Source organism: Dermacentor albipictus, chromosome 2 (genome assembly GCF_038994185.2).
Source record: "Dermacentor albipictus isolate Rhodes 1998 colony chromosome 2, USDA_Dalb.pri_finalv2, whole genome shotgun sequence".
In the NCBI taxonomy this organism is placed as follows: Eukaryota; Metazoa; Arthropoda; class Arachnida; order Ixodida; family Ixodidae; genus Dermacentor; species Dermacentor albipictus.
In genome coordinates, this window is record NC_091822.1 from 114,235,857 (window position 1) to 114,307,945 (window position 72,089).

The window sequence follows — 72,089 nt, forward strand, 5'->3', positions numbered from 1 at the left end:
TAAAAACCGTTAACAGTCATAGACAAACTGACTGGGCACTAAGACTAGCGATTCAGCTGGACCCCACTGCAACGACATGGACTAAGATTCTTTAAACAATAACGTTTGTTTCGCTGACTCCCAGGGAAGGAGAATAAAGTGTGATAGCTTTAGTAATATGCAAGAGAAACCGATAGACAAATCCACTTTTTCAAGTATACTTCTCGGAAATCTATCAGATGGATCTAAAGGACATCTAGAGCGTGGATACCGAAGTGTAACGCCATCAATCTAATAGAACAAGTGTAAATGAAGCTTTATTTCCCATTGAGCATGGTGGAGGGTGAGAAAAAGAAAGCCTTGAAGAGACAGGTTGACAAAACTCTCGGCCCTCTGACAACACAGTACAGTGTATAATCAGTACAAGACGTATAAACGTGAATCTGAGTGATGGTGAGTGAAAGGTATCAATAACATACCCAAGAGCTTCATGCCGTTCATGGCCAGTCTTTAATACTTATTGCTGACTTAACTTGTTAATGGGGTTACTGGTAGCATCCAGTATCGCTACACTTGTTTAGTGTGCGTTAAGATTGTAAATTCAAATCGTATTTCGGTAATTGAAATAATTGGATGTTCACTATTGTTTAGGCTGTAACTTCTGAATCCCATTTGAAGTTTCGCTAGTTATACTTGAGTAAGGCGTGCTGGGCAAATTTTACTCCTGTTTGCACAAAACTGTTGTAAAGAGAAATAAACGGTCCATATTGTGTGTTTAGTACTAAACAAAAAGAGTTTAAGATTACCCTGATGGTAAGAAATAAGCTGAAGAACTTGGCTTGTTGCCCGAATCTATATGTTCAGATATTTACCGAAAATACCGTAGTGCGTCATGAAGTTTTCTTTTTGGCGGATCTGTCGCAATGTGGTGCAAGTTTATTGTTTTATTTCGTGGATGCTTCGTTAAAGTGACAACGGTTGTTGCTTTACAGAGATATTCTTTTTTTTCTATACGCAGACATAGCAAATAAAGAAACCTTCGTGGTTGATCATAAATTGTACTGGTCCATGTGCAGCTTGAAGATGTGTTACTCGTTGGAACACAGTTCCATTGAGTGGAAAGCACGGAAACGATTACAGATACGTAACAAACATAGGTTTATTTCCTTCGAAGCGTCACAACTCCAAGAGAAACGTCCATGCGATGACTTGCGTCGTTGAGACCACCCATTTAGTTCAGGGGATGTGTTTCTGAAAGTGTATAAAGAAACGACAGACACTAATGTAAAAATAAGTCTTATGCAACGTTAGCTTTTTCTTCCTGTTTTTGCTGAAGCGTACGTCCTCACACCCAAAAGGAGAAAGAGATTAAACTTTTTTTTACTTTGGCACAGATGGACATGTGTCGTAAAGCGCACTGGTAGAGCAAACACAGCATATGGAATTCGCGTTGCACAAGAGTTGTAAACTCTGTAAACTGTAGTATGTTGGGTTTCTTATAACATGGCCTGTGAAAAGTCGTTGTAATTATTTCTAAGCCTATTAGTAGGATTCACATGTTTTTTAACCAAATTTCTTCTCTTGTAAAAATTTGCAGGATTACAGCATCCACTTAAGGTAATCCGGTAAGAGTATTGCAAAGTGATGATTTAACTCGTTAGTGACGAAGTGAGAGATCAGTACTCTAAACTGTTTTTTCTGCTTCTTTTTCGCATAGGTGCGGCACACACTTCGAGTGTAATTAGAATGCGAATTGCATTGTCTACTTGATGGAGACGTGTACGACGTTGCAAGGTGAACGGCGCAATGGAAATCAAAAGCCATGTTACCCTAATATATCTGCGTTCTCGAGCTAAAAAGCGCGCAGGGCACACCTCAAATCTCATTTTGTATGAAGCAGGTGTCGAAGGTCTTACACGCGACAATTTTGGCATGAGCGTCGTGGAAATGATAGCAGTCTGGACTTTCTTATCCATTCCTCCTTTCGGAATGTTTGTAGAGTAACTGCGAAAAAAAGAGATCATGTTGCTTACACTTCTTCTTGCGGAGGAGAGCGCCATAGTGGTAGGGGGAGCCGAGGCCATATCCGTAGTTCAGACCATAGCCGAGGAGGCCATGACCATATCCGTAATGGCCGGCACCGTACCCGAGAGCACCTACACCGTATCCGTAGGCTGGGACAGCATGAGCGACTCCGTAGGAGGCCACGGCTGGAGCAGCGTGGGCCACACCATAGGAGGCTACTGCGGGCACGGCGTGGTGGACGGCCGTGGTGGCAATGGCTGGGGCAGCATGAACTGCAGCCACGGCGGGGGCGGCATAAGCAACTCTAGCAACGGCTGGGGCAGCGTGGACAGCGGTATAGGCCGGAGCAGCGTACGCAACCCTGGCGACGGCTGGGGCAGCGTGGACAGCGGTATAGGCCGGAGCAGCGTACGCAACCCTGGTGACGGCTGGAGCAGCGTGGACAGCGGTATAGGCCGGAGCAGCGTACGCAACCCTGGCGACGGCTGGAGCAGCGTGGACAGCGGTATAGGCCGGAGCAGCGTATGCAACCCTGGCGACGGCTGGAGCAGCGTGGACAGCGGTCACAGCGGGAGCAGCGTAGGCAACCCTGGCGACAGCTGGAGCAGCGGCGTAGGTGGCAACTGCAGGAGCGGCGTGCACTGCTGTCACAGCTGGAGCAGCATGCACAGCAGCCACAGCTGGTGCAGCGTGAACAGCAGTAGCGACAGTGTGGACGGCGGGAGCCGCGACAGCGTAGCTGGCTGTTGGAGCGTATCCGTATCCATAGCCTAGACCGTATCCGCCATAGCCGTAGCCTCCGAGGCCGTATCCATGACCGTATGCGCCGAGACCGTATCCAAGACCGTATCCGCCTAGGCCAGAGTAGCCGACACCATGGCCGAGAGCGTATCCGCCGCCGACGTTACCAGCGAAGGCGGTGGTAGCCAGGGCGAGGAGGATAGCGGCGCGAATCTGCATGGAAGTAGACAGTTACAATATGGCGTCCAGGTGATTTACAAGGGCATGTATTTTTCTCACACAGTCCCTATTATAATAGAGGTAAGCGGTGATGGAGGGGGGGGGGGGACCTTCGAGGCTTTCGCCCTTGGGTGAGAGAAGACAAATGGCCAGATGATTAGGATGGCTTTATATTCTCAAAATTTTGTAAGCAATGATGCTAATTGTGTAGTTTGGCTCGTTCAATGACAGTTCCGAGTTCATGATCTGGAGTGGTTCACTGGTATTGTTTTGCTTTCCTGTGCTTGATGAGTTTAAATTCGAAGCAGTCTTTTCGTGTGTGTGTTGGTCTCTAATCAGCATTATGGTCCGTGTGTCATCGCTAAAAAAAATGTGCCACAATGCAAGGTGCATGAAAAACGACTATTTTCGGCATTTATAGCTTGAACTGTGAAATAAGGATACATATTTAGCTAAAGGTTGGAGCATCTACGGGAACAAAGGACTTGGAAGCCAGCTTGTAGGATGATTGCTAAGTATAGTGTATTATTGTGATGTCGGCAAATTCATATAAACATAGGTGTCATATAAACATTGAGTTGGTTTCGTTGCTGTACTTGTGCTTGCTTTACGGTTCAATAATATTATTTTTTTATATGCAATAATCCAATATATTAGGTAAAACACCTCAAAATCGTAAGGGGCACAAATGGCTATGGCTGATTTTCAGAGCATTCCAGCTTTATTTTGGCGCGGGCGCCACATCCCTGAGGCATTTTGTTTTCTTTAAAACTGATATAGACTTCGCTCTTTGGAGAACATCGCAGCCCTAATGTTGAGTGGTTTTCTTCTGTAACTCATTCATGTCGCAATGGGCGTTTGACTTTAAGATGTCCAGGACCTTATTCAAAATAGGAAAAACAACTCACGAGAATCGGTTCTCGTTTATTAACATAGTATGTTACATTCAACCTGCTGCATGTAAAAAAAAAATCCTTAAATGGCATAGCCCATAACACTTCTGTCACCATAGAATACTGATTATTCCAGTTTTCATCACACCAAAGCGGAAGAGTCAATTATGTGTACAGAAATCGTTTAATTCGGGCAGCTAATGGTGGCATCGAGAAGTAGGCGTGGGGCAACTTAACTTTATCGCTTCTACATATAGAAAGCGTGCAATCTCATAGCTGAAGTACAGTGACTAACAACGTGAAGTAAAACACAGATATGCGCCTCTTCTCACCTAATATTATTATTTTTTACATTACTGATCTTTTTCTTTTGAACACAAAGGAAAATGCCTTGACTTGGCCCCCTCACATTTAATGTGAATGTAACGCGGTTGCTAGCCTAAGCGACGAAGCATGGAGGGAAACCGTAAAACGTTGACATTCCTTGTTCGTTTCGCTTTCTGTCTGGACTTAGTCTTCGTGTGTGTGCTTTAGGTGCATTTGCACCATGCTGCAAGCCGGATTACGTGCCTACCTCAACGAAACATAACGGGATATGTGGGTGAAGGTATGAAGGTGGCATTCCGTAAAAGAGGTTGAAGTATAATCTGTACAAAAGCCTCTGGCAAGTTCCGATCCCAGGGCGGAAGACGTAGGAAACTGCCGCACGCTTACCATGATGTCAGTTTCTTCGAGGAGAAGGAGCTTCTGAGACTTCAAATGCAGTGCGCCTCCTTATATACGAAATTTTGTGTGAAAAGCAGGCCGAGGGGCGTTGGGCGAGGTGCAAGCACCAGCCTCTGTCAACACGCCGCAAACCTGTGCGAAGAGGAACGAGCGTCGGATTGTGTAAATCGAGAAGAGCACGGAGGGGAAAAGAAAACTCCATCGAAGATTGGCTCTAGATTCCCTTGTACGCCCTTACCCGAATCACTTGTTTGCCTTTCTTTCCGTTCTGCTATCTGTCACCTATTCATCAGGGTCGCCTGCACTCCCACAAAGCATTCACGTAGTACCGAGCAGTTCTCTGCGATGGCCCACTTGATGGTGCATTAATTGCCCGCAGTTTTCTTTCTACTCAAGGATCCGCCTGTTTGGCTGCGCTCAGGACGAATGTATAATTTAGCCATGAGAACCCGTCTCACGAGCGATCCTCCCGCCGAGAAACGAACGTTTTCAGTTTTCGCGGATCACACCTTGCGGGTTTAACCCTGCGCGAGCATCCCTTTATCACTTACGTTAATAGGCGCTGCGGCTTTACGTTCTGTCGCGGGTGGTTGTGTCAGCACTCTCTAGATCAAGATTTGCTATCGCGGTTTCTATCATGCGGCGGCTTTTGTCGCCATTCTCTACAAACGTTCACGTAGCTCGTTAACCTGTAGAATAGTGCACGCTTCCCTGCCTTTCAATTTGTTATTTTTCATCATTCGTTTTCGTGAGCGCACCTGCTAGTTGGATAGTATAACAACCACGACAGCTTAGTCGCCCAACAGTTCTTTCACAAGAAATAATTGTCTCATAGGAAATTTCATTGGAATGGCAGCGGAAAAATTCCTAGTGCTCAAATATTAGGATTCTTTTTTTATGCTGCTCATTTATAACACTGATGGCGACACCAGTAAATTGTTTCTCGTTATTCCTATTTTTCTATTCAGAAGAACGCTTGCCAAATGGCAAGCATATTTTGTATGCGTGTTTGTCAAGGATGTGTTGCATGCTAATTCAAGTGATGCTTTGTCGCCTTGGTTGTTGTACGCCAAGTTATCATAGCAAAATACTGCCCATGTTTAGCATTAGTTCATTCCTAAACATATTGGGTAGGTCCAGTTTCACAGAAGCATGCTACCCCTAAGCACGGCAACTTACGGGAATTACGACTGAGCAAGCCATTGACAACGCTAGAATCAGGTGGCGTTCCGGCACGCCACGTTCTCGGGGGCATCAAGATGATCTGCGGTAGTCGACAAGCTGGCGGCGTCGGGTGAAATCCACGTTGCGTGCGGCATCGATTCTGTGTGCCGGGGAAGCCTGTGAAAATGGGCACACCGTTGCCACCCATGTTCTGTGATGTTGCTAGCGTATTGCACGCAGTCGTTACAGCATCCTGAGTTGTGCGACCGAGGTTTGGTTGGTGATCCCACCACTGCTTCGTCGCATTGAAGGTAGGATGCCGCTGGCATAGCTCAATGTGCCATATGTCTCAGAAGACATGACTCATACATTTGGGAAGGGCTTAAGGCCCCAACGCCCAAATGTGCTCATGTAGCGTGTTCGCACAGCAGCGCGCACGTCAATGTCCCCCTTAACCTTGGCAGTGCTGCCTAGCGTTGCTGGCGTGAACAAAAGCTAAACGTAAGTGAAGAGAGAGAGAGATGCAAATGAGAGAAAGGCAGAGAGGTTAGCCAAAGTTATAGCCTCTGGTCTGTTACCCTGCACTAGGGGAAGGGAAGGGGGAAGTAAAGACGGAAAGAAGAGTGGGGACAAAGAGAAAGGCATAAAAAAGTGGGATGGGATGGGATCATTAAAGTCATTCTAATAGGCCACTGCCAAGTAAAAAGTTCAACAAAGTCTTGATCGACTTTCGGTGCGACGACAGTTCACGTCGGCATTCCAAGATTGTCTGTTCTGAAAGTGGCCTGTCATCAAAGCGTACCAACACGGCCGCTACACTGTAGAAACGAGGAGAGTTCCGGGCACTGTCTTTGAGAAAGCATCTGCTTGTCCTGTGTCTCACTCTCTTTTCGAGAGTAGATCGACTCTCTTTAAGAGAGAATACGGGAACTCTTCTTGACAGAGTTTTGTTACTCCACCGCAAGGGAGTGCTAGTACTCTTCCACACAGTGCTAATACTCACCACACAGAGATATTAGTACTCCCCCAGACCGAGTGCTACTGCTCCTCCAAACCGAGTACTTCTACTCCTCCAAGCCGAGTGTTTCTACTGCGCCAAACAGAGTGCTTGTACTCCTTCATAACAGAGTGCTAGTACTCGCCGCAATAGTGTGAACGCACGATGTAGATCCAATGTCACATTTGAAGGGATTCGCAATATTGACATGTGGGGAATATTTTATTCCTTCATAAGTAGCTTCTGCACATAGGCTTGGTGAATGGGATGTAATCTGTAGTTGCTCAGTTATTCACATGAAACATTTCGTCTCTTAAATGGTCAAAATCTTTATTGATCAGTCACAAGACAAACTGAATAATAATTTGAGAAACATACTGACAAACACATAAAATCAAAATACAATGATACGCATGAAATTTAAAACACATCTTGTAATGAAACATAAATATATTCTCATCAGTATTACATCAGTATTAAAAGATTCATCAGTATTACAGTGTATAAATATCCTTTAATTTCAATTGGCTCCTTCTTTTTAAAAATAAAGTATAGAACTCAAAGAACAAACATGGGAAAACTAACAAAGTATTGACACTGTGATCGAAGAGAAATATACGCCCCATTACTGGCCAGCAAACGGTTTTCTGGCACAAAATGCGTGCACTTACATGGCAGAGGTTACGAGATGAGTTGCTATGCATGGGGCTGGTAACGTAGATACATTGTGCAAGAAACTTTTTTTGTGTGCCATATTCTAAGACGGCAGCTCATTTGATAACGTCCTGTACAGCATATGGATATTCCTGACTGAGAGTACAGTGCATTTAGAAATGTGTTGTATATTCTCATGTACGGCTGCAGGTCCAGCTCGCTTTCCTTATATTTTACATATTAGTTATTCATGTATGGGCTGCTTTATAAGTGTCTTTCTTGTCATGGTTCTGCAGCAATATCCTGCCCGGTCTCAAACCGGTAAAGAGGGGTATTATATTTCCTACTCGGTTGGCCTCCTCACGAAAGCAGTTTCCTGGTGCTGTTGGAATTATTGCGTTAGACTTTGTCACAAATAAATAAAATAAATTTACATTATTCGATAGTGTGTAGCAAATGAGTATAAAACTGCAAGGAGCATTGGTATTAAAATCTTGCGCCTAGAATTTCTTGTCATATATAGTAGCTTTTTATCCCCATTACGGTAAGAATGCTATACTTCTAAGGAGCAGCTTGCATAATCCCATGATCAATTATTGTGACTCGCAGAACATGCAATTTAACTGAAGTATAGCATGGCTTCAGATGTGAACCAAAAATCAGACATTATGAATATTATGTATCAAAGCTGACATAAGTATAAGTACAGGCAGGGAAGTGCACGAAAAAGACAAACAAAGAAGCAAAACAAACTGAGAATAGCATCATCCTCTTTCAAATATCCCTTCCCTGCACGTAGATTTTACATGCGACTGTGCATATACTTGCACAATGAACCGACTACCTGAAACCAAAGCTTTTTTTTCCAACTGGAGTGGTCAAGATGCGCTAAAGTAAGAAAAATTATAGCATTTACAGAATCTTCGTCTCGAAACAACTACATACCTGTCTAGAGAGATTATTACATCACCTCACTGTGCACACTATCTTGAGTCCAGAAGAATTCGGTCTACAGAAGCCACGAATCTAAGGGGCTTTTGCTTAACACCATATGCTCACATCCGCCAAGTGATGAACAAGTGTTCTACTCAGATGCTCTCAGTTCTTTGCATTGAACGCATACCTACCTCCACTAGCATACTTCGTTGGCAAGGGGATTGAAGAAACCACAATTTTACATTTTTCATATAATTTTCAATTCCATGTGACTCTCTGGCTTCTAAGAAGTAAGGTGTGCACCACGGTGTACACAGTTAAAAGCCTTAATTGCTCCTTGCTTTCTCATGGGCACCACAACCAGTTCTAATGAACTGGTTTAATGAGCATGTACGTAATCGATAATGACTTCTTAAACATGGGATTCTCCTCCCCCAATGCTTGCCCTTTCTGGAGCCTAAAAGGAAACCAAAATTCTAAAATTAAGTGAAAAAATATATAAAAAGGAGGACATGAAAATCTGCCTGCTTCATGTCAGCATTTACAATACACGATCACAGTGATGTCTAGTTGCATCGTTGCATTCACATTCTGTTAAATCTAAGCTATTAAAGCTGTAAATGTATGTAAGCACCTAACCAAACATGATCTGTTGCTTTTTACAATGAACACAGGTAACGTGCTCATTGCAGGTATGTATCATGTCACTAAGCAAACATGCAATTTAATTCTGCTATTATTTTTTATGTCGTGGATAAATCTGTTGAGAGGCAAGACAAAAACAGTCATTTCTCAGAACTAATCAGCTCTCTCTTTTTAACACATTTCTAACTTTTAAATCGCACTTACTACTATGTGTTTGTCTCCAGAGAGCATACGTGATTTTGACTTTCCCATCAGAGACATTACATAAATATACCATGTTAAGATGACTGCCTAGAGCATGTGAGAATTTTAATCTTGGTGTGACATACTGTGTTTTGATTTTGTTGACATTTAGTCAAATGGTATACCCAATATACCCACATTCTAGTTTTCGTGTCGAAATCGCACGACAATGTATTTTGACTCTTTGGCGTGCGCTCCTCTGCACTTTGTGAAGTCGCGCTGGGCTGCCTATTTGACATCGTTGTGTCCTTGCAGCTGCCTTCTTGCGTTATAATGTGGTTTCCTGAAAAATACCGTGTGCAAAAGTTAACACGAGCACATGGTGTATACAACATCAAAACAGCCAAGGTTATGGCACTAAAAGAAAGTCTTAGCTCTTAGTCTTCCTACTGAAAAGCATGCGAAACATCTAAATGACTGCAACACTCCACTGCTAAACTAACTTCAATTTTTAGATTTAAGCAAAACAGAAGTAACGGACAGCTCATCATCGTTCACCACCAATGATAAAATACTCCTGCTAATCAATAGAATATTGTTCATTGTCAGATGTCACAGGTCCGTTATTAGTCTGATGTGTCGCAAACACCACTGGTGTCACATCCTAAGCACGTGCCCAGTGTGCCCCCCCCCGATCGATCTGTAGTTGTGCCACTGCTCAAGCCATAATTTCAGGATCATATCTGCAAACATGATGCTCAGTAGGAATGAAAATATGGTCCTTCAGTTCAACGGATATGACTGGACGTGCCCATAATAAAGGGCAACAACGCTTGTTATGGCAAGCTTGCCCACATTTCAATAATAACAAGAAGGTACACTGCGGCCTGCATTAGGCTTACTGAAAGGCGCGAGCTTATTTTCATTTATGCGGTGTGCAATGGAGTCAATTTTGACAGACTTGACTACTTCGGCCGTTTGAAATTTAACATTTCACATTCTTCAAGGAATGTAAAAGTTCCAGTTAGACCGCAGTTATTAGTTTATTAGACCAACTCTTTTTTTGTGTACGACAGATGGCTGTCAACACAGAATTAAAGCAACGTTTTATTTTGATACATTATTTCTCTACTAAAAATATTAAAGCCAAAAACACATTTTGATCTGCCATGCAGTAGCAAGATGCACACATTACACTTGTAACCCCCAGAGGAAAGGTTATTTAGCTGTTCATATGACATAACTCTGAAATGCCAACTCCTACTAGCAAATGCAGAGGCATATCCAAAACAATAAGCCTATGCAAAGCGCCCCTGCAATTGTAGTGACACACAGCAGCCGTTATATTCGATGCCGATGCATACATCGCTGCTTGACAATTCACCAAGTTCGTAGACATAAGCACCCTTTCAGATACCCACCGTGCTCGAAAACCGTAACAGGAGTCACAAAATCAGACATATAATCACACCATTTCAATACATGAACCAAAACAGTTCAGTCTTAGGGATAAACACCATGAGAGTGATTTAGTGCGCGACGGGGATGAGCGACGGCTTCGAGCTACGGCTTCGAGCGTCAAAACGGGCCGTCGGTGGAACAGATCGCTCGGTTCTGGAAGTATAGAAACTGTTGCTCTTCTCCTGGAAGTGCTATGAGCGAATGGCCAGTAGCGCGAAGCCGGAACTGGTGGATATCGCTCAAATACTATCGATTATCGCGCCGAACGAGCAAACGATTGAATTTTTACATGTGCAAGGATAAGAACATACTGCAAGACCTTCGGAAATATTTTATGATACTTTGTTACAGCAAAGTACATCAACTTAAATTATTAAAGCACGCGTCACGCTAGTTTCGACGCACGTTTGCAGCCCTCATACCGGCAACACCAGGGAGGCGTCGCTCAAGATGGTCGCTCGGACAGAGTACGACTTGTAGGCGACGAGCGAACGCGACAGCCATCTCCATCTTACCGCTTGTAGCGGTCGCGCGCAAGATCGCTTATATTGGGTTTATACGTTATTCAGCATGAAACATGCATTCCTCATGCGTTTTCAGTAAGTTCGAGATAGCGCGCCCAACTGTCCTCATAAATGCCTGCGGTAAAGTTTCTAACTAGCGCTGGTGCTGAACGTAACTTCAGTGGTCGCAGATTACCCATGGGCGAGGCACCGTGATGCGTGCGGTTTATTCACAAAGAAAGCATGCCGCCAGCAAAATGACGCCTTCTGTTATGTGACCCCTTATTTCAACAGCATTCCATACACCGTAGACTGCCAAACTGAATAAATTCAAACACACAAAACGCATGCTAAGCATGCTCCGCATAGGCTCGGAATCATGCGCTGGTGAACAAACCATTTTAAACGTCCTCTCGCCTCACGTCTTATTGAACATATCATGGCTCTGGCAGAGGGTGCGATTTTCAAAGCTCTTACGGATAGCGGCAACTGATGAAATCACATGCAGTTATCGCTACGACTGGCTTCTTCGATTGACATCGAGGGACAGCGTGCGATGCCTAGTCCGGTGTCAATCGCGTTGGCTAAGCGCCGCGACGACTTTCTGGCGATATAATGTCATATACGCAGAATATGAGCCGCAGTTAGAATTCAATTAGCGTGGAGCATTTGTTGTTATATTCATCGAATGACGAACAACTGTCGTGTTTTCGCGGCGACGCAAGATGTCTGATACACGATCTCCCTTGGATGGCCTTAGTTGCTGCTAGCTGGACGGATCAGCTTTCTCTGGTGCTGTGTTGTTCCGCGACATTGAGCGCGCGCGCGGTGGAGCTACTACGAGTGAAAAAGTAGAGCGCTCTCTACGCGTTCCTTTGAACTGTGGCTGCCTGTTCTCTTAGAAGCGAAACGGTGTGTTCTTTGCTCAGCGTGCGTGACTGATACATCGCCATGTTCGGAGCCAGCCTCCTACAGTTGAAGCAGAAGATTACGGTACGTTTCGTTCTCTATTGCCGTGAGAGTAGAACGGGCATTCTACTCTCTCTCTGAAGGGGAAAGTAAAAATCACATTTGACTCTTTCCTTGGTGACGGAGTGCACAATGCATTTCACTCCATTCGACATTTTGAGAGAGTAAAACAACACTTTGAAGAGTGAATCGGCCGCTTCACTCCTGCGATACCCTCTCTAGTTTTTAGAGTGTAGGGACAACCGGTGCGCTTTGTATAGAGGACAATGGCAAAGTGCGTGTTCTATAGTCTACTAGCCGCTGCAGTGACTGCAAGTCGCACTCTCGTTCAGGCCGACTCGGAGGGCGAAAGATCTTGTGAAAGCGACACCAAGCCACAGTCGGCAAAGTACTACTGTCTCGAGTCGAGAGAGTCCAGATCGCGGTCCAAGTCGAAAGGGCGGGTCCAGTACGTGTAGACGTGTGTGCTTCAAGCTTGGTGTGTTTCATAAAGATGTTGTGGTTTCATATGTAAGCACACGATATTTCATTGCTCCGTCTGTTTCTGAGAATAGAATAGAGTCCTGGAAGCCGTTCTGATTTGCCGATTGTGCTGCTGCATCGGCATGTTTATTGCTCATCATGCCACAGTGGCTTGGAATCCACTCTAATGTGATGTAGTGTCCTTGCTCGACGAGGTGGTGAAGCAGCACTCTGATTTCTAGAGCTAGTTGTTTCATTTCATTTCATTTATTTATTTATTCATTTCATTTGTTCGTGGTATCCATGGCGTAAGGCAGAAACAAAACATGGAAGAGCAGCCTTGAAGTCACTCAACAAGCTCAATTTCAACGTAAGTGAAAGTGCGTAGAAAAATAACCTGCTGCAGGTGTGGCCCAAATCCACATTTTACTCATGACACGTGCGGTGGTTTACCAGCAACGAAGCAGCCGCAGCATGCCATTCTGCAGTCTCATTTCTTGGGTATTTGTGTACAAGATTCTCTTTTGGGTGTGGGGAGTGGGAGGGAAGAGTCTTAGAGCGTGCAACTCACGCCCAAGGCGGCAGATAACATCCTTTCAGCCGCAGCCTTCATGCAGTACATGAACTTAAAAACAGACAACTGGCGTACAGTAGGGGGATCTGAAAGGCTCGAAGCTAAGCTTCCTTTGCTTGTGCCCCATCGTTCGGCGTTGGTCCACGCTGGACACATATGTGGGTTTGTGATACGGCAGCAGTGGCGGCTTCCTAGGCACACGCTGAAAATTTCTTCTGTGTTTTGCAGTTTCACCGGGCAGCTAGATATACTGCAGATCCACATACACGTGCCCTGTCATTGACTGTCCGAAAGGAAGCAAGCGCAATCTACGAAAGCACCTCGAGGCGACTGGCTCCGGGACCACGTGATTTCCGGGACCACCTGACCATCTGGACATATAAAGCCTGCCATCTTACCGGGGATCGCATACGGCAGCAGTGGCGGCTTCCTAGGCACACGCTGAAACATTTCTTCTGTGCTATGCAGGTTAGTGGCGCACTCAGCGCATTTCAGAATACAAATTGCAGTTTTATGTAGCTGCCACTGCTGCCCTATCTTGAGTGTACGTGGTCTTTGTGTTACGACTAGAGTATAATATAAACAAGGAAGTTTCAAGAATGCTACATTATTTCAAAGATGAAATGAGAAATGAGTGGAAACAAATGAAAGAAGTGCTAGAGCGAAGCATCCGATCCGAAGAGAGAAACTTGCGCACTGAAATTGATGAACTGAAGAAAAGCATAGATTTCTTCAGCAAGAGCCTTGATGATACTGTGAAGAAGAAGACGCGCCTCGCGGCACAGCCGCATTGCCAACGCGCGGCTCGTCTCGGCTCACGCTGTTGATTGCTGGCGTCCGTTTGGACAGTGCTTCGGGCTGCTTCGCCGTTCCCGGTTGCTGTGCCGTTACATTAGGAGCCGCCAATAAACCTTTTCTCAATTGGTGGAGGTGCTGGGACTCAAACCCCGTCGCTTGAAACCCTGGAGCTGAGATCACGAACGCTACCACCCGCCATGACCGACAGCTCCTCCCAAACGGCGCCGACGCCACAGTCCGTCACCTGCACCGGCGTTCCACGACAACGGGACCCCAAGGTCTTCAGCGGTGCAGACGACGAAGACGTAGAAGACTGGTTTGCGTCGTATGAACGGGTGAGCGCACACAACAAGTGGGATGATCCCGCCAAGTTAACTCACGTCATCTTTTATCTGGCTGGTGTTGCCGAACTGTGGTTTCACAACCACGAAAGTGACGTGCCCACATGGTCAGTCTTCAAGACAACCTTTACGGAAGTGTTCGGCCGACCCGCTGTTCGCAAGCTCCGTGCCGAACAGCGCTTGCGCGCCCGAGCGCAGCAGACGGCGGAAACGTTCACAAGCTACATAGAAGACGTCGTGGACCTTTGTAAACGAGTCAACGCCGCAATACCAGAAGCTGAGCGAATTCGCCATATACTGAAAGGCATCGATGACGGCGCATTCCAGATGCTCCTAGCCAGGAATCCGCGCACTGTGTCTGAAGTTGTCAGCCTGTGCCAAAGTTACGATGAGTTGAGGAAGCAACGCGCTTCGACTCGGCGTCCTTTGGGAAGCGACGACTTGTTGGCGAGCCTTGACAACATGTACGACCCATCCTCATTCTTTCAGCGGGTCAAGGACTTTGTGCGTGAGGAAGTTGCTCGCCAACTTTCTTTAGTCCCCTTCACTCAGGAGCCCACCTCCCGTCTTCCAAACACGCTCCGCACCCTCATTTCCGAAGAGGTCGCCCACGTTGTCCCTTCCACACCACATCAGCCGCCTGCAGCCGTGAATCTCAACTCTACGCGGGCAGTGCAGCCTGTCGCCACGCCTCTCACCTATGCGCAGCCAGTCCTGCCTGTGGCCGCGCCTCTTACGTACGCCCAGGCAGTACGCAGGCCTCCACCGGCGTCTTTCACGACCCAGTCCCAACCGCTGCCACCGGAAGCCCATGCTACATCTTGGACCGCACCGCGAGCTAATCCTTGGCGGACACCTGACAACCGACCCATCTGTTATTCTTGCTGCAGTCCCGGACACGTCGCCCGATATTGCCGCCGTCGTCCTCAAGCGTTCGGCGACGCCTCGCGGCCCTTCCAGTACGGCAGCCAGCCATTTCGCCAATACGCCGCTCCTTCCCCCCAACCGTATGCTCGTGCTGACATCCCAGAATTTCCTTCGCGTCGCTCGCCATCCCCTCGCCGACGCTCGCTCTCCCCAATGCGTCGGCGACCCGCACCACCTGACCAGGAAAACTGAACGTCGCAGTTCAAGAGGCAAGAACTGCGCCCCATTCGAACTGTCAAAGTCCTCGCGCCTCTCCTGCTAACGTGGTCGAAATTTGTGTAGAAGGTGTTCCTACATTCGCTCTTGTGGATACCGGCGCAGCCATTTCTGTGATAGCCGCCAAACTGTGCCGTTCGCTGCGCAAGGTGACCACGCCGCTTTCTGGACTGTCGCTTCGTACGGCAAGCGCGCAGCCCGTCACTCCGCACGCAGCCTGTACTGTACGTGTGCTTATTCACGGCATTGTTTACATCGTCGAGTGTATTGTTCTTCCCACCTGCTCGCATGACGTCATCCTCGGATGGGACTTCTTATCCAGTCATAAAGCCGTGATCGACTGCGCACGCGCCGAAGTTGAATTTTCCCCTTGTGACGCACCCTTGGACGAAGATTGCGACCGCCCTTCTAAACTTACCGTGCGCGAGGACACAGATATTCCACCTGGCTCCTTCGCCCTCGTCCCCGTCTTTTGCGATGCCATCGCTGATGCAACGGTCCTCTTCACGCCGTCCGACGTCTTCATGAGCCGTAAATCTCTCCCACTACCCTTCGCGACGCTTGACATGGCTGGCGGCTGCAGCAATTTCTACTTTTACAATCCCCTCTGTGCGCCTCTTACGTTGCTCGTTGGTGAATGCCTTGGCTTCGTGGAACTCCTCGACTCTTCGTCTTTGGTTGACGTCCCTGGAGACTCTTTTGACGTCGACCCCGGCCAAGCATCTTCGATGTCCGCGCTTGAAGAAAAGTCCAGGGTTGCGTTCTCGCATGCCATCGCCGATACCCTCACACCTGCCGAACGCGCCGCCCTTCTTGATCTCCTGCACAACTTTAGAAGTTCATTCGACGTTTCACAACCTCACCTAGGCCGCACGTCGGAAGTGCGGCACTACATTGACACCGGTTCACATCAGCCGTTACGTCAACGACCATATCGCGTCTCTGCCGAAGAGCGTCGTGTCATTACCACCCAAGTCGAAGATATGCTGCGCCGTGATGTTATTCAACCTTCGCACAGTCCCTGGTCATCTCCTGTCGTTCTCGTTCGCAAGAAGGACGGGTCTATTCGCTTTTGCGTCGACTACCGTCGGTTAAATAAGGTAACGCGCAAAGACGTCTATCCTTTGCCGCGCATCGATGACGCCCTCGACAGTCTTCAGGGCGCAGAATTTTTCTCGTCCCTTGACTTGCGTTCAGGGTACTGGCAGGTCCCCATGGCTGCGGCCGATCGCCAGAAAACCGCGTTCATTACACCTGACGGTTTATATGAATTTAAGGTGATGCCTTTCGGGCTTTGTAACGCCCCTGCCACCTTTGAACGACTCATGGACAACACTCTGCGTGGCCTCAAGTGGTCTATATGTCTGTGCTACCTCGACGATGTCGTGGTTTTCTCGCCTGATTTTCCTACTCACCTGCTCCGCCTTAGACAAGTTTTGACCTGTCTAACGAACGCTGACCTTCAACTCAACCTCAAGAAGTGCCGCTTCGCCGCGCGAGAGCTCACCATTTTAGGCCACGTTGTGTCCAAGCATGGCGTTCTACCCGATCCTGCAAAACTTCGAGCAGTCGCTGAGTTTCCGAAGCCTCAGACCATCAAAGAACTTCGAAGCTTCGTGGGCCTATGCTCATATTTCCGGCGCTTTGTTCGAAATTTCGCATCGATCATGGCGCCATTGACTCAGCTTCTACGCGGTGACGCCGCCCTCTCCTGCTGGTCCCCTGCATGTGACTCCGCCTTTGCTACGCTGCGTCGTCTTCTCATCTCCCCACCTATTCTTCGCCATTTCGACCCGTCAGCTGCAACTGAAGTACATACAGATGCCAGCGGGGTCGGTCTCGGCGCCGTACTCGCCCAACGAAAGGAGGGCTACCCCGAATATGTAGTCGCCTATGCGAGTCGCACACTGACGAAGCCTGAGGCCAATTACAGCGTGACCGAAAAAGAGTGCTTGGCTTTAGTATGGGCACTTGGCAAGTTCCGACCATATCTGTACGGGCGCCCATTCGACTTGGTCACAGATCACTATGCGCTTTGTTGGCTCGCCAACTTGAAAGATCCCACTGGCCGCCTAGCCCGTTGGGCACTACGCATCCAGGAGTACGATATTCGCGTCGTCTACCGCAGTGGACGCACACACTCCGACGCAGATGCCTTGTCTCGTTCACCTTTACCTCCAGACTCGGCCTGCGCAACAACTTCCGCACATTCCGTGTCATCTCTCGACATGGACTCCTTTGCAACCGCACAACGTCGTGACCCGTGGGTCGCTTCTCTTTTCGACTATCTTTCTGGATCGTCGACCATCCCTGTATCCCGAACCCTCCGACGCCAAGCAGTTCATTTTGCCATTCGTGACCAGCTGCTGCACCGTCGCAATTACACTCCTGATGGTCGTCGGTGGCTTCTGGTGGTTCCCCGCAGCTTAAGGTCTCAAATATGTGCCGCTTTCCACAACGATCCGCAGTGTGGCCATGCCGGAGTCTTCAAGACGTACGAACGCATTCGCCACCGCTACTACTGGCGCGGCATGTACAATTTTGTACACAAGTTTGTTCGGTGCTGTCTTGACTGTCAACGCCGCAAATCGCCGCCTTTACGCCCATCTGGTGCCTTGCAGCCGCTCCCGTGCCCTGCCACACCCTTCGATCGCGTCGGCATCGACCTATACGGCCCACTTCCTATGACACCAGACGGCAATCGGTGGATCGTCGTTGCTATTGATCATTTGACACGCTACGCCGAAACTGCTGCTTTACCAAGTGCTACAGCGCGGGATGTAGCCTCTTTCGTCCTACATCGCTTCGTGCTTCGACACGGCGCACCTCGGGAACTCCTCAGCGATCGCGGTCGCGCCTTCCTCTCCGAAGTCGTCGAAAGTTTGCTTTCGGAATGCCATATTATTCATCGGACAAGCACGGCATACCATCCACAGACTAACGGGCTCACAGAGCGATTTAACCGCACACTTGGTGATATGCTCTCTATGTACGTGGCGTCTGATCATGGTAACTGGGACCGCATCCTTCCATTCATCACGTTCGCGTACAACACCGCGATCCAGGCCACTACGGGATTTTCACCTTTCTTCCTCCTGTATGGCCGCGAGCCTACGCATACCATCGACACGCTCCTTCCATACCGTCCTGACGCCTCCGAGTGTCTACCTGTTTCCGACGTCGCCCGACAAGCCGAAGAATGCCGCCAGATAGCGCGCTCCTTTACGGCAGAGCAACAGCAGCGCCAGAAAGAAAACCGCCTCGACACGCATCCAAGCACGACCTACGCTCCAGGCGTTCTTGTGTGGTTGTCGGTCCCTTTCCAAACGCCGGGGCTTTCCTTGAAACTCGTCCCAAAATTCGAAGGGCCTTACCGAGTCTTGGCGCAAACATCCCCGGTGAATTTTCTCATTGAGCCCCTGTCACCACCTGAAGACTTGCGCCGGCGTGGACGTGACATTGTCCACGTCTCGCGTCTCAAGCCCTACCACGACCCTCTGCCTCCCGATTCTTAAGGCGCCAGGATGGCTCTTTTTGTCCGGGGGGAGATTGTGAAGAAGAAGACGCGCCTCGCGGCACAGCCGCATTGCCAACGCGCGGCTCGTCTCGGCTCGCGCTGTTGATTGCTGGCGTCCGTTTGGACAGTGCTTCGGGCTGCTTCGCCGTTCCCGGTTGCTGTGCCGTTACATTAGGAGCCGCCAATAAACCTTTTCTCAATACAAATGAAAAATTGATGGCAACTTTAAGTAAAAATAATGAGCTGAAGAAAGAAAACGAACTACTACAACATAATGTTTTCACGCTGGAGAAGGACTTGGCAGATTGCCAGTCGGGCCTCTTGCAGTCCGAGCAGTACTCGCGTAATCGAAATCTTGAAATTAAAGGAATAGTCGAGAAACCAAACGAAAATCTGGTTGAAGTGCTAAAGAAAATTGGTGAGGTGGTTGGTGAACCTATAGCACGCGAGGACATCGATGTTTGTCACAGAATTCGTACAAACAAGGAAAATCAGACAAATATAATTGTTCAGTTTCAACGCCGTGACAAACGCAATGAAGTGCTTCAGAAGTCACGCAAGAAAAGGCCAACAAATGCATCCCTCGGCTTGCCCACTGAATCTCCTGTGTTTGTAAATGAACACCTTTGTCCCGAAGTGAATAAAATGTTAGGGACGGCAATAGCACGCAAACGTGAACACAGCTGGAAATTTGTGTGGAGGAAGAATGGCATTATTCTTGCACGTCGCACAGAGACTTCACCTGTCGTTCGCATCAGGCGTAAAAGCGACCTGAGCAAAATCACAAGCGTTTAACAAACATAAGCTTTGACACATTCGCAGCTCCAGTAGAGATGGCGTGCTCAGACTGTGTGATTTCCGAGGAAAGTGTTAAGAGACACAAAACTAGCAGCGAAGCAAAGCTGCTAACATTCATGCATCTAAACGCAAGGTCACGGCTGAACAAAAAAGATGAAGTCAGTGTACTAATCAAATTATGTAAGGTAAAATTTGACCTACTGATTGTGATGTTCCGGCGAAGAAGAAGAAGACAGAAGAGACAAGAACAAAAGGGAGGAAGAGAAAGAAGTGATCAAGATGGATACCTGTAAATAAATGAGTGTATTTTAACTCGTACTTTATATTTGGCGCAGCCGACCATGTGGCTTGAAGTGACGTTGGCAAGAAGAACAGATGGGCAGACGACCGTGAAGACCTACCAGCTTGACGGCGAAGATCCAGTGCTTCTTCAGGAATCAGCGATTTCATCGGAACTGCTTCGCATCATCGCTGAGAAGAGTCAACTGAACGAAGCGGCCCTCGTTGAGAAAGGTGTGGTAAGAATCCATGCTTCTATGTCTGAATTTGAGGTTATGTTTCCGGGACATTCAAGGATAGATTCCAAGAACGAGACTGAGCACACGCATAACGCCTTGTTGCAAGCGCTGTTTCAGCAGCAGACCACGCAGTATGAGCAACAGCGACTGATTTTCGAAGCAGTTAGCGACTCACTAAGAGCACAGAAACCACATCAAGAAGAGTTCAAGCCCGACAGTTTCGATGGGGTGTCTAATGCCGCCAACTTGTGGCTCAGATTTTATGAATATGCATGTGCGCAAAACCACTGGACGTCATTGGACGACAAAGTGTGTAACATGCGCCGTTTTTTATCTGGCAATGCCAGTAAATGGTGGGACATGCGAATCGCAAGTCAATGCTGTGATTCATGGCAGAAGTGGAAAGATAGTTTTCTTTCTGCTTTTGAGCGAAATCCGGTTGACAGATGGGACGACGCATTAGCTTTCAGACACAGAGAAGGGACAGTCATGGATTATTTTTTCGAGAAGAGACGTTTACTCTACATTGCCGACCCTAATCTACCGGACTCTGCAATCCTTCCCCTGATAATTCAAGGCATGACTAACGAATCGCAAAGAGAGGTTTGTGTACACCGTCCAACCTCCACGGATGACTTACTTGCTTGCCTTAAGTATGTGTCCAGTGATTTTCTGATTCACGGTTCCATCAAAAGGCATAGTACTCCACCACTGAGCATTGACGCACATGGCGAAACGGTAGAATATTTTAATACCGAGTCCGACCAATGTGACACGATGGAAAATGTATACCTTCTGAAGTCAAATCTCTTATTTGTTAAAATGATGGTAAATGGAAAAAGTCTGGACTCCCTGGTTGATACTGGAGCATCTGTAAGCCTGGTAAATCAAGAAATCATCCAACCGAGCAAGGTGTATGAAGGAAGAATAGTTAGTGTTCAAAGCTATGATGGAAAAACTAGAAGGTTGCAACACTGGGCAGAAGTAGAGGTTGAATTTGGTGGACATCACCTAAAAGTAGATGCCCTTGTCATGCAGGGTGTTGATTTCCTGTTTCTTTTATCTCGGCCTGATATGAAGCGATTGAAGATGAATATTTCTTGGAGAGACGAAGTGACTATTGACGGATCATTTAAGCCTAACTTGCGTGGAATTGAAAATTCACATCGAAGAGTTAGAAATGCTGATGAGATACTGCCAAATTTTCCCGAACTCATTTGTGTTGAGACGTACCCGCCAGCAGCAGATGTCTTCGAGGTACCGTTTAAGCTTCGTGACGTCACAGTAGTGCGTAAAAAGCCATACAGTCTTTCCCACGAGAAAAAGACCTGGCTAAAGGCCGAACTGCAGCAAATGCTAAATGCCGGTATTATAAGGCCATCAACATCCACTTTCGCGTCACCAGTCACCATAGTACCGAAAGACGATGGCTCATTTCGCCTTTGCACAGATTACCGGCAGATCAACGGCCAGCCTGATTTGTTTCCTTTTCCCATGCCCCGAATAGACGAGATCATCAATGAAACTGGTGGATCAAACGTTTTCTCTCGGATCGACCTCTGTAAAGGATACTGGCAGGTGCCACTACAAGAAAATTACAAGCAGTACACTGCTTTTGTAACACCTTTCGATGTGTACGAGTACAACCGCTTACCATTCGGTTGGAAGAATTCTGGAGCTTGGTTTCAGAAAATGATGAATGGCATTCTTGATGAGCTCCTGGGAAAGTTTTGTAACGTATACATTGACGACATCATCATATACTCACGTACAAGAGAAGAACATGAAAAACACCTCTCGTGCGTGTTAGAAGCCCTCAGCAAGTCAAAGTTAAAGATTAACAAGAACAAGAGTGAATTTTTTCAGACAAATGTTGTCTTTCTAGGAAGAGTTTTTGACGGCAAAACTAAAACAACCAAAGAGGAGTCTATACAAAGGATGAAGAAGCTCGTCAAGCCATATGACCTACACTCACTCCGTGTTTTCCTCGGACTCGCCGGTCATTTTCGTGCGTTCATTAAGGATTACGCTGCAAAGACCAGATGCCTCACCAAGCTGACGCAAAAGGATGTGCCATTTATCTGGAGTGAAGAGTGCGAGAAAGCGTACGAGTACCTTGTTGAAGCTATATCGTCGGATCCTGTGCTTGTGCTACCTGACTTCAACAAGCCTTTCGAGCTGTGTACGGACGCTTCACAATATGGTACAGGGGCCGTTCTATATCAACGAGACACAAAGGAACAGCAAGGACGCCAGCTCAAGGTGATTGGCTATTATTCTTCTACGTTCTCAAAAGCCCAAGAACATTATACGACCACAGAAAAAGAGGCTCTGGCTGTTGTGATGGCACTCCGGTATTTCATAAGCTACATAGAGGGTCGTCATTTCCGGCTTTTCACTGACAACCGAGCGTTAACCTACCTCTTGGGATTAACCCAGCCCAAGGGCAGAGTGGCGCGTTGGATCAGTGAAATACAACAGTTCACTTTCGATGTAAGCCATCGACCTGGTGATAAGCTCCCTGACGCAGATGCTCTTTCCAGGCTTCACATCACAGAAGTGAGAACATCTGATCATGAACATGTTTGCAGCTTGTGGGAAGGCACCGAAGACCTGACTTGCAATAATGGCAAATTTTGTGTGCCAGGAACTTTGGTGAAAAAGGTTTTGAAGCTGTACCATGACAGCCCAGAGTCAGGAGGGCATGATGGATTCTGGAAGACTTATTGGAAGATAAAAAGTCGATTCATCTGGAAAAATATGAAGGAAGATATCAAGAACTACGTGCAAACATGTCACCAGTGCCAAATTAACAAGGCCAAGTATCGTCCAAGAGGGAATCAAATGGTCATCGCTAATCATTCCCAAGTCCCATTTGAAGTAATTCATCTAGATTTTGCCGAACTAAAAAAGCGAGGTGAGGGAGTCAGTAAGACTCAGGCATTCCTTGTCGCAATAGATGAATGCACACGCATGGCAGCTGCAAAGCCTGGAAAGGAAGACGCCAATTCTGTTTTGACGTTACTGGAGCGGAATATCTTCAAGAACACCAAGGTAGTGGTCTCCGACAACGGGCCAGCTTTCCGCAGTAAGAAGCTTCAAGAATAGGCCCGTGATAGAGGAATTGCCCTGAGATTTGCCACACCCTACCATCCAGAAGGAAACGGCCTAGCTGAGAGGCTCATTCGGGATTTGAAAACATTCATCGCAATTTACCAGGATTTCCATGGAGGATGGAAGTGTGCCTTGGAAGCAGCAGTCAGGCACCACAATCATTCTCATACCATGGGATTAGGATGCACGCCTAACTTTGCTGCATCAGGCGAAGCAACTTGGCTACCGGCCGACTACGACCTTGGAATCGTTGGGAAAGTAGATCTGCAGGAAAGGCGCAAGACGGAAGAGGAGCTTGCACGCTACAGATCAACAATGAAGAGACACTTCGATCTGCGACATAGCCCAAAGATGCCTGTAATAGAGCCTGGAGATACAGTTTTAGTCCGGAGGAGTTTAGATGGACCGAAGTCCAAATTTTCTGGGCCCTACACAGTGATAAAGACCGTCAAGCAACAAGGAATCTTGAAATCGCTGCACTACTTGGGACTGGAAGGAAAAACTGAAATAGCAACAGTGGGAAATGTCATACCCTATCATCCCAGGAGGGATGAAAACCGAAGTCCGGGAGGATGTGATGTTCCGGCGAAGAAGAAGAAGACAGAAGAGACAAGAACAAAAGGGAGGAAGAGAAAGAAGTGATCAAGATGGATACCTGTAAATAAATGAGTGTATTTTAACTCGTACTTTATACTGATCTTTACCGAAACTTGGTAGAATGATGACTCGGAACATTATATACCTCAAGGATACGAGCATTTCTTCGTGAACCGCAGGGGAAGCAGAGGTGGCGGCGTTGCAATTTTAGTTTCTCTAACAGGGTATGACATTCTTAGAGAATATAGCACAGCTAGAAAAAAATTATGAAGTCTAATGCATAAAGAAAGAAAATACAGTATTTGCGGTTTTCTATCGACACCCTAATGCCAGCCACTCTGCTTTTTTTGAGTTTTCAGATAACCTTTTTTCATGCGTAAATGAAAGCGGCTATCTGCGTATAGTGGGCGGGGATTTCAACATTGACATGCAGACCAATTCAGCACCTACTGCGCAATTTTTATCTATCCTAGAGTCCAATGACTTCTGCAGCATAAATAAGATCCCCAACACGTGTAACCCTCAATACATCATCATTACTAGACACTTTCATATTAAATTCGACTATTGATAGCACGACATCATCGGGAGTCATAAGTTGTGATATCAGCGATCATATGCCTATATACCTTTTTCTAGAGCGTAAAGGCACCGTTAAAAGCACGTGCACTGAAGAGACAACGTGCCACAAGATATCGGCACAAACACTAGATAAATTCAGAGAAGCAGCGTGCGAAATGAACTGGAGCGATATTTTTGCCATTGAAGATGCCAACGAGTAAGCTGATAAGTTTATGAGCAAACTCAAAACGCTGTACTTCAAATCATTCCCGCTTGAAAACTCTCGGAGTCGAAGAAAGTCGCGCAAGCCATCGATTTCAAAAGAAATCATTAGGCAAATAAACCAAAAAAGAAGCTTTATCAGTCGTTCATCAAGTCGAAGGACTTCTCAAAGTGGAAATAATCTAAACAGTTTCGGAATAAATTGAACAAAGAAAAAGGCGGAAAATGACTACTACAGCCATATATTTAATAATGAGTGCATGCGCAGAAGTGACAAAGTATGGAAAAAAATAAACGAAACACTAAATCGGAAGTCAGTCGATACACGAACAGATACGTTGAACATTGATGGCACTTTTGTAGGTGGTACAGAACTTGCGAAACGATTTTTTTTGTTAAAGTAGGATGCGTAGACCACGACATTCAAGATACAATGCATGCAGATTCATTAAGAGAATCTTTATTCCTAAAGCCTCTTAGCATCCCTGAGGTGATTACAACATTTTCATTCTTGAAAAATAGCCACAGTCGAGACGTAGATGATTCAGAAATTAGGCCAATTATGTGCGTCATAGACTTACTTGCACCTGCTATAATGCACATTTTTAATATTTCCCTGTCAACCGGAGTTTTCCTGCGTAATATGCAGGTAGCGAGAGTAATCGTTGTTCACAAAGGAGGTGACAAAATAATATTGGCAATTATCGGCCTGTATCTATACTTCCTGTGCTATCAAAGGGACTCGAAAAAATTGTCAACTTTCGTATTCACAATTTTTCGCGAAAACATAGCCTGCTGACCGACTGTCAACAGGGGTTTAGGAAAAAGCGGTCTACGGAAACTTCTTTAACCATACAGATGAAGCTTATTCTAGAGAACATGGAAAAAAATTTCTGAGTTTATGGTTATACTTAGACTTCAGCAAAGCCTTTGATAGGGTCAACCACAAATTGCTGCTGATAAAGCTGGAAAAATATGGCTTCCGCGGAATAACACTTGAACTTATCCGATCTTATTTAGAAAGCCGACATCAATTTGCTGAAATTAATGAGTACAGGTCACAGATGAAACCTTTGACAGCGGGTGTGCCCCAAGGTAGCATCCTTGGCCCAATACTGTTCCTTTATTACATTAATGATGTTGTACAAGTGAGCGATATGTGTAAATTTGTCACGTATGCAGATGATTGCTCTGTTTTCTTTACCGGTAAAGATTTAAAAGAAATAACGCCTATAGCTAGCTCCGTTTGTTATGTACTTCAAGCATGGTCTAAGGCAAACGGCCTCATCCTCAATGAAACCAAAACAAAATGCGTTATTTTTCATGCTCCGGGAAGTTCTACCACATTGCCAGATAGTATCGTGTTGGGTCCGTATAAAATTAACATTTCGTCATCCATAAAAACCCTAGGTGTAATATTCACAGCGCATATGCCTTGGAATGAACACGTTAGTCATGTTTGCTCAAAGGTGCGAAAAGTTCTTGGTGTGTTAAATCGGAATCGAAGTGCACTACCTTTTAAAGTTAAGCGTCTTATTTATCATGCACTTTTCCATTCACACGTCAGTTACTGTTCACTTATATGGGGTAACACTACAGCCCAAAATATTCAAATGCTGGAAATACTTCAAAAGAAAGCAATTCGGGTGATAGCGAACGTTTCTTTTTTTGAGCATACGCAAGAGCTTTTCCAACAAAACAGAATAATCGGAGCCCGTGACACATATAAATTCAAAACGTTACTAAGCTATAGAAATACTATGCTGGGAAAACTCGACTCATTCGTAACCCTGGCAACTCTACAACAAAATAGAAGTACATATTCATATCGTCACCAGGCACTATGGCATATTCATTTCTCACGTACTAATTATGGCTGCCAACGCCTTAAACATACACTACCTTCCCTACTTAACTATTTCAACCAGCAAAATATTGATGTGCTATCTCTAAACAAAACTAAAATATTGGATTTGTTCTTATAGATGTGTATTGTTAGCTGCTCTAACTGTTCCGCAGAACTTATCATGTACTTTCGTTGCGTTTGTACGTTCACACTTGTAACTATTATTCCTACAATCAAGGTTTTGGGCAGGGTTTGGGCTGTAAACTGGATGCTGTAAAGAGCGTCTTGGCGAAAAAAAAAATCGACGATGTGAGGACGCCCTGGGCTACATTGCCGAGGTGTCTGTCACGAAAGCAGCAGTCCATATGCCGATTACCTTTTTTTCTGTTTTTTAACCTGGACGCACATATGTATTTGCAAGTATGTAAACTAATTTCTAAAAAGAAAGAACGTTTACTGATGGTAACGTGTGTTTGTTGTACATGTCTGTGAAATTTGTTATATTTATTTATGTATATATATATATATATATATATATATATATATATATATATATATATATATATATATATATATATATATATATATATACATTGCTTTTGCATTCTTATGATACATGCGACGGAGTCTGTGTTAAATAATAATATGCAACAGATTGTAATTGTATACTGGGAGTTGTTTGACACAACTGTATTATATTTAGTTTCTATGTATTAACACGAAAATGTCGATGTATTTCTGTGTAAAAATACTCTTATATCCTCACTTTATCAGTGATTGTATTGCTACACCAGCCGCTACCGTGCCTATCTGGGAGACCGAAGCTTTGTCAAGCCGCAGAATTTTCGGCTTTTTTTCCGGCTCTCCCTTTTTCACCTTGTACTGAGTGGTGAAAATATAAAAATGATGATGATGATGATGTGTATAGGCAACTTTGGCCACTGAGTATGTGCTGGCTGCTGCCTTTACGAGTGGAAAACTTCGACCACTGGGTACGTGCGACTCGGTATGTGCCCGAGCAGATATCTTTGCCACTGGGCATGTGCAACTGCGGGTATGTACCCAGTCTGGGGTGAACCCTGCCGTGTACAATAACACCGAAAGACATACTAGCTGGTGTGACTTTGCTGTGGAAAGTTTCGCGCACCCTAAACGACGACAACAAGAAAAGGACACAAATACCAGCGCAGACTGAGAACTGAACTTTATTCCTAAAACAGCACATATACACCACGAGAACCATCTCGTGATCACCACGGACGGGCAACGAGCACCTGCCCTACATTGTCACAACATTAAGAAATGCAGCATAAACGACCAACTACCTTCTATTATTGAGAAAGTTAGTTTCATTGTCATTAAAAGCGATAGACGGATGGCTAGCGCATGCTGCCTGCAGTCTAGGAAAGTTACAAGCTTCTACAGTGTCTTTCATTGTCTGATCAGGCTTAAGATACAGTATCGTCGTTTGATCGAAAAATGGCTTATACCTGGCCAACTTGAAGGGAAGGACGTACACACAATTGGCAACGCACTGCGCGCAATGTTCATCGAGCACTTGTAAGCCATTGTTGACCAAACCGCTATTTTGTAGCTTAATCCTAATCAGATAATGAGAGAAATTGTAGACGCTTGGCACATATCTACACTGCAAATAAAATGTGCTAGCCATCTATATATGGCTTTGAATGACAGTGAAATGAACTTGCTCTATAATAGGAGATAGTAGGTGGTTTATGCTGCATTTCTGAATGTTGTTATGACGTGGAACTGATGCTGTATTGCCCATTCCCGGTGATCGTTAGATGGGTCTCGAGGGTGCATATGTGCTGTTCTAGGAATAAAGTTGAGTTGTCAGTCGGCGCTGGACTTTGTGTCGTTTTCTTGTTGTCATTGTTTTGTGTGCGCAAAACTTTGCACAATGAGGCCCTAAATATGCATCTGCAAGTGTAACACAAGGGGTTCGAAGCCTCAAACTATTCACATATGTTTAGTATTTTCCGTGCGTGCACCTGTAGTCTATACTCTTCCCTAACCGATCATGAGACAACGCCTTCCTCCTCGAGACGCAGGCAGCCAACAGCTGCAGGCGACAAGGCTGCGCTTGTGGCATCCGCTATTGCTGCTGCCTGGCTAACTCAAAGAGGCTTCAAATCATTTAGATTCCAACATTTCATTGCATCTTCATGTGTTCGTTGGTGACAAATATACGACGAAGTAGATAATGGAGCTAGATTACGTTTAGGGGTAATGTAACTTCTTATGTTCAATTGAAATGAAATAAAAATCATGCTGCACGCAACCCCCATATCCTTGCATGTAGTCAAAACTTCCCAGTAGGACGGTGCATGTGAACACAACCCATGTATACACACATGGCAGGTACAATTCGTCAGTCTCTTTATTTACAGAGCACAGCACTGCTGTGCCCTGGCACCACATAGTAGGACGAGAGACGCGCCGCGAATTCTATCCGCCCCGATGGTGGAACTTGCAGATCGAGCTAAAGCTTTAGTCGACAATAAACTTTGATGAATAACAAGACACGATGTGCTCAACCTAGTCGAAACGTTCCGCAGGGCCACAATACCATGACAGAGATGGAGAGAATTTCGCTGACACGCGCGTCTCGTATCCTCTTCTTCATCGTAGTCTATAATATGCAAACGCTCACTTTTTTGTTAGCAAATTGTTGCTATGCGAAGCGCTGGAAAGAAACAACCATCCAGCAAGTCTAAAGTGCAGGTACCAACATCACGCACAATTTACGCGCACGTGTGAAAATCTGCAATTAGCCGCACTTACCCCCATGATTTCTCGATACCCATCTTTGTAAGGCTACAGAAGTGGCCAATGTAGCGTGTCGATGGAGGTTCTTTTGGCAGGACCAAACAGAGCGCCAGCGCCTGTGGGTGGTTGAGGCAAATTAAAGATCGTGCTTGTTTGGAACCCTTTGCCCATATTTCACTCAGCTGTGTTAGTAGCATGGCCTAGCTACCCTCTACCATAGTAAGTACTAAGAATTTGAGAAGTTGCAGATGTATACATATAATGCGTACTGCAAAGCGAGCGCTTGGCATGTGACTACTGATGCTGAAGTAGTTGAGTTTGCAGTGGAGCTTATGCAATGTTTCTTACGCAGTGTAGTTGTGACATTGCGATTGACATAAGAAATGCTCGCCGCACCAACTCACACAAAATGTCCAAGACGAGAACTTATTCATGGGTTAGCATGTGTATGTATTACATGACACAAATAGCTCTAGTTAAAAGGAAATAATGGGATTACTGTCCACCGGAATATCGTTAAAGGCTTTCACAGTTTAGGCCTGTTTATAGGGGACTTGTGTAATGCCGAGAACCCTGTTCTCAAGTCAGGCAGCGGTGCTTTCTTCCTATCACTGTGAGGAATAGATCAAAAGCGGACTCCGGTTGCCAGTAATTTTCCCCACCACGTACATGCATATCTTGCCCCGTTTCTCCTGCGCTCCTTCGCTGAAATTCTATATGGAAACCTGTAGGTGCATGGTCTTTGCAAGCGTTGTGTGCACGCGTACAGTTCTCGCCCTAAGGTACACATAAGTATGCAAAATTCGGTACGCCATTCAAGGCACCGATCCGACCTGTGATGTCGGGCGCTTCGTGGTCCTTCGTGGACGTTCTAACATTTAAATCTCTGGCTATCACCGCTTTTCCTTTGTAACAATCACCGATACCCTCGTGGGTCAAGCACGCTAGCATGTAAGACATGCCCCATTTCGCATTACAGGGAACCAAACTTGCATTCGTAGGACCAAGTTCTGAGCCGAAAAGATATGTGCATATCAGAACACCACAGCAAACTTAAACCTGTAGCAGAGCAGGCGCAGTCAAGAAATATTCTTCCCTAAATCTGCCCTCGCCCACTGGTCTATCCTTCACGATGGGGACGGGAACCCAGTGTGGGCACAAGGTTGCCAGCAACAACGTCAGTTGGGGCTAGGCCAGGACACGAGTAATCTCTTTACGAATTAAGCATCTCTATATGATGCCAGCACGACCGCAACGTAACTTGGTCAGATCGCGGCTGTTCGATGAGCTTTTCGATATACTACATAAGCGCCCACAGTTCGAAACAGTGCATACCCTGAAAACTTATTTTCCCTATCCGATGAGACGGATTACGTTGACAATTTAAGAGATTTTTATGTAGCCCGTTGTTTATTGATGTTTCGTAAGAAGCGATGCAAGCGCGAGCAGGGCCTCGCAAAGCTTTCTGAATGGCCCAATAAAAAGCTGTCCTCATTTACACGAGGTGCATTTTTTGGTTTAAAGATAAATAACATTATATACCATGACAGGATTTCTGTCGGCTGACGAGAGATGAGGAGCACGTAGACGTAGAAATGAATTCGGGTGGGCCGAATAAGTGGTCCGAAAGTGCGTCACCGTGCGAGAAGGGCTCTCCGAGGGGTCAGAGCGGCGCTTAGGTCATGCGGGCCCCACGCAGGTGAGCGAAGGGTGAGGACAGTGGTACCGGTATTTCCGTTGGTCCGCTTCCGTTTGCTTTACTTGCGGTGGCTTCTGGATGGTCACGGTGGCGTGACAGCGAAGCGTTAAAGTGCCGTCAGAACAGATCCTGAGTGATGTAGATTGGCTGGGCGACGTCGTCTGCGTTCAAGAAATGATTGAGGCAGCAATAGTGGCTAGAGGGGTGCGGAAAGCAATGGCGACTCGACCAGATAGGAAAGTCCAGCGCTCACCGCGCGGATCCAGGAACATCAGCAGCAATTTTTGGGCTGCTGCGCTGATAAGTACTTCGAGAAGTATTTCGTTATCGACTGCTGGGGCACGAGATCGCTTGTGGTTCCAATACGACACTCAGGATCTATAACTTAGAAATAAATATAAACAAACATCATTGTTTCCTCCACCCAAACGTTAGCCTTTGTGGGTCCAGAACTATACATAACAAATTGATGCGTGTATCATTAAAAATATCATTAACACCTTAATCAGACTGATCTTACAGTCTTGATTGTATATCCGTTACACATGAGCGATCCACGGATGACTCAGTGGAATAAGAAAGCTTTTCGATTACTTCCTTCTGTCTGTTTCTCCCCAATTCCTTCCCTACTCAGAGTACCATGTCTGCGATATCTATACGCCAGCTGAAATCTCTGCATTTCATTAAAGGGTTCTCTCTCTCTCTCTCTTCTCACTTATTTTCATCTTGGCTTGTTTCTGCATGAATATTTTTAAAGGGGCTGCGTAGCAATATTTAATTGCAAAGAAGCGCCTAATAACAATTTCAGGCTACTGAACGCAGAATTGTTTTATAAGCTTCGGTACAAATACATTCAAAAAGCAAACCGAAGTACTCCCCTCCTTAAGGCGGTAGCGACAAATGTGTCGATTCCACGGCAGCCTATCTATATCGTTCCATAACCGCAAAATGTCATCCACGGGGGAAACAATTGATCGGCTCTACCAGCTGTGCTTCCTTTACTTGAATTTATTGCAGGGAGAAGAATCTAGGTATGAGCTACCCAGGTGTACTTTCGATCGATGAGTATTTGCTGCAATTAAGTGTGAAACCATGCAAGAACAGACCCAAGTGACAGAACACAGTCCATCTCATTGGAGACAAAGGGAGGTGGCCCGGTTTTGTGACGCAGCATGGGAGACTGGCGAAGTGGACAGGGCGAGAAAATGTTTCGCTAATTTCGAAGGAATAAGGGCAGGAATAGAAACGACGCAGAATCCTTTATCCAGTTTTATGAAATAGCGTCCACGGTTTTTGACGATTTGCACCTCAGTCTCTGAAGTGCTGTTTTTGCTTAGAATATAACAAATGGCATACGCGTAAATTCGTGCAAATTATGTGTCGCGATGGGCCATTCTTCAGGCTACTACTTTACGTTTTCGCTCCGTCGTGACAAGGGATCCACTACTAGATCTTCTTGGGATGAATACGCGAAGTTTTTAGGTGGTAAGCGATTTTTACCACTCATTGACTGCATTGGCTAATGATATGTCCAATCCTATAACTGGCCGCATAAAAACTGACTCTCACCAACTATTGTAGCATTTTTTTAAATATACGTTGTTTAATTATACGGGCCATTGGCTTGGCGTTCCTGTTGCGTTTCGAGAGTGATTAATGAAACGGAATAGCCAATATGTCTGAAATTCATTTGCTAGTGCCTCAGTCGTCGGAAATACAAATGAAATTCGACTTGACGCGTCTTTTGACGGCATTTTAAAGTAGCCATTGCGGAGGATTGCTCGAGAAGATATGAGCTGTAAATCTCTAAATAGTTGAAATTTCATCTATTATCCAATGTTTGACTAAACAGTTCGCAACCACCGACTTTTCGTGGTGACCGGCATCAGAAGCGAAGTTTGGGAATCACGGTGGCACAAACAAAGCGCTGTGCCACGTGAACGTGGACAGCTGTATGAGGCTCGGTAATTTCACTTGGGTGTGAAACAACTCACGGTTTGTGCATGACCATCCCTGTAGCCCTTTAAAAATACATTGTGAAGACGGAGTTCAAGAGGGGAAAGAAAAAGTTCGTTATATTCATTATTTCGTTGCAACCGTTATTGCCCTTGACTAAATTGTGCTCAACGGCTCGCAGAACAATAAACATCTACACAAGGAGATGAGTTACGGGCCAATAGAACCACATATGCAACAAAATTTTAATGAAACATAAAAAAGTATAATAAAGCAATCTTCCGCCCACGCAACACACAACTTCGCACACTGACGTGACTGCCTGTACGATAGCGGCCTTCTGTTCCTATGTTGTGATTGCTGTTCAGCTTCCTACTTGGCCTAGCTACAGCGCCTTGAAAATGGAGACATTTCAACGTGGTAGAAGAAAGCTTGCACGCTGGGACGCGAACAAACTCCATCGTACTAGGGAAACAAGTGAGACGCAACACGACGCTCGGAATACGCACCTGGTCCAGGCTGACCTGCCGCGCTCACCAGGCTTCATCCGCTCCGCAAACGAGGAAGCCAACGAACTCCGCCGCGATGGCTTGGCTTGCCTCACTCGTGGCCTCCAAGACCGCACCGGCGTCGATGCGTAGGAAGCAATGCCTTGCATACTTACCAGCTGGAATTGGTACACTTAAATATGTGCTCTGCAGTAATACAAAAATAAGTTATTTAACACAACTGCATTAATTATTCAATTGAGCATTTTTATTTCTCGTGGACCTAATTTTCACCTCACTGAGTAGCTTAGATCAAAGGCTAGAATTGTGCTAACTGACAAAGGAAATAAAAAAATGACAACTATTCCACTGTCTGAAGATGCAAGGGCAGCGAAAGCTGACGACAGCCAAAGCTCTAAAACGAAACTCAAATTGCTTTCGCTGCATTCCATCCTCACAAAGTGGAATTGTTGTCAATTGTTCTTTCAACATTGTGGGAAGGTTCTTAATCGGTGGTCATTCCTCGCCGGCGTCATTTCATTCACGTTGCTCTTCCCTCCAGCGCTCCTCGAACGCATGTTGTTCTTCGGGTGTATGAACTATACATGCCCATCCAATCAATAACGCAGCTGTTTTTAGCGCCGATAACTCTTATGCTTCTATATTCGTGTAACCAATGAGCACGATGAACACATATTACAATCTGAATTGATTACATAATGGACTGGGGCCATAAAAGTTTTAAGGAAACAATAAGAAATGCAAATTCATGCATGTTACTCGCACAAACGAATGCCTCCCAGTTTATAAACTTAAAGGTAGTAAACTTGAACAAGTTTCATGCTGTCGATATCTCAGAATTAATATAACGTCTGATCTAACATGGAAAACTCATGTCACCGTTATAATTATTATCACAAATCGATTGCTCGGATACTTAAGTAAAAATTTCAGCAAGTCTCCAACAGCACACAAATTGCTTCTTAAAAACGCTTGTGTGACCCAAATTAAGGTATGCCGCTGCTGTTTGGGCATCTGACCATGATAACCTTGTGCGACGCATGCAACAGCAATGAGATGCTCGCACATATAATATTTGTCGGCCCGCGATATAGGGCCCAGAGAAAAGTGATGTGCAAAGTACTGGAACAGTTGGATAATCGTCCAGAACTCAAAGCTTTGGGTCCGCGCTTCCAAAGAACATCCGCGCTAAAGGCCTTGCTCGCGTTATTAAGGTTCCTGCGGTCAACGGTGCTTCACGATAGACGGTAACAACGCCGAACCCTACCGCTCTATAGTGTACGCGGTTTGTTCGTGCTCGTCTGTCTTTCTCCCTACCTCCCCCTTCCGCTCTCTTTCACTTTTCATTCCCCTTAGCCCATTTCCCTGTGCAGGCTAGCCAACCGGAACTACCTCTGGCTAACCTCCCTGCCTTTCAATGCATCCTTTCTCTCTCTCTCTCTGTCTAATGCACTTGAACTGATTAAGAATAAAGCCACACATTTTATACTGGCCAATTATTTTCGAATGTCCAGTATAAGGCCAGTAAAAGCCACTTTAGCGTTGTGGCTACGCACTATCGCTACGCAAACATTTTTTTGCTTATGCTTACTTAAGAAAGCCTACCATCATCAACATCTATACGCCTAGCTCATTCCTCCCCCTACAAATAATTCATCGCGGGTTGACCCCATTAGTAAAGTAGGGTGTGCATCCTATCCTACGAATACATTTCTATACCCTTTCATACTGAAATCATCACGTGGCTGTAACCCCGTTCTTGCCACTCTTGTTTCCATCACGGATCATTCTTTGTTCAGAACATCCTTATTTTCATTTTTGCATTGTAACGAACTGCTCCACATTGCGAGTCATTTCGTTTAATCACGCTGCTTGTTTGTTGTTTTGTGGTTACTTTCTTGTACTTTGCCTTAATAGCTACTGTATTAACATTTCTTTATAATTTTCTATAACTTACAGTTGATTTGTAACCACTCCTCTCTACAATGCATTTGCCTTTCAGTCTATTGTAAATAAATAAATAAATGAATAAACCTTGACTTCACGCTATTTTTCAGGGCGAGCGTTCTAATTTGTTCCGCATTTTGACATCTGCGCCGCAACACTGCACCCGTACGTCATCGCACACAAAGCAAACAATGAAACTAATTCTGTATGGGTTCGTTACAAATCGCGAAGTCCAATTTCTGTTGCCGGATGCCAAAATAACTACAGAGGTTTATTCATATACAGCTTTCTCTCTAAAAACAAATTTGTTGATTTAAACAAAAGCGTTATTATACGCACCTACAGGCTCTTCCGAGTTCTTCCATGTCACCTTCACCTTCACTACGCCACCGCTTTTCCACACTTGGCACATATATACTTTTTCTACATTGACACTCCTCATAACGACGGTTACACGTGGCACGCGAATAAAGGAAAAAAGAAAAGAGCAAGAAGCGCCCACTTCCAACTGCTCTTTATTTGCAGACGAGCATGATTTATATGCGCACCAAAGACATAAAATGCAGAAAAAAGGGTAATATCGAGAGCTAGTGCATCGTTGATAAGTCAGACAATCGATCACAAGCAGATTACAAAGTTGCACGTTTCGGCGACGACTTCGTTCACCGGTATGCGGATCAAGAGGTAACAACAGCTCCTTTTCGTAAGTTCGCCTTTTACTAGCAATTACTGCTGAGGAAATGCAATTCCGAATGAACTTCAGGTCGCTTCGATGTATTGCCACCAAACTCATCGCAGGCTTCGCTGTTTCTCCGACATTTCCGACACATAATCACGGCGAACGTGAAAAGGAGACTTACATTCGGTGTGGTGTCCATTTGAGTGCAGAAGGCTAAAAAGAAACACGAATCTTCTCAACACAACGCGCACGAGTTCAAGCCGAAAAGGCTCACAATGACGTGCGAACGTGAGGAATGCTGAGCGCCTTCGGAAGCACATGTGCACTAGCGCCCCCTGCCAATTGCAGTGGCGTGAGTGCCTGTGTTCCAATCGCAGATTTTCTGTTACTCGCCGACTTAGAGAAGTGCTGCGGCTAATACTTCGTCGGCCACATTGAATCTGTAATTGGGATTCAGTATTAAATTAAAACTGTTCCTATGGTGTTATGGAACACCATAATTTCTTTAACAATGCGATCATGTCTCGTATGGGGTAGATCAGTCAAGAAAGAAAAAATATCAGACAAACAGTTTATTCTGCCATAACAATGATTATACATCATTGAAACTAGAAAACCTGGTTGTCCATGACTGTGTGGTTTCTGTGTGGTCCAATTCTCTAGAGAAAGCGGATTTCTGGAAAGAGAACAAAAAATACGTGTTAGCACTGCGAGAATACGGATGAGATCGATACCAGATAGAATTGTTTGCTACAGGCAACACAGCGGAACTTACACTTCTTCTTGCGGAGGAGGGTGGAGTAGCTGAGGGGAGAGCCAAGGCCGTAGCCGTAGTTCAGGCCATAGCCGAGGAGACCGTGGCCGTAGCCGTAGCTGCCGGCACCGTAGCCGAGGGAGCCAACACCATAGCCGTAGTAGGCTGGGGCAGCGTGAGCAACACCGTAGGTAGCAACGGCGGGGGCAGCGTGGGCAACGTGGGAAACGCCGTAGGTGGCGACGGCTGGGGCAGCGTGGGCAACGTGGGCAACTCCGTAGGTAGCGACGGCTGGGGCAGCGTGGGCAACGGTGGCAACAGCTGGGGCAGCGTGGACAGCAGTCACGGCTGGGGCAGCGGCGTAGCTGGCGACCACTGGAGCGGAGTGGACAACCTTGGTGACAGCTGGAGCAGCGTAGGTCTGCACAACTGGAGTGGACTGGACCACCCTGGTCACAGCTGGGGCGGCGGCGTAGGTCTGGACAACTGGAGCAGACTGGACCACCCTGGTGACAGCTGGAGCAGCGGCGTAGGTGACAGCTGGAGCGGACTGGACCACCCTGGTGACAGCTGGGGCAGCAGCGTAGGTCTGGACAACTGGAGCGGCCTGGACCACCCTGGTGACAGCTGGGGCAGCAGCGTAGGTGACAGCTGGGGCGGCGTGCACAGCGGTCACGGCTGGAGCGGCGTGGACAGCGGTCACAGCTGGAGCAGCGTGGTAGGTGGAGACGGTGCGGGTAACAGCTGGAGCAGCGACGGCGTAGCTGGCAGCGGGGGCATATCCGTATCCGAAGCCAGCACCGTAGCCGGTCAGGCCAGAGTAGCCAACTCCATGGGACAGGCCATAATGGGACAGACCAAGGCCACCGTATCCAAGACCGGAATAGCCGAGGCTGCCGTAGCCGAGGCCATAGCCGAGGTTGCTAGCGAGGGTGTAGCCTCCGGCAACGTGACCAACGTGACCAGCGAAGGCGCTGGTGGCCAAGGCGAGGACGATGCAGGCACGCAGCTGTAGAGGAAAAGGAGATTCGAATGGAATTCTGGGGTGTTACAGACTAGAACCAACAGTTCATTATGAGTCACGCAGTATTTGGGGACTCCGGATTCATTTCGGCCACCAGGAGATCATTATTGCACCCACAATATTAGAGACGTTGTTCTATTTTGCCCCCATCGAAGTGCGTCCGCCGCATCTGGGGTTTTATACAGCCTCCTAATGCTTAGCAGAGCATCATAGCGGCTAAGCTACCGTGGCGGGGAAGTAAAATCCATAACGTCTGTAGAAGCAGTATTCATGCAAATTTGGTCGGTGAGCATGCGTTTCTAATTTATTTCTTCCATGAACAGGAATTATTTGTTTCTTCAACTTCTTTGTGCACATTCACTGCAAGTTGCAGCAGGGAAGGCTATCAGGTCTTGTCTTTTCAGGTAACTCAGGCGCGAGCTACTGAACAGTGAAACGACTCCTGCTTGGCATAAAGCCTAAACATCGTTTAGGTAAGTAATACTTTCGCTTCCAGCAAAAATAAATGACTGAAAATAATTGTGTGCTTCTTTATTACCACCCATTTATTAACAGCGGGTATAATCTGATTGTTGAATGAAAAACACCTTTAGTAAACCTAAAAATTTATGGTAACCCTACCTCTAAGAAAACGATGCTTTATAAAGCAATGCTTTCAGAATTGTAGGCGTGACATCGCCTTGTGAGAGTGAAGAGGTCAGCGGTGGCTTACCATTGTGATGTTCCTAATCCCTCGGAGGAGCAGAAGCTTCTAACTGGGCCCGCTTTCGAGCCTGCTTTTATACCTGGTAGTTGGCTTCGAGAACAAGTTAAGAACTGGCTTTGACTGAAGGCGAGGGAGACACAACGCCCATTTTGAGATCATCAATACTCTCTCCATCGTCGCTTAAGAGAGCCAGCATGCGCCACAAGTAATGTTAAGGAGCTTCCATGTTTTATACCTGCCTAGTTCTTACTTTTCTTTACGTAGTGAGCGCCCAATTTACATATTTTTTTACTGCACATTTTCGCCACTGTGTTCGGCCGTGCAATAGTACGTGATGGAGTAAAACCGGTGTGCAATCTAGAAGTGCTCAATTACTTATTCAGTTCGCCGACGAACTCACACGCGCGAACACTAAGATCACCTTTGTTCGGCCTTCGGAAATTGTGTGATATGCATTGAAATAAGTGCGAAAGGAAATGCTCTGTTCATACCACAAGGTGCGAGAATAGCCACGCGCAGCTATCTAGTGCACTGTACTATAGCAAATAGATGAGAAACTGTGAACTGAATTGTACGTTGAGGTGTAGCCTCTGACTTCAGTGCGTCATAGGCTCCAAAAATGGGAAGTACTGGTGCCTTTGCGAACACCCCGACTCAATGGTGAAGTGTACCACGGTGGCGTCCAATACGCGCAGCGTTGCGGGCCCCACCCGGCTCCGTCGTAGCCTTCCCACTGCAAGGCATTGAAGAAGGACTGCGGTCACTGCGAAGGGAATCGAAGGCTATCTTTACTGCGTAAAACTGTGCTTTTGCTGAGCGCATTGACGTTAGCTTTGCTGCAAAGTATTTCTGAGATAGTGTACCTTACCGTGAAATGGCATTTTTCGAGTTCGATAAGAAGCGTTTAAGGTTCATTTCGGTTAAGTTGTCTTTGTGTGCATAGCATATGCGATTCAAGTAATCTTGGAAAACCCGCAGGGCTGGTAATTTCCTAATTTTCTATCAGCCTTTAGTGTCTAAGCAGACGACGCTTGCACCTGGCGGTGAGCGGTATGATGCGGATATAGTGAATGTCCTGGAATTGTGCATGACTGTTTATTTCTCAGTTGATCCGAGGCGGCGAGGCATAAAATACCAATAAATGTTGCAGGGGCGCGTGGCTCGCTCAGAATTTGCAAGTTGATGGGTGTGTCTCTCGTATGCGTTGCCGTCGCAATTAGAGCAGTTGCAAGAATGCGGGCGCGATATGTGGCCGTCGGGTTCTCGAACACGTATTTCAGCACGAAAGATGGCTGCCGATTATAGAACACTGCGCAAAGGAAGGCAGAAAAAACATCTTTCCTGCCCTAGCTTTCAGGTCGCAAGCTTTCAAAGCCCCGTGGAAGAAAGTGATAGGCAGGCGAGCCATCGCACACAAAGCATGTAAATCGCAATTGATGAAGCTGCACAGGCTACATTTTGCAAGCAGAGACATTTACCCGTGGAAGATCTGCTTGAGACACTTCCTCTAGACGACTATAAGTACTATGAGCAACAATGACGCACAGAAAGCAAATGTATTGTAATCAGGGACGATATTCTCAAGCGATCATTTCCGGTGGACCATCATTTTAGGGACGGAGCGCACGTCATTACATGAGACGCTTTGTAGTATCGACGAAAAACTTTCTGACACAGCGCCAGAAATGGTGTCAGAAGTAATCGCATGCTGCATTTGTCACAAAGAAAAACGCCACAAGGCAGTTGTGTTGACGTGGCGGAGAACGTACGATTTCAGAGTACGATACGGCCGACAAACATTGGCCAAAAGTTTATTATGACCGTGTAAGGCCGTGACTTTACCACAGAACACCTATATAAGCTTGGAGCAGGCAGACTGTGTCTTCCACTGCGCTACGAAAATAAGAGTAGCGGTGGAGTTGTGAACAAAAGTATACGACCGAGAGATCTGGCTAATATGGCAGCTACGGTAGCGGCTGTAGGGGCTGATCACGCTGCTCGCTCGTTGTTTGGGGCGCTTTGTTACCGCTTTCAGGAGGTATCGTTAGCACGGTTACGTAACATGACTACAGATATCTTTATTATATCGTCAGGTGACCCAGAGGCGTCAACTGGCCAAAAAAGAAACACTTCAAACAAGTAAGCTTACATCGTGTATTGCCATGGTGAATGAAGCAGTACATGCCACAATTTTCGTACAGGTCGGATGGAGGCAATACTCTTAGTCGCGCACTTTATAACATACAGAAACACGGGTACCCATCTATTTCATGAAACTGAAAGCGGAAATTGAGTTTGCTCGTCGTGTTCGGCCGAAACATGGAAAACGAAGCTTCAGACAACGATATTTATGCTAGGCTACCCTCGTACTTGTGTACAGTGCTGCTTGACGTGTTTCATAGTATTTCGTCTGCATTCAGCGATTTCAGATATATAAAAAAGTAGCATAAAACATGCTCGGCAAGGTTGTACTTCCCGCAAGATACGCTCGAGCAGCAATGTCCTATCATTTTCATAACACATTCGTCAGTTGCAACAAATACAGAGGTAAAAAAAACGTTATGCTAAGTTTTACATTACACATTGTCTGGTCTTGGTATTTCTGCAGCACATAAATTACTCATGTGCGGCAGGAATGGCTTCAACACAAGGGGAGTACTCGCAGGAAAGCGAGGAAGGGTATGGAGACAACAGTGATTAAAATAACCTTTGCAAATAGTGTGTGAATAAACAAGGACACTAAACATAAATAGTGGCCAATCAATGCTCACGGATCTTTGAAAATGTAATTTGTGGTTTCATGTTGAAACAATATCTCGGGTTGTGTATTCGAACCAGTCAAAGAGGTTGCAAGGTGATGATCATTTCAACTGAATAACAGAGGTGAGCAAGGCATGCCTCAGTCTGGAGCCAATGTTTCAGCAAGCGAACATATTTGTGAGGCCCATGTCGAAGAAAAATTCCCGCTCTGAGGCTTCCCTTGCTCGTCCACTATTGATTGGCTGAATGTTAAGCCAAACCTACTCGGAGTATATTTCAAAAAGCTTTTGCAAAGACACTGCTCAGGTTTTTCATCTGCTGTTTGATGAGAAAGAAAATTTGTTTTTAGTGATTTTTCATGTTTGAGAAGTGTGGAATTGGTCAGCTATATGCATTTCCCTTTTCTAGCTATCGCTTATGGTGCAGGCCCAGCCTGGTTATTCACTTCATGCAAACTGTAAATGAGCCTTTTGTAATTACCAAATGTAAAATAACGCGCGTATCCAGATGGAATTCTAATCGTAGCCCTTACCATCTCAACAACGTTCTGTTAGATTTCATCATGTCATATGGATATCTGGGTGTACACATTTGAAATAACTTAAATTAGACCATTAATATAAAGTACGTCTTAACAATGCAAATCAGATGCTCGGGTACCTACGGCGCCAGTTTTACAAAGTACCATATACTTTAATACCACAGCATTACAAGACTAATACACTCAAAATCTCAATATGCATCTGCAATATGGGATTCTAGTAGCATTAATGTTATTACTTCACTCTACTCGTTTCATTCTTTTTGATTATAACCGTACCACGACTACATCAATGAAAAGTACCTTAGCACATATTTCACTAGCTAACTACCGCAAATCCACCAGTATTTTGCTATTTGATAAAAGTTTATATGACGCCACACTTCACGACAACTTCATAATGCAACCTAGGTACATTTCAAACCGCGTTGATAATCAAAGTAAGGTAGGGATTCATGCATGTTACACGAATTCTTTCTTTCAACCAATCATCCGTAAAAAATCTCAAGAATGAAACCACCTTCCCTCAAGTATGGCAGCCATTACCGATAGGCAGCTTTTGGGGAAAGCATTAGCAAACATTGTATGCACAGAATAATACTTACGTTACCAGAACACTTTGCACTTGTATGTGTGTTTGCTTTACTCAACTAAATTGTAACGATTCCCCGTTTTAAAGTCATATAGTCCCGAGGGTACCTTAAATAAAAGAATAATATATTGAAGAGTGATTGCGAAGGTTTCAGTCATCATGAAGTATAATTTCTTCAAATTGCATTGAGCGTTTTTTAAAGTGTTGAGATTATTGGTATTTTCAAGTAACAAATTAACATTGTGAGGGAGCATGTGATACTTTGTGGTAATGCCCGTCAAACTGATTAGCAAAGAGCAGATGAAATTTTGTGTATTAGCAAATAAGAGCTTGCTACATTGTTCCTCTTCTGGTCGACATGGCTATAACGACTTGAAAAGAAACAAGTTGGCACTCAACATGTTGCTTCTCCGCTTGTCATAAAACGCCCTTAAATGCAAGTAAGCTTTTATGTAAAATTATGGAATTGCCGCTCTGTACCGTACAAAACTGTTGAGTGCTGTTTTAATGATGCTCACACCCCTCTATCTGGTAAACTTACAAACATGTCATGGTGAGTCACATAGTTCAAGAGGACCTGTTGTCATTACGGTGACTGCTGAGCTTCTTACGGCTTGGTGTGGGCAGCTTGCAGACCAATATTACCACTTTTTCCCGTCTTTCTGAAAAGAGAATTGATGAAACTATGACAAACATGCATGCATAAAATGGCGAAACAAAAGTTAGTCAAATAAATGAACAACTCACGGTTCTACGTGAAGTGTTCAGAAACATGCCTTGTGAGGATACTGGCCCAGGGGTAACACATTCAATGTTGCCTTGTACGTCGAGGGACAATACAATCCAAAGGGGCTAACGAATATGAGCAACGTTTTGCAGGCTGTAGTAGAAGGCAAAAAGAGTCTCGATTACTATGGCGGGAGTGCGGGTGAGTTTATGATTCTGCATTACTAAGAAAAGCACACACACACACACACACACACACACACACACACACACACACACACACACACACACACACACACACACACACGCACACACACACACACACACACACACGCTTCAAAGTAGAACATTCGGAGCTTTTTTACTCACCGGTGCACGCAAGGTTTATCCATTTTCGCGGGAGTAGTTTCCAAACGGACTGTGCTAGGTTCCAGCGGTGAATTTTTACGCTAGCTACCACATTTCTTTAACAGCAACACATCATTACGCGGCCAGCCGCGGCAGATCACTAACGACCGAAGCCCTGCATGCAGCCGATATGGCAGTGAAACGCCGCAGCTGATAAAATTCACCTTCTTTAAACAGGTTCGCTCGGCGGCGGTTGTCGAGTGTTGGACGCAAAAACTAACTGAGATATTATGACTGAGATTGTACGTACTGCGATCGATATCAGTGTGCTGCTGCATATCAAACGTCAGTGTGATCGCAAAATTTTATTAAGGTAATGATACATAAATCTTAGTAAAAGTGCAATAAAAACAACTGTCAACTTATTTTGTAACAAACTCACATGTTAACTGTGTTTTTTATATTATATGTACATTTAGAGATCAAATATTTAGCCACTTTGAGCTCCCCATAGTAGAAAAAATATTAATTAAAGTACGCGAACAAATTACAGTAGCTCCCCTTGCGCACTTCATGCTAAAACGCGCCGCGGTCGATTTTTCGCCGTCTGTGGAGGTCGCTGAAACTTGGGAGTGTGCGGGGCCTGGCTTTACCTGCACTTGCAGCAGGAGAGCAATCGAACAGTGCACAAGAACTTTATCAAGAGAGATAAGCGCCCGCGCAAAAGTGAGGGTGAAATTTGTCGTCACTCACGGCCCTCTCGAAGCGAGCGCGCGGCGCGAGTTAGCAGCGCTGCGTAGCGGCCTCGCAGCTGCTCGCGCACCCGGAGCCGTGGTCTCTCCACTTTTGCTCCCAACTGTACATATATACACACAGGTATACAAACACACGCACGAACGAACGTATAAGAGTTATATAGGACCCCCTCGATCCGTCGAAATAAAATGCTTATTTCGAATGGTACAAACGGACTCAGGAACAGTCTGGGCAGTCTGGGCAGACTCAGGGACAGTTCTGGGCAGTCTGGGCAAATTGAAAAGACTGCCCAGAACTTTATTGCTTACTCTCGCACATGGTATGGTTATTTACTGCGTTACCAAGGAGCCCTCTCTCCAGGGAGCTCGAATGGGAAGAAGCCCTCAAAATGCCGGACTGTCCAGAGGGCTCAATAACTGGCGGAGCGTCACCCCGTTCCCGTCCCGACTTTGGTGTCGCCTACGGTTTCGGCCTGAGAAGCTCCCCGCCTGGTATCTCCAATGGCTTAGCACTCGTCAGGACCTCAATAAAGTTCTGGACTGAGTGACTGAATAGGCCCGTGGCTCGAACAGCTCAAATGCTTGCGTGGAAACGCGCTGTACTTTGCAAGAAAAAGTGGTGCAATGTTTTCTAGCATACATATGAAGTTTTCTCACCGACGCCGCAAGGCAAGAAATGTATTAAAGGGTGTTTAAAGGAACACATCACACAGGTTAAGTGGACAATTATGGGAGCACATTTTGGCTGCCGAAACCTGCCGAAGAATGATCATTGCCAAGAAAACTATCGTGCCAGTAGTTTGGTCAGGGATCGTTAACAGAGCGTTATCACTAACCATCGTTCACAGCAGCTACACGTTTTCGATATGTTCAGTGTCGGCACGTAAATTTAAACGCCTTTCAAATGCTCACGTGCGCACATTTTATGCGAAGCTTATTTTTACGATTCCCTCATGCCACAGACTTACTAGCTGCTGCTTCGTAGCAGTAAACATTCAAGTGAAAAGAGATTACAGATGGACGAGCGTCTAGATGAAATTTATTTCGTAGCAGGGAATGGATAACCAAAGGCTGCATGCTGGCAGAAGGGCAAGAGTGCTGGTTCTTGGCGCCTTGGGGGGAAGAATTCATAGCAACTCGAAGGCGAAAAGCTTTTAAGAGTGACAGCAGGTTATTTTATTGCACTAATCCCGTCAAGATAGCAAACTTGCGAGGTATTATTCACACATTGCCGACTTTATTGTCACACATATAGCTTGACCTTTTCATACTGCTCAGGTGAACTTGATATAACACAGCACTTAATAAACATTCAAGCATAATTTTACATCTCGTCGACTAAGGCCGATCGAACAAGCAAGATCTTGCGGGCGGTAAATGCTGAAGCTATCACACCTCTCTTGAAAGAGGGAGTGAGCGAGGTTTTCGCTTACTGCAAAACAATGAACATCAGACCATCAATCACATCAATCAACGTTACATGAAAAATGAAAATGCCGATAAAAAATTCAAGAAGAAGACAGGATGGAAAATCCAGAGTGGAGCTGGAAAACTGTATGCGCAAGTATTTACTCCGTTTTGAACACACTGTTCTAGAGCCGCATATTCAGAACAATCGTACAAGGAATACAGCGAATTGGGTGAGTTGGTAAGTTAACAATCTTGGCGTACATGTCCGCGCGACACAGAGCAAATTCTACACAGTCGGTGGGGTGACGGGGACGGCGCTTGTCCGAGGATGGTTGACTAACTCAATGACATAAGTGACTGGAGACCGGCCCTCGGTGAGGTGGTATTGCCCGTCATACTCGGCAGCAAATTTGGGAATGAAGCCAGGGGAGTGGAATTATAGTGTGAGCCGGACGACGGATTCTACGGCAAAACTCTGTATGGACGGGTCGTTGTCGCGGCGAGCTTTCTGGAGGACTGTTGGAAGCGGCAGTGCTGGCTGTCGGAAGTGAGCGACCGGGCCAGTAGCCGACGCTTTTCTGTACGCTGAGTGTCATCAGAAATTGGAATGAATTCGGAGGCGTCCGTACGGTACGGTAAAATTGCGTAAAGCGTGGAGGATGATTCAGGGTTGGATCAACGAAACAACAATGAAAAGCCTGTAGTTAACTGTGTCGCGCTGTTATATGCACAAGTAACAAAAAGGAGGCGACGTGTAAATTGGAATGATCAGAGTCAATGTGCATCACGAGCATGTCTCCAAGCGTGCAGTTGAAATATTCCCGGAGACCATTAGTTTTAGGGCATCAGGCAGTATATCTTCGGTGAATAATACTGCATGAGCGGGGGGGCTCTTGGTTGACGTTGGACAAAAACACAGGGCCTCGATCACTCACAGTTCCCGTGGTCCACAATGATGGAGAATGGAATGATGCAGTATGAAAGAAGTGACCGCACGAGCACCAGCCGCAGGGTCTAAAGCTGTTTCTGGCTGTCGCGTCAGATGTTCACTAGCGAGAATTATCCAGCGATTTCCAGCAACACAGCACGGACCCAGTCCGTAAAGATCAATGCCAGCGCGTTCATAAGGGTGGGCAGGACATGGTAAAGGATGAGCGGGTTTATGGTGAAAGGTCTTCCGCTGTTGACAAGCCGGACAGAACCGAATATATTTACGGACAATGTGTACACCAAATCTGAGTAGTAGCGGTAGCGGAGCCGAGGATGCGTTTTCAGCCCGCCAGCGTGAACATGTTGCAGGTCAGCATGGAAATATGCACGCATATCGGGTCACAAGTGCAAATTCATGCAAGTATCTTCAAAAAATCACTAACACTTTAAGCAACATGTCCTAATTATCGTGCTGGTATATCCGTTACATTTAAGTGATCCACGGATGACTCAGTGGAATAACAAGGCCTTTCTCTTCATTACATAATCATTTTGGATTATTTCTGCATGATTTTTAAAGGGGCTGTATAGCAACATTTAATTGAATATAAACGCTAAGCCAATGAACAATTGCACGCCACTGAATGGAATATCGTTTTATACGCTTTGGTTCAAATACATATAAAAATAAAAGGAAGTACTTCACTTCTTAAAGTTGTAGCGACAAATTCGTCGATTCCACGGCAGCGGGGCTATATCGTTCAGTGACCGTAAAATGGCATCCGCAGGGGAAACAACTGATTGGCTTTACCAGCTGCGTTTCCTTTACGTGTCTCGAATGCAGGGAGATGAATCTGGGTATGGGCTACCCTAATGTACTTTCAATCGAGGAGTATTTCCTGCACTCAAGCCTGAAATCATGTAACAGCCGAACGAGGCGACCAAACACCGTTCGCCTCAGTGGAGAGAAGGGGTGTTGTCGCTGTTCTGTGACGCAGCGTGCGAGACTGGTGAAGTGAACGGGGACAGAAAATGTTTGGCTAGTCACAAACGGATAATGATAATGATAATAGTAGAACAGAAGTGCATCGGGTAAACCAGTTTGACAATATAGCGCACATGGCTTTGATAATTTACCCCTCCATCTCTGAAGTGTTGTTTTTGCTTCGAAGATAACGAATCGGATAAGCGTAAATTCATGAAAAGAAGGTTATGTGCTGCAACGGATTATTCTGGTCACTATTTTTTTACATATTGTTCCAACGTCACATGGGATCCACTGCTAGATGTTCTTGAACCAGATTCACGAAATTTTGTGGTGTCAAGTTATGTTTGCCATTCCTCGACTGCATTAACTTATGATATAAGTCCAACACTACGACATACCACAGCACGACTGACTTTATGAACTATTGTAGCTTGCAAGATTTTTGGTCATATGGACAATTGAGTTGACGTCCCTTTCGTGTTGCGAGTGGAATTAATGAAACCGATTTTCAGAGCTGTCTTAAGTTAATTTTCCAGTGCTTCAGTGATCGGAAACACTAATGCACTTCGAGTTAAGGCCACTTCTGACATCTATTTTAATGTTAGCCTTCACGAAGGATTCTTCGAGAAAAGATGACAACCAGAAATCTCTAAATATTTGAAACCTATTATGTTACCCAAATCTTCACTCAACAGCTCATAAGCACTAACTTTTCATGGTAATAAGCGTCAGAAGTGAAGTTTGGGTATCATGGTGGTGCGATCAAACTGCAGTGACGCGTCAACGTGCGCACCTGTACTGGAATTTCACTTCTTTGGACAACAGCTCCACTTTGGTACATGATCAACCCCCGAAGCCGCATTAAAGAAAAAAAGAACAACCTTCTTAAGAGGAAGTGTAAGAGGGGAAGAAAAAAAAAACTTGTTATGTTGATTACGTCCCTCAATCCTATATAGCCATTAACTGCAGTGTGCTGAACGGCATGCAGCACAATAAACATGAATACACGGAGGCGAGTTTCTGGCCCAGAGTACCGCGTGTGCAACAAAAATAAAATGAAACATATTATAAATAATACAACAATCTTCTGCACACGCAACACATGCCTATGCGCAGTAACGTGATTGACTTTAGGATAGTTGCCATCTGTTACTATGTTGGGATAGCCGTTGAGGTTTCTACTTATCCCTGCTGCAGCGCCTTGAAAAAGGAGAAATTGAGACGTGGTAGAAGAAAATTAGTCTGCGGAAAACTTAAGTAATTCTTAACAATCTCGGAAGAGAACAGCAGTTTACGATAGGTAGCGAAGCACTGGTAGTGGTAAGGAAATACATCTACTTAGGACAGGTAGTGACCGCGAATCGGGATCATGAGACTGAAATAATCAGAAGAATAAGAATGGGCTGGCGTGCGTTTGGCAGGCATTCTCAGATCATGAAGAGCAGGTTGCCATTATCCCTCAAGAGAAAAGCGTGTAATAGCTGTGTCTTACCAGTACTCACGTACGGGGCAGAAAGCTGGAGGCTTACGAAATGGTTTCTACTCAAATTGAGGACGACGCAATGTGCTATGGAATGAAGAATGATGGGTGTAACGTTAACGGATACGAAAAGAGCAGATTGGGTGAGGGAACAAATGCGAGTCAATGACATCTTAGTTGAAATCAAGAAAAAGAAATGGGCATGGGCAGGACATGTAATCAGAAGGGAAGATAACCGATGTTCATTAAGGGTTACGGACTGGATTCTAAGGGAAGGAAAGCGCAGCAGGGGGAAACAGAAAGTTAGGTGGGCGGATGAGATTGAGACGTTTGCAGGGACAACGTGGCCGCAATTAGTACATGACTGGGGTAGTTGGAAAAGTATGGGAGAGGCCTTTGCCCTGCAGTGGGCGTAAGCAGCAGCAGCAGCATGTTGATAATTTATATAATCCATCACAATCAGACCACAAAGTCGCGCGTTTTGTCGACGACTTCATTCGGCAGTATCCGAATGAGGAGGTACCTACGGTTCCTTTTCACAAGTCCGTCTTTTAAAAGCCTTTACTCTTCATCAAATGCAGTGGGGAAGTTACTTCAGGCTGTCTCAATGTATTGCCACCAAACTGATCGCAGGCTTTGCTGTATCTCTGACGTTTTGGGCACACAATCACGGCGGTCGAATGAAGAAGATTTGCACTCATCGCGATTTACATTATAGTTCAGGAGGGTGAAAAGAAACTAGAACCTTCAAAACACCACGCGAGCGCGAGTTCAAGCCGGAAAAGCTGACAACGACGATAGAACGCGAAGAATTATGAGCGCTTGAGGTAGCGGATGCGCACTAGCGCCTCCTCCCAAATGCTGCGGCGTGAGTGCCTGAGTTCGTCGGCCACCACGAATCTACCATTGCAATTAAGTATTAACGTTACCTTGTTCCTACGGTGGAATGGATCTCAATAATTTCTTTAAGGATACGATCATATCTTCGTATGTGGTACACCAGAATAGAAAGCAAAATATCAGACAAACAGTTTATTCTGCCATAACAGTGATTATACATCACTGAAACAAGAAAATCTGGTTGTCCATGACTGTGTGGTTTCTTTCCGGTCCAAGTCTCAAGAGAAACAGGATTTCTGGAACGAGAACAAAAAGTATAGGTTAGCGCTGCACGATCTAGCAAACACCGATGCCAGATCGAATTGTTCGATTTGAAGACAATAGAGCGGAACTTACACTTCTTCTTGCGGAGGAGGGTGGAGTAGCTGAGAGGAGAGCCAAGGCCGTAGCCGTAGTTCAGGCCATAGCCGAGGAGACCGTGGCCGTAACCGTAGCTGCCGGCACCGTAGCCGAGGGAGCCAACACCGTAGCCGTAGTAGGCAGGGGCAGCGTGAGCAACACCGTAGGTAGCAACAGCTGGGGCAGCGTGGGCAACGTGGGAAACGCCGTAGGTGGCGACGGCTGGGGCAGCGTGGGCAACGTGGGCAACTCCGTAAGTAGCGACGGCTGGGGCAGCGTGGACAGCAGTCACGGCTGGGGCAGCGGCGTAGCTGGCGACCACTGGAGCGGAGTGGACAACCTTGGTGACAGCTGGAGCAGCGTAGGTCTGGACGACTGGAGTGGACTGGACCACCCTGGTCACAGCTGGGGCGGCGGCGTAGGTCTGGAAAACTGGAGCAGACTGGACCACCCTGGTGACAGCTGGGGCGGCAGCGTAGGTGACAGCTGGAGCAGACTGGACCACCCTGGTGACAGCTGGGGCGGCAGCGTAGGTGACAGCTGGGGCGGCGTGCACAGCGGTCACGGCTGGAGCGGCGTGGACAGCGGTCACAGCTGGAGCAGCGTGGTAGGTGGAGACGGTGCGGGTAACAGCCGGAGCAGCGACCGCGTAGCTGGCAGCGGGGGCGTATCCGTATCCGAAGCCAGCACCGTAGCCGGTCAGGCCGGAGTAGCCAACTCCGTGGGACAGGCCATAATGGGAGAGACCAAGGCCACCGTATCCAAGACCGGAATAGCCGAGGCTGCCGTAGCCAAGGCCGTAGCCGAGGTTGCTGGCGAGGGTGTAGCCACCAGCAACGTGACCAATGTTACCAGCAAAGGCGCTGGTGGCCAAGGCAAGGACGATGCAGGCACGCAGCTGAGAAGATAAAGGAGATTTTAAATGAATTCTGGGGTTTCAATAACCAGAACCACGAGTTCATTATGAGGCACGCCGTAGTCGGGGACTTCGGATTAATTTTCACCACCAGGAGATCATTATTGCGCCCCAATGCAAGAGACACAGGTGTTGTTGCTTTCTGATGCCATCGAAATGCACCCGCCGCGGCCGGGGTTTTCTCCCGCGAACTCTTGCTTAGCAGCGCAACACCATAGACGCTATGATACCGCGGCTGGGAAGTAAATGACATGACGCCTCAGAAGAATTCTTGATGCAAATTTAATCGGTGAGGATGCGTTTCTAATTTATGTCTTGCATGAACCGAAATTATTTGTTACTTCAAATTCTTGGTGCAGATACACTGCAAGTTACAACAGGGAATGCTGTCAGATCTCGTTGCAGGTAGCTCAGGCGCGGTCTACTTAACAGTGCAACGGCTTCTGCTGGGCATGAAGCCTAAACATCGTTTACGTGAATAATGCTTTCACTTTCAGAAAAAATACATTGCTGAAGATACTTGTGTGCTTCTGAATTACCGTCCAAATATTAACAACTGCTATATTTGATATTAGTTTAAAGAACAGCATCTTTAGTAAACCTATGAAATCATGGTAACCCTAGCTCTAAGCAAGCAGTGCTTTTTAAAGCAGCGCATTCAGAAATGTCGGCGTAACATCGGCTCGTGAGAGTGAAGAGGTCACCGGTGGCTTACCATTGTGGTGTTCCTAATCCGTCGGAGGAGCAGAAGCTTCTGACTGGTCCCGCTTTCGAGGCTGCTTTTATACCTGGTAGTTGGCTTCGAGAACAAGTTAAGAACTGGCTTTGACTGAAGGCGAGGGAGACACAACGCCCAGATTGATATCATGAACTCTCTCTCCATCGTCGCTTAAGGGAGCCAGCATGCACCACAAGTAATGTTAAGGACCTTCCATATTTTATACCTGTCTAGTTCTTACTTTTCTTTACGTGGTGAGAGCCCAATCTACATATTTTTTACTACACTTTCTTACCACTGTGTTCCGCCCCGCAATAATATGTGATGGAGTAAAACCGGTATGCGATCTACGAGTGCTCAATTACTTATTCAGTTTGCCGACGAACTCGCACGTGCGAACGCGAAGATCACCTTTGTTGGACCCTCAGAATTTGTGTGATTTGCATCGAAATAAGTGCGAAAGTAGATGTTCTTTCGTGTCACTAGGTGCGAAAATAGGCGCGCTCAGCTTTCTAGTGCAGTGTACTACAGGAAATGGATGAGACAATCTGAACTGAACCGTATGCTGAGGAATAGCCGCAGAGTTCGGCGCGTCAAAAGCTGCAAAAGTGCAAGTTGTGGCGCCTATGCCAACGCCCAGACTCAACGGTGAAATGTTTGCCACGGCGATGTCCAATAGGCGCAGCGTTGCGGGCCCCTCCCGGCTCCGCCATACCCTTCGCACTGCAAGGCATTCAAGATGGACGGCGGTCACTGCGAAGGGGATCAAAGGCTATCTTTGACTGCCCTGTAGTTTTGCTGAGCGCATTGAAGTTATTTTTACCTAAAGTGTGTACGAAATATTATATTTTAACATGTAGTGGCATTTTAGGACTTCGATAAGAAGCGTTTAAGGCCACCTGGGACAAAGTTGACTTGAGCTAAATTGTCTATAAGTGCATAGCGTATATTATTAATCTAGGCAAGATGGCAGGGCTGGTAATTGTCTATCGTTCCATTAGCAGCCTTTAAATACTGCCTAAGCAGACGATGCGTGCACCTGGCCGGCCTGAGCGGTAGTGATGCGGATATAGCGAATGTCCTAGAATAGCGCATGGCTGTTGAATTCTAAGTTGCTCCAAGGCGCCCAGGCACAATATACCTACAGAAACTGTAGAGGTGCGTGGCTTGCTCACCATTTGCAAGTTGATGGCTGTATCTTTCGTAAGCATTGCGTACTCAATGCACGCGTTGCGCACGTAATTATACCAGTTACAAGAATGCGGACGCGATACGTGGCTGTCGGGTTCTCGAACACATATTTGAACACGAGCGATGGTTGTACTTTATAGATCACTGCGCAAAGGAAGGCAGAAAACCTCTTTGCTATGCTAGCTTTCCGGGCGCAAGCTTTCAACGCCCCGAGGCAGGCATGTGAAAGGCGGACCAGGCAACGCGCGCAAATCATGTACACTGCTCTTGACGAAGCTGCACAGGCTACATTTTGTGAGCAGTCACTTTTTAAGGACTTTACAGGCCTCAAAGTGAGGTATTGACTAAGGGGGGCAGTACATAGAAAATACATAGAATATATGACATCTATGAAACCGTATCAACTTACAAACTACAATGGAAAGTGCAACCGAGATGCAGAAGAATTATTTAGTTCACAATTCTGTAGGAAAAAAAAAACATAACATAATATAATAACAAGAAAAAAATCCCAGAGATAATTTTGAGTGAAGTAGTGTAATTAACAAGGCCAGAGGGGTAAACAGTATTATTGATTAAAAAAAGACAGAGAAGTTACTAACGCGATATTCCAACGGGATGGTAAACATAGCGACATAACTGTAATAATGCGACACTGCAGCCCGTGGAAGATCTGCTTGCAACACTTTCTCTAGATGTCTATAAGAACTGTGAGCAACAAAGACGCACAGAAAGCAAAGTTGTAGTCAGGGACGATATTCTCGAGCGATAAATTCCGGTGAACCATAATTTTAGGGACATGTCGCACGTTGTTATGATCAGCCTGCGGGGGTGGCGTCCTTCGGTGAAGCGACCTTCGAACCCTTCCCGGCCGCTTCGACGAGGGGCTTTGGAGAGCCAACAACGCGTATCATAGGAGAACTGGGGGCGCCAGCAAAGTTAACCGACCATACACCGCCTTCGGAGAGCTGGAGACCACAGCAAAATTATTCAACCATGCGCCTCCTTCGGAGAGTCGACGGCGCCAGCAAGTCTAGCCACGTTGGGCGTACAGAGTATTTTTACTTCATTCGCTGTCGCCTTCATGGTCTACTTGCAGCAACAGAGCTGCTGAATAAGGGTGTTTTACGGTGCGTTTTTGCGGGGTCCAGAATTCGTCCCAGTCTGCTGACGGTTGTGGCGCTTACCTGAGAAGTCAGCTCTGGAATCAAGAGGTGCCCTCTGGGTTCAAGCGTGACCACCTGTCTACAAGGACCCACTCAAATCGGTGGGTTCTGGGAATCCAAAGTGCGTATGTGAGTGTGTGAGCCCTCCCCCTCAAAGGCGGGTCGACTACGCCTCCAGCGACTATGGACGGTCCGATTGGACGAAGGTTGTACAGCCATTTTCCCTCACCTAGGGATCTAGGGAGGACTGAGGTTTTTTAAGCACCAGTTTTGCGGCTGCTTGCTGTGTGCTTTGTGCTCGTATGCTTTGTGCTGTGTAGCTCGTATTGCGTGCTTCTTTTGGGAGTCATGCTAGACTGCTGAAATGTACCTCCTGTCAACATGTAAATACTGCAAATAAATTCTGTACTCCTAGTTTTTGATGAGGGCAAGCTCCTCCCTACAACCACGGCCCAAGCGTGGGTGAGTTGGACGACGGCACGGGCCTGCTACCACATATTTCAAGCACGACTACACCGCTGACTACCCGTACAACTGGTAGCCAGCGATGGGAAGTCCCTCCCTTCAGCTACGTGTAAACCTTACAACAAGATGACAGCGGGGGGATTGTGCTCCAAAACACTTAAAACATCTCTTCATGGGATGCTTTGTAGTAGTAAAATAATGCGCGTATCCAGATCTAATTCTTATCTTAGTGCTTACCATCTGAACAACGCCCTGTTAGATTTCATCATGTCATATAGATATCTGGGTGCACACATTAAAAATAACTTAAATTAGACCATTAATATAAAATGCATCATTAACAATACTAATCAGACGCTCGGCTACTTATGGCACAGCTTTTTCAAAGCACCGTCTACTTAAAAACCACTACTTTACAAGAATAATGCGCTCAAAATCTTAGTATGCATCTTTAATATGGGATCCTTGCAGCAATAATCTTATGACTTCACTCCACTAGTTTCATTCTGTCTCATTATAACTGTACCTCAAATACCTCGATAAAAAACGTAACCGAACATTTATTCCACTAGATAACCCCCGCAATGTCGCCAGTATTTTGCTATTTCAGAAAGGTTTCTATGACACCCCACTTCACGACGACTTCATACTGCGACCTAAGGACATTTGAAACCGCGTTGATCATCACAGTAAGGTAGGAGTTTATTCATGTTACACGAAGTGTTTCTTTCAATCTTTCATCCTCCGTACATCTCAAGAATGAAGCCACCTTCCCTCAAGTATGGCAGCCATCACCAACAGCAACATTTTTGTGGAAGCATTAGCTAACACTTTAAACTTAGAAGAATAATTATGTTACCAGAACTCACTGCACTTTTATGTGTGTTTGCTTTACTCTACTAATTTGTAACCATTCCCCGTTTTAATGTCATATGGCCCTGAGGGTACTTTAAATAAAATCTAGAATAATAAACAGAAGAGTGACTGCCAGGGATTCAGTCATCATGAAGTGTAATTTCTTCAAAATTGCATCGAGCGTTTTTTAAGGTTTTGAGATTATTTGCATTTTCAAGTGAAAAAATAACATTCTGAGTGAGCATGTGATATTTTGCGGTAATGCCCGTCAAACTAATTTGCAAAGAGCAGATGACATAGTTAGTGAATCAGCAAGTAGAAGTTTGCTGCATTGTTTCTCTGGTGCTCGTCATGGCTATGATGACTTGAAAAAAAAGCAAGTTGGCGCCGAGCATGTTACTTGTTCGGTTGTCATGAAACGCCCTTAAATGCAAGTAATCTTGGATGCGAGTTAATGAAACAACTTTATTTGGTCCACAATAGAGGCGAGCAAACTCAACGTCACCTGTCTAGGCCCAGTCGGGGACCATCAGGTGAAACCTGACGGTCCTCTCGCGACAACTCCGGACTGCCAGGATTTGAGAGGTCTGTTCCTGGGCCCTAATGAGCGTCATCATTTCCTCTTGGGTGAAAGAGGGACCGGTAGAGGTGCAGTCCCACAGGACATGCTCAAAGTCCGCATAACCACCGCACAGAGGGCAGTCCGGGCTTGGGAACCATTCGGTATACAATATGTGCCGCGCCGCGGGGTTCGGGTAAGTGCTTGTTTGCAGAAGTCTGAGAGTGACTGCCTGAGAGTGCGGCAAAGGCAGAAGTATTCTTGATAGATAATTACGTTAGCGGATCTCATTGTGCGAGCAGAGAGGCTCGGGTCGTCCAGGAAAGGACGCGTTACCCGGCGCACGGTCAGTCAAACCTCGTGCAGCCGAGTGCGCCTCCTCGTTGGGGTTGAGTGAGGCACCCTCAACGGTACCAAGGTGCCCAGGAAACCAGACCAATGAGTAATGTTCGATGGCTTTAGCTTTTTCGATTATACATAGGGCGTGGGGAGCAACCATTCCCATTTGAAAGGCCCTGACAGCGGCCTTGCAATCTGAATAATTCGTGTCATGTGCACTGTCCGTCAAGGCAAGAGCAATAGCGACCTACTCTGCAACGCTGGAACTAGAAGTGCGGATGGTAGCGCAACTGTAGACTGGAATCACAGTCGATGACCACTTGACCACAAGTAGGCTTCTTCTTGAGCGTATGAAGTAGCGTCTACGACGCAAGTTCTATCCTTGTTCAAGCGGGCACTGGTGACCAGAGCTTTACCCCTGGCTCGTCTTCGTCCCTCGTTGTAGGTGGGATGCACATTGTGGTGCATCCGTTGTATGGAAATCTTGGATCTTACGTCGTTGGGCGGCTTCACAGCGTCGGGACCGACGACGGTAGGATTATGTCCCAGCTTGCCAAGTATCGCTCGGCACGCTTGTATGTAAAATTTTAGCATTGCCACTCTGTTCGGTACAAAACTATGTACTGCTGCTTTCCAGATGCACACACCCCTCTATCTGATAAACTTACAAACACTTCATGGTGAGTCACATACTTCAAGAGGACCTGTTGTCATTATGGTGACTGTTGAGCTTCTTATGGCTTGGCGTGGGCAGCTTGCAGACCGATATTATCTCTTTTGTCCGTCGTTCTGAAAAGAGAAGCAATGAAACCATGACAAACATGGAAGCACGAAATGGCGAAACAAAAGTTAGTCAAATAAATGAACAACTCACTGTTTTAGGTAAAGTGTTCAGAAACATACCTTGTGAGGATACTGACCCAGTGGTGACACATTCACTGTTGCCTTGTACGTCGAGGGACAATACAGTCCAAAGGGGCGAACAAATACGAGCAGCGTCTTACAAGCTGTAGTAGAAGGCAAAAAGAGTCTCAATTACTATGGCGGGAGTGCGGGTGAGTTTACGACTCTGTATTACTAAGAAAAGCACACACACACACACACACACACACACAAACACACACGCACACACACACACACACACACACACACACACACACACACACACACACACACACACACACACACCCTGTATTGAGTGTCCACTTCTTTCAATGGTATCTTTGTGTGGATCATCCGGACCAAATGAAATTTTTTTTAGCTACTAGGTAATAAGCACAGTAATTTTGTTCTCTACCAAATACACTTAATCCAGCTATCACAGTAAATTCATTTGCACAAATGTCCATCGAATTCATCGCACCGCAAGCTTTATGTAGCACTAGCCAAAACGATTTATAATTTATGCTGCGCTCCGTGTTGGTAATTGTAGCAACGTATCAAAATAACAAGATCTTTGAATCCTCTTTGAAGAGCAATGATCTTATAATTATTATTTTCCGTATTTAAGAAATGACTACAGGAATCTGCTTCATCCGCCTCGCGCGCAATAAAATTTGAAAATGCGAAGCAGTGCATTTCTACTCACCAGTCCACACACCCAGAGGCTGCAAGGTTAATCCATTTTCGCTGGTAGTATCGACATGGACTGTGCTCAGTTCCAGCGGCGAATTTTCACGCCAGCTAGTACATTTTCTTTAAAACAACACGTGATTACGCGGCCAGACGCAGCAGATCACTAACGACGGATGCCGTGAATGCAGCCGTTATGGCAGTGAAACGCCGCAGCTAATAAAATTCACCGTCTTTAAACACGTTCGCTTGGTGGCGGCTGTCTAATGTTGGACGCATAAACTTACTGAGATGTTATTGTCATCTAATTTAAGCCAATCCGCGTGACGCTGCTCAAAGAAAACTAACACCCCGTTGGAGAGGAACCGTGATGTCTCCACTTATGCTCACGATTGTACATATATACACACACACGTATACAAACACACACACGAAAGAACATACATGGGGTAGGACCCCCATCGATCCCCCGAAATAAAATCCTTACCAGGCCCGTGGCTCGAGCACCTCAAAAGTTCGCGTGCAATCGCGCTGTACCTTGCAAAAAAAAAAGCAGTGTAATGTCTTCCAGTATACATATGAAATTTTCTCACCGAGGCTGGAAGGCAAAAAATATTTTAAAGGGTGTTTAAAGAAAAATTCACGCAGGTAAAGTGGACAATTAGGTGAGCGCATTTTGGCTGCCGAAACCCGCCGAATAATAATCGTTGCCAAGAGAAATATCGTGGCTGCCGGTATGTCAGGGACTGTTAACAGAGCGTTATTTATCACCAACCTTCGTTCACAGCAGCTACGCGTTTTCGATATGTTCAGCGCTGGCACGTAGATTTAAACGCATTTCAAAAGCTCACGTGCGCACATTTAATCCTAAGTTTATTTTTACGATTCCCTCATACCACGGACTTACCAGCTACCTTCGTATCAGCAAATATTCAAGTGGAAAAATAATGAAGATCGACGAGCGTCTAGATCAAATTTATTTCGTACAAGGAATGGATGAGCAATGGCTGCATGCTGGCAGAAGGGCAAGAGTGCTGGTTCTTGGCGCCTTGGGGGGAAGAATTCAAAGCAAGTCGAAAGGCGAAAAGCTATTAATAGGGACAACAGTTTAATTTTATTGCACTAATCACGTCAAAATGGCAAACCTGCAATGTTATTATTATTACATTGCAGACTTTAGTATGACACATTTTGCTTGATCTTTTCCTACTGCTCGGGTCAACTTGCTATAACACAGCGCTTATTAAGCATAAAGGTATAATTTTACATTGCTGACGTCGACTAAGGTCGATCGAATAAGCAAGATATTGCGGGTGGTAAATGCTGAAGCTATCACACCTGTCTTGTAAGCGGGAGCGCGCGAGGTTTTCGCTTACTGCAAAATAGTGGCCACTAGCACATCAATCAATGTTACATGAAAAAGTAGAACGCCGACAAAAAAATTAAGAAAAAGGCAGGAGTGAAAAACCAGGGTGGAGCGGGAATTTTGTGCACGCTAGCATTTACTCCATTTTGAACCCACTCTTCTAGAGCCGTATAGTCAGCACAATTGTACAAGCAAGACAGCCATATGGGCGAGTTGGTAAGTTGACAAGCTTTGCGTATACGTGCCCAGGGACACACAGGTGTCGTTCATTTTTTGTCCATGCCTTTGTCGCGCTTCACGTATACTCCAAATATAGTACAAGTGAACAGCCTTTCATGCCACCCGCACGCATCGCAGCGTTAACGAGCATGTTACTCGAGATAAATGTTGCTATGGTGTAAAGAAGGCAAAACTGTCCTCTTTAAGCAAGGTGAACGCATCTCGCATATCCTGGTCTGTTTAGTTGCCGGCCGATCTCGGCTGATGCGCTGTAGCCATTCTAGTCGCCAGCTGGCGTCCGCCCGTCTGGCGCCATTTTCCGTACGGTTTGTGCAGTTTGGTGCGCTGCACCCCGTCATACGAGAATACAAGTGTGAATATGATGTTTTTCGTATCACTTCAGCATGGTCTTTGACTTAATATCGACGAATCTAAAGCTCTGAGCCGATGAACGCAACGCACGCTCGACGGTTCATTTATTGCAATGCCGTTGAAACTGAGGTAACGGCGAGTAGGCGTCGCACCCGTAAAGTTGGCTTCGCAGCGGCGCTGTTGAAGATTCGACGTCATTTTTCACTAGGTGTTAGCTCTTGGCGAATAGCGGTGCGAGCGTTGCCGCTAAAGGTTTGCGCAACTCTGCTCCCTACGGGAGCATATACAGGAACATTAGCGTGCCAGTTGCGCTCCCTGCGCCCTGCAAGGTTTTCGCCTTTGCTCCCGCGGACGGGCCACTATATTCGATGGAGGCGCATAATTTTGGTCCACTTGCGCGCCCCACTTGTGTAGAACGTTACGAAAAATGGCGATAACTGCATTGAGAATGCTGAAGCAGGCAGGTACCCGGGATTACTTTCCGGGGGGGGGGGGGGGGGGGGGGCACGCCAAGGTAAGTTTTCTTTGCAAATGAGGGCGGAGGGTGCCTTTACTAGCGCGAATGTGAATAACGCCCACAATTCGTTACAAAGACGCGTGAACCCGCAAATGTGAGACGAAATAAAGTGTATGTCATAGGTACGCCTTTGAGATACACGTCTACTTGGCAAACAAGGAACCACGTCAACCAGAAGCGCAGAAAGAACACTGCCAAGAACAAGCAAGCGAACGTGTAAAATAAACATTACTGCAGCAGAAAATAAAAACAAAACAGCAGTTGGCAGCCGAGGCACAGAGAAGACGCGGGGATGTGTTACTCCACCTGCCAATCCCAGAAGCAAGAAAATCGTCATCATGCGGCCTTTTTAAAATGACATCCTACTTGATTCGTCCGGAGCGTCTGCTGTCCTTGAAGAATCTTTTCATGGGCGGAAGCAGTGAGGTGTGCAGCACACACTGAGTGTATTGAGTTTGAGCACTGCACTCTTCAAAATCTGCGGTACAGTTGGAACACTGCGGTACATGCGGTACAGTGCCGAACACATTTTATTCGTGAAACTGCACTGCCAATTGAGGTGAAACTTGACATAAAATAGTTGCAGTGAAGCAAACATTTTATTTCAGTCTAATAAAGGATTAGGCTTTCGCCATTCGACTATACCAGGCTAGGGAAAACGTACAATATTACGTTGTAATAATTTTATTGTTGCGGTTACCGTCTTATTGGGGCAACAGGACAAGTTCGACGTACGAATTCATTGCAGCCTCCCGGAGGAACAGTGGGTGGCGGTTATGAGGACCTGGGCGGGGCTTCACTGAAGACTTAGGTTGTATCCCAGTGTAGTAGCGTATTTTGAATTTGCTCTGGAAGAATTATACAGCAATTTATGTTTACGGAAGAATCACAGTGGATTTGGATCCATCGTTTACTGCTCTACCAAGAGCCAAAACCGACTGTTATTGTTATTTGGGAAGTTGTGTAACGATGCGTGACCGCCAGTCCCGTGAAGCCACATAGAGCGCAGGACGTCGCGGTACTAGACGTACAGCGCACACCGCGGAAGGTTAGAAAAGGACCCACATAGGCACAGCACAGAAGTGCCTACGTGGGGCTGCTCGACAGATAACTGTAGAAGCGCCATCCGAAACTCACAGAATCATTCTCCACTTCCGGCGGCATTTTCTATATTGTTTTTTAAATAAGGATATTTTCAACCACAAATATTTTCCCGAATTTGTTAAATTTGTAAATTTTAGCTTTTCCTTACCGTTTGGCTGTTGCATGGCTCTCTCCCTTTGTAGATCGTTTAATTTCTCAACTCCTTGGGGCTCTTATTTCCTGTTGCCAATTTTGCACGAAAGCTGCTGTACAATTAGGGAAGTACCAGACGAGGTAACGGGTGACAGTCAGTTTAAGAGGAGTTTAAGTGGAAGCTTTAGCTTCCTCTTAAGCAAAACGTTTTTCTGAGATAATCGCTTCACTGATTTTAACGAAATTTGTCGCATTTGAGAGAGAAAGTTAAATTCTAGTGGCTGTTAGAAGCAGAATTTTAATTCAGGGCGTAAAGTTTGGGAAAGATTCAAATTTTTTTAATTTGGAAGAAAATCGACGCAAGAAGTTTATAAATTACTTGCTCCGCATCAAGAACATATACCGTGGGTCTGTAAACGGCTTCCATTAGATCATTCAAAGCGGGAAAATTCGATATGTCAATTTACATCATACCTGAATTTGTTACGTTGCGCACAAGGCTTCTGTAACAGCTGTATTTGCATATTACTCAATATTTTCATATTCATACGTAACATATCAATTTTTTCCGCTTTATGTACTATCAGATGCAATTCACGGAAGTGTGATGCCATTTTTCCTTGTTGTGTTTTCGAGTTGTCAACTTGATAGTGTCGTTTCCTGAAAATTTTTAATTTCGCAACTTAAAAAAAAAATAGACGATCCAAATCAAAAATTCGTAACCAATGGCCCCTAGACTTTAGGTTTTTCTTCTAAAGGCAACGAAACACGACAAAGTTTGTGCAGTGGTTGCCGAGAAAAACGAATTCTTCTTTTATATGTATTTAGATAGGAGTACCCGAGCTAAAGCTCCCTCTCAATTATTATTGCAGGGTTTGATGATGGACGCTCTTTAGCGTGATATTATTTTCCGCCTTATCTAACCCATATCACGGGTATATGGTTCCGAGGATCTGGCAGCGTCGCGGCGAGGCCTCACTCGAGAAAAATAATGAAGCACAAAGAACGGTTAAACACAACTGGCGTTTTCTCCTACCGCAACTCGTTCGACAAGCATACGGACCAGCTGACCACGAGCCGAATCCTTTTCTCCTGGTCTCTGGATCAGTCTAAGCAAAGCACATTGAATTAACGAAACAACTGCGATGCACGTGACCGTTGAACAGATGCTGACAACTGAATGCATGTCGAGGTAATTGCGCGGGTACCGAATCGATGCGAGAACTGGCCTTCACACCAGAGCAGGTGGCGATAACTACCGCCATCCAAAAGGAGGGTAAAAGGCAGAAAGATGTGGACCACCGAATAGCTGTCAACTCTCAACATTGATTTGGCGGCGCTTTAGGAATGTGCGTAAGGAGTGGTGGTGTGGGCGGGGTGGGGGGGTATGCCTCTTAAATGTTGAGGGGGGGGGGGGGTGGAGGGCAAGGCGCTTTCCCAGCGTACGTGCCAATGCTGAAGCTAACGTTTACGAGGAGGTTGGTTTCTTTTTAAAGCTGTTTGAATGGGCCATACTGAGGATGAAGGAGCTCTGAGGCGAGTTCAATGCTCCAGACATTTTTTTTCTGCCACATAAAAGGATGCTTTATTTTGTGCATCTGCTCTAGTATTGCTAGCGGCACATCCCTCTGTATTTAGCATTTTCTTTCTTGCCTGTGCGCGCATGCGCACCGCAGCTATTATATTCAGCGCGCCTTCGTACAATGAATTAGTCGCGAGTGCAACGTCTGTCCATGTGTTTGTTTGATCAATGCGAAAAAAGCTATGCAGCTCAATGCGAAACTGAATGGGCGGTTGTGCAATTACAGTGCGAGCAAGGGTGCGCGATCAAGAGCACACCCCCTGCACATTGCCTGTATCCGTGAGAAAACCACGTAACAATCCTCACCCACTCATGCGTTCGTAGAAGCCCAATTCAAAGCAAATTTAAGAATTGAAAAATAATGCAGAAACTTCACTGGAGTTGTCTATGTATCCGAAGCACACCCCCAAATTTCAAGAAGGCCCGGCCCTAACCTCCATGTTCGCCCACTCCGCAGCTTCAAGTTAGCCCACCGCCAAACATCAACTAGGCTTATCTCCAAATTTAAGTTGGCCCACCCCAAAATTTCAAGCTTAGCAACACCCGAATTTAAGTTTGCCAGCCCCAAGTTTAAGCGGGCCAACCCACAAATATAAGTTGGCCCACCCCCTGATTTCAAATCTGTAATAAGCTGTTATAAGTCTCTACAAGTCTCTATAATTATCTATAAGTCTCTATAAGTCTCTACTATAAGCTGTCCATGCATTTTCTAAGGAGCCCTATGTATCACTATGGGTATTCTCCGTTTCTTTATTTTTGGAGGTTTTAGAATTGTTCATTATTGCTTATGAAGCTACCGATCATCTATATTTACACTATATTAATAATTAAATGTCTTAAGTTTAAATTGGGCATTTTTATGCAGATACAAGGCATTACACATTTCGCGTGACAAAGCTGGGTTACTCGCCAAGGAATGCTTAGGCATTAGAAACGCAAGTATTTATTAAATTATGGGCTTTCATGTAACAGAAACCCCATCTGATTATGCGGCACGCCGTAGTGGGGGACTCAGGAAATTTGGATTACATCGGGTTCTTTTACGTGCACCCAAACTTAAGTACACAGGTGTTTTCCAATTTCGCCCCCACCGAAATGCGGGATCTGATTCCAGTGACTATTAAGATACTCTCTAACGCGAAATTTGAAAGCAGCTCTATACGTATTTTGATTTCGCGATGTATTCGCTGGCGTGGGTAATGTGTATCCTGAGACAACTGCCCCGCTAATCGGTAGATCGCGAGAGACAGCGTGTAGGTGACGCGTGGGTGCGGTTCACAGCAGCCGCAGCAGTCAGACGTCCACTAGTACAACGCTTTGTTTGCATATATAAAATCCTTGGGCGCCGAAGCCGCATGCCAATGGTGAACAGACAACGTGTGTTACTCGGCCGTCATGTGGTAAGCTTCGTCGCAGCAGAGCAGCCCTACGTTTTTCTTCTCACGCTTTCGCCGTATTCTCCTCCTTCACTTTCTGCGTCATGCTTTCACTATAGCCTCCTCCTCCGCTTTTATTCTCGCGCTCTCTTCAATTTCCATCCCCCGCTGCGTTGCGCATTCGCTCTTTCATCCGTTACACTGCTCGTTCGCTCAGTTACGCCGACGACGCCGACGCCTGGTACGCCGACGCTCAACGCAGGAACTGGCTCTTCAGAGTTGTGCTCTAAAACGGGCGTTCGCGCACCGTGATGCAAGCAAAGCTGCGGTGCCAGTATCAGGCGAAGCTTTGCTCATGCTGCCGCCATATCAGCACACGACATGCCGTATATGCGCCACGTCTGGCTTTCAACCGCTGGATAAAAAAAAGCAAAGAAGGAAAGTGTGGCCTGCCGCGTGCCTCGAAAACGCTGTCATCCGCCGCGACTCCACCAGTCGGAGAGTGTTGTCTGGGATAAGCATAGAAAAAATTGGAGGACGCTTAAGCTTCGCCTTCAAGAGTGGGAAGCGACAGCGTTCCCGTCGACCCGCCAAGGGGTATAAGAGAATGCGCTACGGCACAGCGATCACTTACGATGCGCCCCGCATCGGACTTAGCGCCCACCTATCACGCGGTGAGCGTCGAGCAACGCAGCGTTCGGCGCGGCAACGAAACGTGCGCCTGAGCGAACGGAACGAACCAAAGAACTCGGTGTCTCGGAGGGGAAACGATCTACGCCAGCCAAACGTCGCGATCGGCACGGGCAGAGAGATAGATAGTAATCTAAAGAAAGGACCGGGAGCACGGCGAAGCGTCGTCAGGGGAGAGGGAGTCCCGCGACGCGCCTGGCAGCGGTCCCAATGCGCGCGCGGCGCGCCTCCTGTCGGGCCAGCGCCGTACATTGAGAGGAGGGGGTCTTCTGTGTTTGCCGCAAGATGGCTCTGCGTGTGCGGAAAGCGCAGAAGAAATGCAGCGGAAACGCATTTCGCAACTCGTGGAATTGTGACTTCTGTACGTTACATGTTCATAATTACCGATATACAACGCAGTATAACTTTCCACGGCTCGTTTCGAAGGCAACACCGCATTCACTAGAGGCGCGTTTGCACCGCTGGGAAGCATCGAACTCGTGGCTGAGTGGTAGCGTCTCCGTCTCACACTCCGGAGACCCTGGTTCGATTCCCACCGGGCCAATCTTGGAAGTTGCTTTTTATTTATGAAGCGCCTGCCGTGATTTATCGCTCACGGTCAACGCCGCAAACGCCGACACCGACGCCGACGACACCGGCTTTTCTGCGACACGAGCTCCTTAACGCTATCGCGTTAAAATTCTAAAGGAACGCGCTTCGAATGCCGTCGCCCGGGGGAACCGACGTGTCCCGTCCCCAACAACTAGCGCCGTTCGGCCCAGCCAAGCAGCTTAGAATGCAACAGCGGCTGAGACATGCGCTCCCATTGGAGCCCGCCTGACGTGGAAGGCCCCACCATTTCTCTTCTTTTTTTTTGTTTTTCATCAAGTGGCCGTGCTCCTGGCGTTTGTATGCGGCGCACCGTGGATCCCAGACACGCGTTCGCGTGTTTTCCCTAAGAGTAGACGAGGCTGTACATCCGTTGAACTTCGGTTATTTATAGCAACTAACTTAGTTCTTAATATTCATTGTCAAGGCAATTCTACTTTGGGTAAAAGAGGGTCTTAAATGCTTAATCAGATGGAATATTTAGGAAGAATCACTTGCTTCGTTATACGCGGTATTTTGTTATGCACCGTTTTTTTATGACGAGGTGTGACTGAATTATAAAATTCGTAAAGCATACTTCATTTTTCAGCTTGCAGCTGGCACCCATATTGAACGTTGCGTCACATGAAACTAACACCGTACGATACGTGCTTACTGTTCTTCTTCATTACAATAGCACCGGAAGTGAAGGGGAACCATTCTGGCGGCTAAAGGCGATGCGAGAATGAGAGGCCCGTCATGCGGATTTAGGCGCCTGACGTGGACGGTGGAATGACTGGCACGGCGCTTGTCCGAAGACGGTTCACTGAATCAATGACATAGGGGACGGGAGACCGGCCCTCGAAGAGGTGGTATGGCCCGTCACACTTAGCAGCAAACTTGGTAATGAAGCCAGTGGAGTGGAATTGTAGTGTGAGCCAGACGAGGGACCCAACGGCCAAACTCTGTACGGGCTGGTCATTGTCGCGGCGAGCTTTCTGGAGGACTGTTGGAAGCGGCAAAGTTGGCTGTCGGAAGTGAATGGATGCGGAGACGAGGCTGCATTTCATCCCGCCAGCATGGACATGTTATAGGTCAGCATTGAAGTATGGACACCTATCGGGTAGCAAGTGCAAATTCATGCATGTAACATCGAAAAATCATCAACAATTTAAGCAAGACTTCCTGATTGTCTTGCTTGTTTATCCGTTATATTTCAGTGATTCACGGACGACTGAGTGGAATAACAAAGCTTTTATTTTATTTATACAGTCATCTTCGATGATTTCTGCATGATTTTAAAGGGGCTGTATAGCATGGTGCAACTGAAAAAAAACGCTATACCAATGAACAATTGCACGCTACTGAAAGAAAATTTCTTTTATACGCTTCGGTTCAAATACATTTAAAAACAAAAGGAATTACTCCACTTCTTAAAGCTGTAGCGACAAATTTGTTGATTCCGTGGTAGCTGAGCTATATCGTTCAATGACCGCGAAATGGCATCCGCACGGAGAACAACTGATCGGTTTTACCAGCTGCGTTTCCATTACGCGTCTTTAGTGTAGCGAGATGAGCCTAGGTATGGGCTACCCAGGTGTACTTTCAATCGAGAAATATTTCTTGCAGTCAAGCGTTAACCCATGTAACAGCCGAACGAGGCGACCAAACACCGTTCACCTCAGTGGAGAGAAGGGGTGTTGTCGCTGTTCTGTGACGCAACGTGCGAGACTGGCGAAGTGGACGGGGACAGAATATGTTTGGCTTGTCGCAGACGGAAAATGATATTAATAGAACAGAAGTACATCGGCTCAACCAATTTGGCCATAAAGGGCCCATGACTTTACATAATTGGCATCTCCGTCTCTGAAGTGCTGTTTTTGCTTCGAATATAACAAATCGCATGGTCGTAAATTCATGAAAGTTAGGTTATGTGCTGCAACGAATCATTCTGCTCACTATTTCTTTACATTTTGTTCCAATATCACATGGGATCCACTGCTATATATTCTTGGACCGAATTCACGAAGTTTTTTGGTGGCGAGTGATTCTTACCTTTCATTGACCGCATTGTCTTCTGATAACTCCAACACAACAACTGGCAACAACGCGACTGGCTCTCACGAACTATTGTAGCTTACAAGATTTTTTTGTCGTATGGGCAATTGCGTTGACGTCCCTCTAGTGCTGCTAGTGGAATTACTGAAACCGATTTGCCAAGCTGCCTTAAGTTCATTTTCCAGTGCTTCAGTAATCGGAAATACTAATGCCCTTTGGCTTAACGCCTCTTCGGACGTCTTTTCTTTATGGTAGCCGTCGCGAAGGATTCTGCAAGAAAAGATAATACACTGAAATCTCAAAATATTTGAAAATTCATATGTTACCGAAATCTTGACTCAACAGCTTATAACCGCCGACTTTCCATGGTAATCAGGGTCAGAAGTGAAGTTTGGGTATCATGGTGGTGCGATCAAAGCGCAGTGACCCGTGAATGTGGGCACCTATGAACACGGGTATGAACACGGGTATTTCGCCTCTGTGGGAAACCGCTCCAAGTTGGCGCACGAGCAAGACCCGTAGCCACATAAAAAAAGAAAAAGAAAAGGAAAACATTTATAAGACGAAGTGGTAGTAGGGAACAAAAATACATCGTTATGTTCATTACTTCGTTCAATCCATTATTGCCATTTACTGCAGTTTGCTCAACGGCGTGCAGAGCAATAAACATAAATACAAGAAGACGAGCTTCCGGCCCACGGAACCGCGGATGCGACAAAATTATAACGAAACATAATATACATAATAAAACAATCTACTGCACACGCAAAACACGACTACTTTACACTGACGTGAGTGCCTTCACGATAGCTGCCATCCGTTTATATGTTGGGATAGCCGTTCAGCTTTCTACTTGTCCCAGCTGCAGCACCTTGAAAATGGAAAAATTGAGACGCGGTAGAAGAAATCAGCTTGCGCGCTTGGACGCGTAGAAAGCCCATCGTGCTGGAGAAGCACGTGCCACCCAACACGATGCGCCGCAGCTGATTCAGGCTGACCCGCCGTTGTCACAAGGCTCCTTGCGCTTGGTAAGTAAGGAAGCCAATGAACTCCGTCGCCATGGCTTGACTTGCCTTACTCGTGGCCTCCGAGATTGCACCGGCATTGATGCGTAGAAAGTATGCCTTGCATGCTTGCTAGTTGAAATTTGAAGATTTAAATATGTGTCCTAAATTATTATCTAGAAAAGGTGTTTGACGTAATTGTCTTAATATTTGAATTAAATATTTTGATTTCTTCTAGAAGTAATGGTCGCCTCATTGAGCAATTTAGATCAAGGTTCAGAATTGTGCTAACTGACAAAGGAAATAAAAAAAATTGGTGCAGCTAAAAAATGGTATAATACACACCTGCCGGCTCTTCCGAGCTCTCTCATGCCATATATCTGCCTTTACCACGCGACTGGCTTTCCATTTTCACACACATACACTCTTTTCCACTTCGACGCTCCTCATAACGGTGGCATTGCGTAGCTCGCGAATGTAGGAAAAAGGGCAGAAAAGTGCAAAGAAGGCTAACTTCAGACTTATCTTTATTTGCAGACGAGCATGATTTATATGCGCAGCGAACAAATAAAACACAGAAACTAAAGGTGATATCGAAAGCCGATGCATCATTGAAAAGTCAGATAATCGATTACAATTATATCACAAAGTTGCGGGATTTGTCGACGACTTCGTTCGCCAGTATTCGAATGAGGAGGTAACAACTGCTCCTCTTTGCAAGTTCGCCTTTAACAGCTTTTACTGTTCATCAAATGCAGTTGCTAAAGCACTTCAGGCTGTCTCGATGAGTTGCCACCGCATTAATCGCAGGCTTCGCTGTTTCTCTGACGTTTCTGACACACAATCACGGCGGTCGAGCGAAGCGGACTTACATTCGGTTCGTGTTCCATTAGGTCTCAGGCGGCTAAAAAGAAACGCGGACCTTCTAAACAACACGCGAGCGCGAGTTCAAGCCGAAAAGGCTGACAACGCCGAGATAACGCGAGGAATTATGAGCGCTATCGCCCGCTGCCAATTGGTGTGGCCTGAGTGCCTGTGTTTCAATCACAGATTTTATGTTACTCGCCGCCGTAGAGCATAGCTCCGGCTTATAGTTCGTCGGCCATTTCGAATCTGCCATTGGAATATAGCATTAACTTAAGCCTGTTCCTACGGTGTGGTGGATTCCCGGAATTTCATTAAGGATTCTATCATGTCTTTGAATGTGGTACACCAATCATGAAATAAAGATGTCAAACAAACAGTTTATTATTCCATAACAATGACTATACATCATTGAAACCAGAAAATCTGGTTGTCCATGACTGTGTGGTTTCTTTCTGGTCCAAGACTCAAGAGAAAGAGCATTTCTGGAACGAGAACAATAAATACAGGTTAGCACCGCACACATCAAGAACAGACCGATGCGCGATAGAATTGCTCGCAACAGAAAATACAGCGGAACTTACACTTCTTCTTGCGGAGGAGGGTGGAGTAGCTGAGAGGAGAGCCAAGGCCGTAGCCGTAGTTCAGGCCGTAGCCAAGGAGACCGTGGCCGTAACCGTAGCTGCCGGCACCGTAGCCGAGGGAGCCAACACCGTAGCCGTAGTAGGCTGGGGCAGCGTGAGCAACGCCGTAGGTAGCAACGGCTGGGGCAGCGTGGGCAACGTGAGAAACGCCGTAGGTGGCGAAGGCTGGGGCAGCGTGGGCAACGTGGGCAACTCCGTAGGTAGCGACGGCTGGGGCAGCGTGGGCAACGTGGGAAACGCCGTAGGTGGCGACGGCTGGGGCAGCGTGGACAGCAGTCACGGCTGGGGCAGCGGCGTAGCTGGCGACCACTGGAGTGGACTGGACAACCTTGGTGACAACTGGAGCGGACTGAACCACCCTGGTGACAGCTGGGGCGGCAGCGTAGGTCTGGACAACTGGAGCGGCCTGGACCACCCTGGTGACAGCTGGGGCGGCCTGGACGACCCTGGTCACAGCTGGAGCAGCGGCGTAGGTGACAGCTGGAGCGGACTGGACCACCCTGGTGACAGCTGGGGCAGCAGCGTAGGTCTGGACAACTGGAGCGGCCTGGACCACCCTGGTGACAGCTGGGGCAGCAGCGTAGGTGACGGCTGGGGCGGCGTGCACAGCGGTTACGGCTGGAGCGGCGTGGACAGCGGTCACAGCTGGAGCAGCGTGGTAGGTGGAGACGGTGCGGGTAACAGCTGGAGCAGCGACGGCGTAGCTGGCAGCGGGGGCGTATCCGTATCCGAAGCCAGCACCGTAGCCGGTCAGGCCGGAGTAGCCAACTCCGTGGGACAGGCCATAATGGGAGAGACCAAGGCCACCGTATCCAAGACCGGAATAGCCGAGGCTGCCGTAGCCAAGGCCGTAGCCGAGGTTGCTGGCGAGGGTGTAGCCACCAGCAACGTGACCAACGTTACCAGCAAAGGCGCTGGTGGCCAAGGCGAGGACGATGCAGGCACGCAGCTGGGAAGATAAAGGAGATTTTAAATAAATTCTCGGGTTTTAATAACCAGAACCACGAGTTCAATATGAGGCACGCCGTAGTCGGGGACTTCGGATTAATTTTCACCACCAGGAGATGATTATTGCGCCCCAATGCAAGGGACACAGGTGTTCTTGCTTTCCGGCGCCATCGAAATGCATCCGCCGCGGCAGGGGTTTTTTCCGCCAATTCTTGGTTAGCAGCGCAACACCAGAGACGCTATGATACCGCGGCTGGGAAGTAAAGGACATGTTGCCTCTAGAAGTACTACTGATGCAAATTTAGTCGGTGAGCATTCGTTTCTAATTATTGTCTTGCATGAACAAGAATTGTTTGCTGCTTCAAATTCTTGGTGCAGATTCACTGCAAATTACAATAGGGAATGCTTTCAGATCTCGTTGCAGGTAGCTCAGTCGCGGTCTCCTG

The 72,089-nt window shown here is 46.3% G+C and overlaps 2 protein-coding genes across 2 annotated transcripts in view; both read right to left on the reverse strand.

The window, feature by feature from the left end:
• Window positions 1-1,120: 1,120 nt before the first annotated feature.
• Window positions 1,121-38,674, reverse strand: LOC135910988 (ice-structuring glycoprotein-like). Its single transcript, XM_065443063.1, has 5 exons — window positions 38,657-38,674; window positions 36,942-37,929; window positions 36,348-36,379; window positions 2,013-2,958; window positions 1,121-1,230 (listed from the first exon to the last, which is right to left on the reverse strand). Coding segments are annotated over exons 1-5 (1,971 nt in total). The 5' UTR covers window positions 38,660-38,674; the 3' UTR covers window positions 1,121-1,228.
• Window positions 38,675-50,197: 11,523 nt separating this feature from the next.
• Window positions 50,198-72,089, reverse strand: part of LOC135910987 (ice-structuring glycoprotein-like) — a 22,327-nt gene continuing 435 nt past the window's right edge. The window contains exons 2-6 of the mRNA XM_065443062.1: window positions 70,636-71,644; window positions 57,532-57,635; window positions 52,051-52,164; window positions 50,417-51,317; window positions 50,198-50,316 (exon numbers count right to left, since the gene is read on the reverse strand). Of these exons, the coding sequence (XP_065299134.1) occupies window positions 50,315-50,316; window positions 50,417-51,317; window positions 52,051-52,164; window positions 57,532-57,635; window positions 70,636-71,644 (2,130 nt within the window). The 3' untranslated portion in view covers window positions 50,198-50,314. The remainder of the gene's footprint in view (window positions 50,317-50,416; window positions 51,318-52,050; window positions 52,165-57,531; window positions 57,636-70,635; window positions 71,645-72,089) is intronic.

Bases quoted from the DNA above. Each gene is read 5' to 3' on its own strand.
- LOC135910988 (XM_065443063.1), bottom strand. The intron at 36,380-36,941 runs GTAAGTTCCGCT...GTTTCTTTTTAG, and splicing joins CCTCCTCCGCAAGAAGAAGT to CCTTCTGCACTCAAATGGAC. The intron at 2,959-36,347 runs GTAAGTCTCCTT...ACTTCCATGCAG, and splicing joins AAATGGACACCACACCGAAT to ATTCGCGCCGCTATCCTCCT.